A 72089-nucleotide genomic window follows, 5' to 3' on the forward strand; every position below is an offset into this window, starting at 1 on the left:
TTATGGGATGGTCAGGACCAGGCTAGGTATACTGTATATTTCAGCATTTTTTGAAGTGGGTATACTGTATATGTTTGTGCTGTTCAAAACAATGGATCAATCAATTTTAAGTCTCTAAATCAATGTTACCTTTTTCAAAAATACTTACCTAGTGGTGGGCGTTAACGTGCTGCGATAATGTGATAATCTTATCGGGCGATAAAGAAAATATCGCTGTTAATCTATTCTCAAAATTGGGTTGTGAGTTGGGCATATGCGGTGCGCAAGGCGTCCTATTGACAGGCACTTTCAGACTTTCCCTCCAGTCACTTCTCCTCTCCACCTCTCGCTTTAGACCTGAGAAACACGAACAGTGTTTGCAAGCTGTAAACTTTACTCTTTCTACCATGGTAGGTGTTGTTTGAGTGATTTTTCATAACCAGTAGATTAGAGAGATGTTATTGTGTGAGGTGAAGCGGTAGAGGGACATCAGATCTGTGTGTGAATAGGAGCCCGACATTCAAACACCAAACTTGGGCTACCTCACGCACTGCATGGAACACAAACTGTTCACGAAATCTTGCCATTGCCTAGTTGCAAAAATATCAGTGTGATGCTGTAAATGCATTTTGAAGACTGTCTAACTCTGTCAATGTCTAGAACTGCTGTCGCTATATGTTTGTGTTGCGATCGGTTGAGTTCAGCACATTTGCGACGCAGTGAGATAAGCTCATATGTAGCCTGTATGCACATGTAACGTGTAACATATTTAACAAAAGTTTGGCAAACTGAATTAATTTCAGGTTGTGACTCCTCTGGCATTCTGAGGACAAAGCACAGGTAGAGTTGAGTAGAGTAGAGGTAGACCGCAGATTCTCCGCCTCCTTAAAGGAGCCGCTGCCCTTTTTAAACAGTCAAGGGCAATCAGTCTCTCCCCCTCTCTCTCATGTAGTCCAGGCCCATTAGAAATGCAAAATGTTTTATACACTTATCTGTATTTGCATGTACAACTTAATAGTGTTGTTCATTTTGAAATAGTCTATCAGTTTGTTATGACTGTTAAAGCTCCTTTAACTTATTCAACACATTTAGCAAATATTGTATGCTTTTTTTCCCATCACCAAGTATCAGCATAACCATTTTTTTCAGGCCGAGATGCATTTAGGAAAAATGGAGATGAGCTCTTAGTTGGGTCATTTATAGAAGTTATGTGACCATGGAGAGGAAAGGCTAGTTTCTCACTGGATTTGTCATCTATAAAGGTTAAATAAAAAAAATGAGCCGGAGTGCTCCTCACAAAAATGTGGGGAAATTTTTTGTAGAGCCCTATATCCAAAATGGCTGCTGCCAGCCAAGCTGGAAATGTACTTTTTAATGGCGTTGCCCACAGTGCTGCATAATACATGGTTACTGAGACTATTTGGGTCAAAAAAATCACAAATGATGTAGATTGATTGATTTGACCTATTTTTGACCTTCAAATTCAAGATGGCTGCCACTTTTGGCTCTTTAAATGTCAATTTTTCAAATTCGTCAGAGAGCCTTAATATTAGGCTCAAATGAAAGGTCTGCTCATACTGATTCAGTTATGAACAGTAAAATTACAAGTAGGCTATGCAGAAGTCATCTGAAAGGTTTGTGGTTGATGAGAATTAGTCGGGTCATAATGTGAGATTCCGTGACCGTCCTCTGGCAAGGATGTTTTGATGATTGATTTGACCTCTATGGACCTTTTAGAAAAGATTTAGCCCCCATGTCCCTCCCAAAAATCCCAGCATTTTTTGATAGAGAGGCAAATTCAAAATGGCGTCCTAAGCATCTCTAAGAAATAACTTACATACTTTCATACAAGTCAACCATGAGGATTCCAAATCTGACATCATTTTGATAATACAACTTTGTTTTGACCATGAAATTCAAGATGGCTGCCATCTAGAACAGTCGTTTTCAACCTTTTTTGGCCGTGACTCCCCAAAACTGGACTGGGCACCCCCCAATTTGTGTAGCTCCATTCCTCATACATAGATATTGAGAAAATAGCTGATCTACAAGCACACAATACCTCACATTATGAGGCGTAGTGGGCTTGTAGGTGGTCAATTTTCACGATGTTTGGCTTTTTAAATATTATTTGACAATGTTTTAGCATTGTTTGTTGATAGCTTTAGATGCAGTGATGGTATTTTACTTTGAGAGTCCTTACATTATCCCCCCCCCACCCCCCCACCCCCCCCCAAAAAAAAGGGTTTCCGCCCGCAGGTTGAGAGCCACTGATATATTGGAAAACTTGAACTCAAGGCTAGAGCTGCTGAAATGGAAAGAAGTTCTTTCAAAGCAGCCATTGAAGACAGTCAAACGTGTGAAGCTCTCCAAGCTGCTAGAAGACTGTTGTTGAGGAATGTGTGGCCTTATTCAACCCCAATGGCATATAGAGCAAGACGCAGAGGAGCAAGCTCATCCAGAAGATCTCCCTCCAACATATTGTGATTGAAGAACCCTATGTTTCTCTAATTGACATGTGCATGATCTGGAGGATGGCAACCCCATCAGTAGAAGATTGGCAGACACAGGACGCCGCACCATACAATTGGTTGGTCCAAAAGGTGTCTCAAGCATCCTTGCCTGCCAGTGTGGAGTGGCGCACTAGGTACGCCAAGTAGTTGTCAAGAAGGCAGTGTTGGCGTAAGCTGTTTGCATCTGAAGAAAGACTCTCTTCATGGTCTTCCACTTGGAAGCAGGCTTCAGCTATGGTGCAACTCGTCTAGATCACCTGTCTCGTGAACGCAAACAGCTCTTCTCAGATGACACTGCCATTGTGGGATGTATTAAAGATGGGCAGGAGGGGGAGTACCGGGAACTGTTGGAGACCTTTGTTAGATGGTGCAGGACCAACCAGTTGCAGTTGAACACCACCAAAACCAAGGAAATGGATTTCTGGTGGTTTATACCACCCCTTGTGCCAGTATCTGTTGAGGGGGAGACAGTGGAAACAGTCTGCACCTACAAATACCTGGGGGTACATCTGAAAAGTCAATTACACCGGTCAGTAAATTCACACAGTCTAGAAGAAAGAGCAGAGTAGGCTCTATTTTCTGAGGAAGCTAAGATCATTTATGTCTGCAATACAGTCCTGCAGATTTTCTACCAGTCTGTCATGGCTGGTGTGCTTTCCTATGCTGTGGCATGCTGGGGCGGGAGCATTAGGAAGAGAGATGCTGGACGCCTGGACAAGCTGATGAGGAAAGCGCTGGACTGGAGGCTCTCAGTACCACAGCTGAGAAGAGGACACTGAGCTTACCATCACCCCTTGCACTCAGTCTTTGCTAACCAGAGAAGTCTGTTCAGCCACAGATTTCGTGCCATCTCCTGCAAAAGGTGCTCCTTGTATTTGCAGGTCTCGCTCATCATCTTCTGTTGAGTATGTTTTATTGCAGGGATCATTTGCTACGTGTACATGATGTTTTTGAATCGGATCTAATAGATCGGATTTAAGTAGATCGGATAAAGAGTTATTTTGCGACGTGTATACATGGCAATTTCACTTAAATGCGATTAAACGTCTGGGGGAAAGAAAGCATTGCGATTGGACTGAGGACACACGTGCTGAGCGAGCCAAATAAGGTCTGGGGGCGTGGTCGCCAAACCTCAGGGGAACTCCCGAAAATGAATTCCCTCAGTCGGACTCAAGGCTGGGTACATCCCCTTTGGGTCTGGTTCTTTCAAATGCTAGTTAGCACCCTCCTAGCTTAGAAAAACGAACTGGTGAAAGGGTGATGTGGAGTAACTTTGTTGTGCTTAATTACTTCGTGAGGCACTTTTACATCAATATATGGAAGCCACAACATTTATAGTCGCTTAGGGACTTTAAATTAAGCAAAACTTTCATGTGAAAATCAACAGGAAGTGCCGCCATCTTTTTCTCACTGACAAAGAGCACGGGCTCTTGGCGCCATCGTGTGGTCAACGAGCATGCGTGGAACGACCGGATTTATTGTAATTCTGATTAAAAGGTTACATGACAGAGGAACGTGTTTAATCGGATTTAAAAGAGAAATAAACCACCCACTTTAATCGGACTTAAGTTTAAATCGGAATAAACTTAAATCCTGTTCGGTAAGTGTTTACATGATGTTTTTAAAGTGGAATTAAGTTTTAATGAGATTTAAAGTGAGTTAACCCTATACTGCACGGTGTTGCCATATGGCAACATACCATTCTTTTGGCATTTCCTGGTATTTAAATATACATAATAGACACTGATTGGTTTTCATATTGAAACTGTGGCCTTGTTTTATCCAATGATGTGGTTTGTTGACATCACATGACACCACACACTGCCCCAGGCTCGCTCTTTCCCTCACTGTACATGAGTTTGTCTCCTTGACAGATTGCTCTGCCACTGGCCAAGATTTTTCACACTTTTTGCAATATTTACAAAATTTAAAAAAATATTGGGATGATCTATAGTTAGTCATGATCTGTTTTCACCATTTGTTTTGTTTTCAACTAAAATTATTTCCTTTTTATGTTGAAAAATAGGTATGTTGCCATACGGCAACATTGTGCGGTAATGGAACAAGACGGTCAGTAGGGAAAGTGTATTGATTCAAATACCCAATTCTAATTGATTGATTAATTGATTTATTTATTGATTGAATGATTGATAACTGATAATATTTATAATTAGTGCAAATGGCAGTCTGTAATGAACATTAAAAATGTTATAGTAGGTGTACAGAACTGTTTTATGAGCTTTCACTCTGAGTACATGCAGAAAAGCGAACAAGGCCTACGCAGCCTCCCCAGACTGCCAGAGGTATACCACAAAAATCCCCAAACCCCAGATTAGAGCATAAAGCTACGGTCATCTTGACCATTTTAAGCCTCCAAAATGTTTTGACTTCATTTGTCTGTTATAAATAGGCTAATTAGCACACAACGTTTGAGCAAATCTGTCAACCTGATCAAAAAATATTGTACAAAGTCAACCATTTTGAAAGTCAGCCATTTTAAAAGCATAATCTCCAAATTTCAAACAGCTCATAAACCAATAATATTATTAACACACAAGATTTACTGCAAATCCAAGCACCCATTGAAAAGTTGTGGCGTAAACAAAAGGTAGGCCGTCTCGAAAGATTGCCAACTTCAAAGTCAGCCGTCTTGAAAGTCAGCTATCTTGAAAGCCCTTGCCCCTTTCCTCACAATTTTGCATGGCTTATTTACTCATTATAGAGTGTTATCACACAAGGTTTAGTGTAAATCCAAGCATCCATTCAAAAGTTATGACAAATAAACTGTCGGTTATGTTGAAAGATGCCTGGCCCGCAAATCGGCCATCTTGAATGTCGGCCATCTTGAAAGTGTTGGCTTCCAAAATTAAATCAGTTCATGTACATATTATAGACAGTTACCATACACATTTTTGTGCAAATCTATGCACAGATATTGTGTTAATACCTAATATATTCATTGGTGGTTGGTCAACGTAATACCACTGAAATACTGTTTTTCGGGGATATAATAAACAGTATTCACTTGTTCTCTCAATGGCAAAAATGTGTTAAATAACTCCCTTGAACTTGTGGGTAAACTTTCAATGTTTTTCTGAGATAAAAACAATTACATTTCTATAAAATAATCCATAATGTTGTATGACCCTTGTTTGGTCTTGGAGTAAAAATGTACACTGGATCCTTTCCGTAACTGCACAATGTTGCCATATGGCAACAAACCTAAAAGTACCCCCCAAAAAAACTTTTTTTTGAAAAAAATTGCAAATATGTCTTAAGAAGTTCATTTTATGTGACAAAAACCACAGCAAGATTTTTTTCCATGATGGGATAATAATGCGTGCAGTATAGGGTTAAATCGGATTTAAATGCCTCATGTAAACGTACCAATTGACTCTGATTACACGGTGAGAATGAGAATGGTAGGCAAGGATGATGGATGACACCTTCCCAACCACTTGTATGACGTGCCGTCCTGCGTCCAATGGAGTTCCCATCCTCCAGGTCATGCCCATGTCAATTAGAGCAACATGGGGTTCTTTAATCGCAATAGGTTGGACGGAGATCTTCTGGATGAGCTTGCTCCCTTGCATCTTCCTGTATATGCCATTGGGGTTGAATAGGGTGAATAAGGCCACACATTCCTCAACAACATGGTGTTCTTGCAGCTCAGGGAGCTCAAGTTGACTGTCTTGAACCAGGCTTATCACTACTTTTGAGAGCACTTCCGTCCATTTCAGCAGCTCTTGTTTTGAGTCCCTCAACAAGCTTCTTTATGCAAGAATGCTTGAAAAATGTCAAAAGTTCTATGTACTAGATCAGTGGTTCTCAACCTGTGGGTTTATGGATTCCCTTTATGGGGGTTGGGGTGTCAATGTAAGGAGTCTCAATTTAAAAGACCATCACTGCATCCAGAATAATCATCTAACAATACTAAAACATTGGCCAAATTGTCAAATAATAGGTTATCAAAAGAGTCAAACATTGTGAAAATAGCCCATCTACAAGCCCACTACGCCTCATAAAGGGTCTCTGATGATTTTGAAAAATTGACATTTAAAGAGCCAAAAGTGGCAGCCATCTTGAATTTGAAGGTCAAATCAATCAATCTACATCATTTGTGAATTTATTGACCCAAATATTCTCAGAAACCATGTATTATGCAGCACTGTGGGCAAAACCATTAAAAAGTAAATTCCAGCTTGGCTGGCAGCAGCCATTTTGGATGTAGGGCTCTACAAAAATTTCCCCACATTTTTGTGAGGGGCACCCCGGCTCATTTTTTTTATTTAACCTTTATAGATGACAAATGCAGTGAGAAACGAACCTTTCCTCTCCATGGTCACGGAACTCCTATAAATGATCCAACTAGCTGGTCTAAGCGCCATCTGTCTGAAGAAACTCACAAGATTTACTTTGCGATTTTGATATAGATTAATCTAGATTAATTTCATAATTGCAATGAGATTAATCTAGATTTAAAAAAAAAAAAATCCATGCCCACCCCTTACCACAATCAAATTCTAAATATTCCTTATGACTGGTAAAATTGCACTTTTCACAAAAAGGGGGAATCTTCTCCATGTCCGCCATTTTGAATGTAAAGAAATATCTGTAAAACTTCTTGTACTTTTGTCATACTACTAAATATTAGTTTATTACTTACTAAAACCTACTCTGGCCACAGTCCTACACAGTGCACCTTTATTAAAGCAGAATTACCATTATACATGATAGAGGAATAAAGTTAATCAGAATTAAAAGTGGAATAAACAACCCACTTCATATAGAATAACGTTTAAATCTGAGACCTTGTCGAATATTTGTTTCTGATTTTTTTTGTTATTCAGGTATCTTAGACCAGGCATGAAAATCCCTCACCTTTCGGCGAAATTCGCCGTTTTGAAATCAAAATGTTTCATTTCTGTGAATCGTGTAGATCTATCTATCTATCTATCTGCCCCCCTCATCAGACATGACGGCATGACAATCATGAAGTAACGAAGATGGTTGGCAGTTATTCTTATGTTCACTGTCCCTGGGTCGCTACAGTATGCTCAAAATTCATCATTTTAAGGGACACTGCACAGAAAATGGTCAAAAAAGGTACTGCAAATATGCTGCTCGTTGAAACTACATGAAAGTTTACTAAATAATAAATATTTTCTAGTGTGGTCCAAGTACAGTCATTTTTGCACCTAAAAATGGCTATTTTTGGAAATTCAAAATGGCGGACCATGGAGAAGATCCCCCTTTTCATGTATGAAAAGTGCAATTTTTCCAGTCATAATAAATACTTAGAATTTGATGCTGGTGGTAACTATTCATGAAAAAGGTAACATTACTGAATGGGCAGCATGAATTCTGGAAATAAACATCTAAAAATCTAACACAGTGTCCCTTTAAAGACGGTTTTAGCTAAATTTTCTCCCATGGGAGACCATGCCCCCAGGGCCCCCTAGTATGACTCTTATACAACACTATCCCCCAAAAACGGCACTGCACAGTGCACACCACACATGCGCGCGTACCGCTGCAGCACACGCGACGCTCCGTGCCACTGCGCCACGCCTTTCTCACCTTTTTCACCCCTGACCCGTTCTCATGCCTGTCTTAGACATAATTTAGACATTGACAGGAGGTAATCCCCATTCCAACTTACAGCAACTCTGACAACCATACATTACAATACATTCCTCAAACGAGCTTGCCTTTTGCTACAGTGTTGCCAATTTTATTGCAATATTTTTCATCCGTCAGATTTTTAAACATTTATGCAAGGTCTAAGAAGAGAGTGAATAACATTCTAATCCATTCACGGAACAGGAATTTCTCAATATACAGCAATAATGTCTATAAATGTGGGCCAGGTTAAAAATACATTTTTAAAAATCACCTTTTGTCAGTATCAGCCGCTCGTAAGTTAATACGTCGTCCCATAGAGTCATCAGACTGTACAGTGAATGCTGTAGAACTTGGCCCAGCATGTCTCCTGCAAAATGATGAGATTAGCTGACCTATTATGATAAACAAATTAGATTGCTTAAATTGGACATATTATAAGGTCACCTTTTGCTCATTTTTCATTGTCATGTACAGTTTTTTCAATTGTTTTGGCAAATTTCTCAAGTCAGAATTGACAGGCTCTAAAACTCTTGTTCAATCCTGAAAACGTTGTGTCACATGTTCAAAGCAGTTTCTTATGGCTTTGAACAAATTGAAAATGCTTTTTCCATCTGCAAATATGTTTGTGCACAATTCTGAGGTTTTTTTTAATTATCAGTTTGTTTTGTCATGTTAAAGGATAGTTCTGGCGTAAAATGAAAGTGTCACCATCGATTTCCCATGCCCCAAAATGTATCTAATGATGAGCCATTCCGGGAAATGCTGCGCTGTTATGGAGTTAGCTTATTTTAAGCTTTTTGGCAAATAACGCAGCCAATGCATCACGTCGGGGCCAATTTGTAAATATTATTTTCTGATGTTGCCCCACTATAAACAACCTCAAAAACGCTACACACTTCATCACAAAGGTCTCGTCAATCAAACCGAGGCACAGATAAGATCATCGGACCACACAGTCTTTCACTGGCCAGTGTTTTCAGAGGTGTCTCACTGTTGCAACTCTCTAGTCTGACCCGGATGCAAGCTACTCAGGTGGTAGGCTAAACATGGTTCGCGGTTCTTATACCGGCTGCGGCCGTAAAATGAAAAGCTGGATCCCCGAACGTTTTCACCGACTGCCACTGTCTAAACCAGCCATATTACGGGAATGGCTAATAGCATTAGAAGTAATATTATACAATAGTTAGATCCGGTCAATTTATTTTGCGATGTCTGATTGGACGAGACGCGTTCTACTGGCATTCTACGCGTCGGTAAGGAGGATGATGTCTAGGTGGACATCATCCCCGGAGACTCATCACACCTAATAATCACTCCGCCGTGGATAGAATGTAACCAGGGCCGCGCATTTTGAACTCGCCATCATTCTATCTCATAGTCTACTGCGGAGAAAGTGAATGTAACCAGGGCCGCGTATTTTGAACTCACCATCATTCTATTCCATTGTTCAATGCTGGACTAAGTTGGGCGCACGCATGCCTGCATGACAGAGACGCGTAGCCTATCCCCGTTGGTATTTGGATTCTGGCAGAGAGGAAAGAAGTGATCTGATTCTAGTGCAGTTGTCTGGGAAGTTGGCACACCTCTGCGACCTCTATTTCGTAGTCTTTTGAAGGCAATCTAACGTAGGCTAGCCTACGTTAAATAGACTATCTGTTCATACACGGAAGATAGTTTCAAACGGGAGATATGCGGGACTTTTTTGACACTTTTTCGACACAGCTACAGAAAGGCTATGTCAGTCTCCTGCAGTGTATGAGAACCGCTATAATCGGATCTCATTTGCGCTGCGGGAGAGGGAATGACGAGGAAGAGATGGCTTAAAAATACAGCCTAGGCTATCAGCAAAGCTTGCCATCCACCACGTGCAAATCAATTAATAGTAGCCTACAAAGTGGGCATCTGGAAGCAAGATACCGTGTGCCATGCAATTTAAAATGATGGCCGCTTGGAACTGGAATGAGTTGCCTTTTAGTTTATTGGGAGGGAAAACGCGAACCCATCTCGGGTTCGCACCCACATCAGACGTTTGCCTATGAAAGTGTTTCAGCAGCAAAGTTGTATAGTAGCCTGCAGTAGCCTAAAGCAGACATCGGGATATCATAGGCCTACAAGGGATTGATTTGTGTGGTTGTGCGTGTGAGAACAGCGCTCGGATCTCATGCGGCACTGGAGAGGGAAAGACGAGGTGTGTCTTTACGCAGCTATCAGCAAGTTTTGTGGTCCAAAAAAAACGTGAAAATCAATGTCGGCCAAAAGGCTTATAAAAGTAGGCATCTACTAAAATGTTGAAGTTGCACAGTGTTTTCATTTATCATGCATCATTTTAGTAGGCTAAGCGAAGCCCATTCGCAGTCCACACAGAAATGCACTTCACAGCGTTTCATGGAACTTTACGCGCTGGCGCTGTCAGCTCGTCATTGCATAGCAACCATAATCAATTCGGAACTACTTTGCTTAGCGGAGCAGGTAAACAAAGTATGATGAAGGTAACTAATAAACATGAATTCGAACATTTATTCTGGTATTTTGTTGGCAATTGAACTATTGTATAAAAGCAATATGACCCTCGTGGTCGGGATGATGTTTAACGTATATCATCCCTGGTGTGATTGCCGACGGCACTCAGCCTTCGGCTTCGTGCCTATGGCCGAACCACACCAGGGATGATATCCGTCAACATCATCCCTCCCACTCGGGTCATATTGCTTAAATAATAATAATAATAATAATAATAATAATTGTATTTGTATAGCACTGTGTCATACAAGGCATGTAACTCAAAGTGCTTAATAAATGGGAAAAAAAAACATTGTTAGAGATGGATTAAAAAGGAGAGGTATAGGGGAGAGGCAGAAATAGCAGGAAGGCAGAGGAAGAAGAGATAGACAGAGATTGTAGAGTCATAAGGTCAACGTAGGTTAGGACCAAGATTCTTAGATGCGTAAGGTCCATAGTGGCTGGGCCTATCATAAGTCATAGATAGTCACACAGAGATTGGGCGCTCAGGTGCGGCCCCTGGTGGCATCAGGGGTGACGAAAAACTCCCTTTCGCTTGATTCATAGTTTGTAAGGGGGAAAAAAGCTCAGTGAGGTTTGAGAAAAAAAACCCTATAGTCAGGAAGAAACCTCAGGCAGAGACCAGCGGCCACCTAGGGGAGCCCCCTGCCAGGGCTGGTTGCGAGTAGTAAGGGTGCTGCGGCAGCTGGGACACTATGACGCCTTGGGAGCTAGGAGTTGGCAAGGATGAAGAGGTGGGTCTTCAGAGGTGGACGTAATTGACATAAAAACCCTGAGGGATTGCGACTATTGTATTTGCAGGCAGCATTTCCAGGATGTTGACTGCAAGAAGAGTGAGGGAGATGTAAAACCTAGGCTAAACAAAACCGTCTAAAGAGGAATGCTGTGTCAAAAAGGCGCATGGCTATGGAGGTATGTTTGAAGAGAGAGAAACATGTATACATTTGTCTGGCTCATGAATCTTGACTGTGTGAATCTGTGAAACTGGTCGCAACACAGCGCGTCTTTGCCAGCAAGCACTCTGTTTTTGGAAGGCATACAGTGAGGAGAATAAGTATTTGATCCATTGCTGATTTTGTTGGTTTGCCCACTAATAAAGACATGATCATTCTATAATATTAATGATAAAATGTATTCTAATATGGAGAGACAGAATATCAAAAAGAAAATCCAGAAAATAACTTTGAAGAATATATTTTAATTGATTTGTATTCCATTGAGGAAAATAAGTATTTGACCCCTCTAGTCAAAGAAGACAAAATACTTGGTGGCAAAGCCCTTGTTTTCTCATTCAGAGGTCAGATGTTTCTTTCAGTTAATGACAATGTTTGTGGATATATTAGAAATGGTTTTTGTCCATTTTTCTTTGCAGATCATCTCTAAATCATTTAAGTTGTATGACTGTAGCTTGGCAAATGGGATCTTTTGTCCCCTTCACAGGATTATTATAGGGTTAATGTTTGGAAACTGTCTAGGCCACTTCATGACCTTAATGTGCTTCTGCTTGAGCTACTCTTTCGTTGCTTGGGCTGTATGTTATGGATTATTATCATATTGGGAGGCCAATCCATGACCCACCTTCAGTCTAGTGGTGGTGGGAAAGAGGTTGGCATGCAGCATTGTACGTTTACATGTCTCCCTTCATCCATTCCTTGACGATGTGAAGTTGTCCTGTGTCTTGGCCAGACAAACAACCTCAAAACATAATGTTACCACTTTCATGTATGATGTTGGAGAAGGTGTTGTTCTTGGGATCATAGGCAGCATTTCTCTTCCTCCAAACACATCGAGTTGTGTTAATGCCAAACAGTTTGATTTTGGTGTTATCTGATTCCAGCACCTCCCAATCATATCCTAATCCAGTTTGATGTTCATTGGCAAACTTCAGGTGAGCCTGAACAGGTTCCTTCTGAAGCAGGGGTACCATACATGCACTGCAGGATTTTAATCCGTTGTGGTATTAAGTGTTTCCAATAGTTTTCTTAGTGATTGAGGTCCCAGCTGCCTTGAGATCATTTCCTAGCTCCTCCCATACAGTTTTAAGGTGCTTTATCTCTTTTTTTTCTGGTTATTAAATTCCCACAAGGTCAAATCTTGTATGGAACCACAGACAGGCCTAAGATTGATGATTGATGATCATTTTGTATGTCCTAAAATTGGGAAGAAATGCACCAACAGTTTGCTCCTTAATATCTAGGAGCCCATTTCAGCCTTGTTGAGTTCTAAAATCTTGTCCCTGACATCCTTTGACAGCTTTTTGGTCTGTCCCATGTTGGCGAGTTTAGTTTGATTGATTGACTGATTCTATGGACTGATTCTGCAGATTCAATGTGTCTTTTGTGCAGGTTACTATTAACAGGTGTGTTCAATTCAGATAACAAGTTGATTGGAAGTGCCATTTGATCTGCGGGATCAGAACTCTTAATGGTTGGCAGGGGATCAAATACTTATTTCCCTCAATGAAATATAAATCAATTAATATATATTCTTTAGAGTTAATTTCTGGATTATCTTTTTGATATTCTGTCTCATCATATTATAATACATATTATCATTAATATGAAAGACTGGTCATGTCTTTATTAGTGGGCAAACCAACAAAATCAGCAAGGGATCAAATACTTATTCTCCTCACTGTATACAGGTGCAGTAAATGTAGTACTATGTATGTACTATGGCTTGTTTAGACAGTGGCAGTCGGTGAAAACGGTCAGGGTTCCAGCTTTTCATTTTACGGCCGCAGCCGGTATAAGAACCGCGGACCATGTTTAGCCTACCTAGCCACCTGATGGAGTAGCCTGCTTCCGGGTCAGACTAGAGAGTTGCAACAGTGAGACACCTCTGAAAACACTGGGCAGTGAAAGACTGTGTGGTCCGATGATCTTATCTGTGCCTCGGTTTGATTGACGAGACCTTTGTGATGAAATGTGTAGCGTGTTTGAGGTTGTTTATAGCGGGGATACATCAGAAAATAATACAAACCCCAACTCCGGTGAAGTTGGGACGTTTGGTAAACTGAGAATAAAATCAAAATGCTATCATTTTCAAAACATTCAATATATTCCTTAGATGGAGAATAGTGAAAAGACAACATATCAAATGTTAAAACCGAGAAAAGATATTGTTTTAGGGGACATATGTACTCATCTCTAATTTGATAACTGTAACACGTCTCAAATAAGTTGGGATGGGGATCCGTGAAATGTTATAAACGTCCAAATAAGAAAAAACAACAAGGAAGAACATTTCAAAATGAATTATACTGATGAACAATTTGAGTGTCCAGGTATAAGACAATCACAGAGAGGCTAAAGCCGGGCATACACTGTGCGATATTTTCACTCGTGGGTCTTTATCTTCTGCTCACACTGCACGATGGAATTTCACTGTTTAAAAGTTCACAGCTCACGACTCATCCTCACACTACACGAGCCGACAGTCGGATGCAAGCGAAATACTTCCACCGTACGACGCGACAGGCATGTTTCCCCGGTCTGCAGAGGAGGGAACATACGCACCTGAGGTGGAGATGAAGTCGCGCTCAACAGTGAATCGCACGGCCCTATTCATTTGTGCATGTGAAGTGTCAAATCGGGTCGTAGCACTGCTTTAACTGTGCGATTTCTGCACGAACCACGACCAGAATTTCAAACCGTTTCGATTTTCCTGCGACCCTGCGATTGCACGATCGTGAGGCGAAAACGCTTGTCGTTACCCCATGTACACTGCACGATGCGAGACTCACGATTGACCTGCGATTGAGCAAGAAATCGGCCCGACTCTCAAAAAGTCGTGCGAGTGCCAAATCGGGGCAAAAGTCGCACAGTGTAAGCCCAGCTTTAGTCACTCAGAATTAAAGATGAAGAGGGAACAATTACCATAGTTATTAGATAAAGTTTTGAATTCCATTGATTTACCGTGATTGAGTGTATATAAGACATATTTTTGTCATTAAAATCATTATAGGTTCATGACATCATGAAATATATATTGGCTGTAGTCTCACTCTAGCACACGAAGAATTACAGCTAGTGAAAACTTGACCATATCAAGGACGCTTCATGTGTGCAAATGATGGAGGGGTTTAACATTCCCCTATCCACCCGAGCTCACTTGAAATAGACCCAGACGACATGGGAAATTGTCCTTTGCTTACAGAAGTCAGCAGAAGTTAATTTTTTTTTGACAATAATAGGGTCTTGCACATCCTGTGCTACAGTGAAAATTGACCATGCAAGTTTAGCTAGTGCTAACTTCAAAAGTCAGCCTCCGTGATGGCATGAGGGTGGAGTAGTACATTGGTTATAGTCCGGCAGCCAAAAGCCAAATATCAGCCGAACCCAGTTTCGTCTGATAAAGTTTTTTTCTTTGCAGTTTGTGGTTGCTTAAAGGGACACTCCACCCATTTTGCAATAGGCTTTCCATTGATAGACACCCAGTCATACTTTTGAATGTTCTTTCAAAAATCTCTCAATTCCCCCTGAGATTGGAGAAATCCACATTCATCTCTTAACACTTCCTATGTCAATGATGTAAAAATGGTCATTTTGCATCATCGACATAGGAAGTGTAAGAGAGGTGGATTTCTGTTGAGACTACAAGCCTTTTTCCCACCTTTTCAACCCCGCCCATAGGGGGTTGGACCTAATGCTCTAACAGACCTATCACAGATCAGTGTCCCAGTGCTTTAAGCAGTGTTGCCAGATTGGGCTGTTTCCCACCCAATTGGGCTGCTTAGGATGGCCGTCTGCGGGTAAAAATGGCATTTTACAAGAAAACTCGCCCAATCTTTCCCATCGACATCAATAGAATTGGGCGGGATTTAGTGCTTCCAGGCGGGTTTTGAGCATATTTTGGGCTGGAAATCATCAGCCTCATCTGGCAACACTGCCAGTAAGTCACTGGCATAGCTGGAAAGGAGAAGCTGGAGCACACTGCAGCTTAGTTTTCAAGACTTTATTTTGTGCACACACCAACGTTTTGTTGCTACACCTTCTTCAGAGTCAAATGATTGCAAGAGAGAGACACACATTTCAAGACTTGACATTCACAGGTGATCCCACTTGGTTTGGCTAAATTGGTCTCATCTCATTGCAGGCAATTGACCCCACCCCCCAACACCAGGACAAGATTGCAGACAATTAGACAGAGAGGCTTTGTGGAAAGGCATTTTGGATTCATACTCTAAATTCAGTGGAGCCTCAGGGCATAAATGAGGAACACAATATGTCTTGCTCTCTGTAACAAATTGTTCCAGCATCGCGGCTGTGGTCTTCTAATAATTGTAGCTGTGGTTTTATTGACAATGTTCTTTGTGTATTGTTTTTTTTTTCACTTTTTTATTTTGTTTTGGGAAGTTGGCAAGCTGTCTAATTGTCTACAATCTTGTCCTGGTGTTGGGGGGTGGGGTCAATTACCTGCAATGAGATCAGACCAATTTAGCCAAACCAAGTAGGATCACCTGTGAATGTCAAGTCTTGAAATGTGTGTCTCTCTCTTGCTATCATTTGACTCTGAAGAAGGTGTAGCAACACAGAAACGTTGGTCACGTGTGTGCACAAAATAAAGTCTTGAAAACTAAGCTGCAGTGTGCTCCAGCTTCTCCTTTCCAGTGATGTCTGTCCCACTGTGATGCACCTGCAAGCAGGGTTGCCAGATGAGGCTGATGATTTCTAGCCCAAAAAATGCTCAAAACCAGCCTAGAAGCTCAAAATCCCGCCCAATTCTATTGATTTCTATGGCTAAAATTGGGCGGGTTTTTCTGCTAAATGCCATTTTTACCCGCACACGACCATCCTAAGCAGCCCAATTGGGCGGGAAACAGCCCAATCTGGCAACACTGCCTGCAAGCTGAGGGAGGGATGATGCATAGAGTCCCAAATAACTGGGTGTGGCCTGTGGAACTTGAGCATTGCAGTGCATTATGGGGATTGTTGTCACAAATCCACAAGCACTAAAAAGTCATTTTCTGCCTTTTCTTGGCCAAGAAGGCACCAAATTAGAAATGTATGTTACTATTCTACTATACATATGACCCACTTTCAGTAACATATTCATGTCTTCACCGGTGGAATGCCCCTTTAAGGTGTACCTATTAAGATTCCAGACGATGCCCGGTGATATCCCTTGAGGATTTTCAGATATTGAGCCTTTTATGCTTGATATGCTGCAGCCATAGATTACAACAGTGTTTGGCTCCCAATTCATGTTATGTTGACCAAATACCCTATACCATACTTATTTTGTGTTTGTTTACATGGTAGGATGTGTATAAGAACAGGTGGTGAGGTATGGACATCAGTGGGGGTGGGGTCATGCATGTTTGGGGGCGGGGCATTCACCCAAAAAGCCTGATTTTCCAAGTCGGAGACACAAAGGCCAACATTTCGCCAAACGTTGCTTTATATCTCATAGTGGGTTGTTTGCTGTTTGTAGTTGTCCAACACTTACCCATCAGGATAAGAGTGAGTGATGTGCCAATTTCAGATATTAACCCTTTCATGTTGATTTCGCTGCAGCCATAGCCCCGCAAGCTTTTGACAGCTTCATAACTGCACTATGATTAACCATAGAGCATTCTGGGTGGTAGGCCTGCCACATCAAAGTGGAGAAAGTGTCCTCGTACCAAATACATTTTAGACAATTACATAACTAGCTGTTTGTCCAGCAGAAATATGTAACATTTAAGCGAATATTGGTGGTGTCAGCTCAGACATACCCAGAAAGGATTACTAATTCAACACAGAATTTCACCATTTCATACATTGCTATTTACTCTTCCTGTGCTGTTGTAACACAAAATAAAAATTGTAAGTAATAATTACATAATTTTTGGCTGATTATTTGTTTGCCTACAAAGTACATAATTTCAGTGGTGGTCGTATTAACATGGAAAGAGATAAAATTAAAAATGTAAATCCACAAAATGACATTGTAATTGACCTTTTACCAGCCCATGCCATATCAGGGTGTGACACTGCGGCATCCTATTTTGGTATTGGTAAAGGCTTTGTTATCAAGACCCTAAAAGCTGGATATCACTTGACATCAATTGGTAATGTGCTGGCACCATTCCAACAACTTTCCAGTAGGGCTGGTAAAATAATATTCGAAATTCGAATATTATTCGAATATGGAAAAAAATATGTATATTCGAATGCAAAAATGAATATTAGAATAATTTACGAAATATATTGCGCAGGGCAGTGCGCGCATTGATTCTCCTAAGTGTCCATGGTGCGTCCCTTACTGGCCTCTGTGTAGCTGCTGCAGTCACATGTCACAACAAGGAAGCAACGCAAGTTGCTTTGATAGAGAGTAGCTTCGTGCAGATTGTTTTGACATTTGAGTTCTTATTGCTGTTCGAACCACATTGTAAGAAGTTGCCATCTCTCGTGAATGACTTACAACGTGGAGCTCTACACCCCCCCAACTATGCATGGAATAAAAGTGAGCCGAGTGATAAAGTGGTATGGAAGCTGGCGAGGTGTGAGTTAGCACCATGAAGTCGCAATATAGCTTTTTTGTAGCTACAGATAAGCGACTGGTCTTTACATTTTTTTGCACCGTCCGACACAAATGCTGGCTTAAGATAAGGCGACAAGAGGCAGTCACGAATTGCTTGAATTGGGCACGAGATGCACGAGACCAAAGCAGGGGGCATCAAGGAATTTGTCAAAGCAGCAATGGAATCAAGCGAGGTACAGCCCAAATTTTAGTTGGAGAGGTTGGGTGACGCTAGTGTGTGTGTGTGGGTGTGGGTGAGTGAGAGAGAGGGAGCGCGCATCCGCGAAGGTGCCGTTGTGAAAGACTATCTGGGTCCCCCGTACCAACTCCAGGTGATAGAAACACAGCGTTTGGTCAAAACGAAAGTCTATCAATCCTGGTCTGAATGAATACGCCCTAAATTAAGAGTGACATTTAGGCTACTTACGACCAAACAACATTGCTTGTTGCTTCTAACATCTACAGTCGCCAGTTACGGACCAAGATAGTCTTTCACACCGTGTTTGCCTGATTATCATCAACGTTCAAAGTGTTGCGCCACTAGGAGGGCGGGCACAGCCTGGCTAGTGCCGTGTGTCTACTTTCCCACTTCGAGTTTTTAACACTAATTGTATCTATTCGATCTCCAGCATAAAATAAACGGGTAGAACGATATGCAATAGCCTTTTCCCCATTGTTTAAAGTGTCTATTCCGTGCACAGTGCTCGTTTTTTGCGTGATTTTCTCCGCGGGAAAAAAAAACCCATTAATAATAATATTCGAATATATTTGATATTCGGACCATAGCCTATTTTAAGACACATATTCGAATTTAATTTCTGGGGAATGTTACCAGCCCTACTTTCCAGTGAGGCCACTAACTTTGTGTCGGCATGTTATGGCATTCCAGACAGTATCAGCATGTCACATACAAGGTTGGTGGTATGGGGGAAAAGAATGGGAAAGGTCATTTATCTTCACCTAACCTGGCTGCTCTTCCACCAACAACAGAGGCATTTCTTGAGAATGTGAAAAGGGCTCATTTTCAAGCAATATTGTGGAGGACATTGGTTCACACTCCACCTGAACTATCTCCTGAAGCATTTGGATGGAAGAAAGACCCATGCAACAAAGCACTGATACCAATAAGTGTTCCAGAAAATGTCAAAGTGGCACCAGACTACATTTTACAGATGATCAGATGTGGTTGCAAGAGTAAAAGCCCCTGCAATTCTAAGAAATGTAGCTGTGCTGTAAACAGTGTGCCTTGCACCATTTTCTGTGCATGTTTTCGGCTGGGATGCTGCCGAACCAATGTTGTGTGAGCTTTACTGTGTGTGTGTGTGTGTGTGTGTGTGTGTGTGTGTGGTGTGTGTGTGTGTGTGTGTGTGTGTGTGTGGTGTGTGTGTGTGTGTGTGTGTGTGTGTGTGTGTGTGTGTGTGTGTGTGTGTGTGTGCGTGCGTGTGTGCGTGCGTGCGCGCGTGCGTCCGTGTGTAGTGTATATAATGTAGGCATAGGTGTTTTAGGTGTTAAGGACTCTGTATGTTGTATAGGTGTAGACAGGTCTTTCTGTGCGAATTTAAATGCATGTACATGTCTTATTTGATGGCTTTATGGACTTTAAGTGATCATTTAATACCAGTCAGGATACACTGGATTGACTTAATTTTTTGACTCAACAGTATATATAATGTATAGCTGTTTTCCTATGTTTAGACCTCTCTCTCTCTCTCTCTCTCTCTCTCTCTCTCTCTCTCTCTCTCTCTCACACACACTGTCTCTGAGCGTGCGGTACTGTATGTTGCAGTGTATATAGGTCTTTCTGTGTAAATTTAAATGCATGTACAGATCTTATTTGATGGCTTTATGGATTTAAGTGATCATTACACTGGATGTATGTCATTTCTTTACTCATCTTTTGGAACAGCCAACGACTGCTCACCAGTTACCCCCACACTCTGTTGTTCTTTTTTCTTTTTTTGGGGGGGGGTTCTTTTATGTTGGCTATTTGTGGTAGGCTACCTACCGGCGATGTTGTCATGTATGTTGTCATGATGTGATGTTATGCAGGATCTCATAATGCACAATCCGTTCCATACTTTACAGTCTTATTCTAAGCAATGTTGTGAATGTTTTTACTGAGGCATTTCTTGATTTGTCATTCATGACCTGATTTATATAACTAAATGCATAAAAATAGGCCGAAATCGCATTTTTTAAGGTTATTAGCAGTATTTTCTCTGTACCTGGATAACAAAAGGAGATAGCCACAATTAACCACAGTAAATATTCTTGTATGTACGATTTTTGAAGCTGGAATTTTCAGGTGGTCAGATTCATTGCATCAAAATATATGCAAATTAGTGCATATTTAATTAGATAATAGCCTAATTGGCATATTTAAACATAAAATATAGAAAACTTGTAATACATTTTTTTCTCCAATTCATACGAGTAATCATCTGATAAAGTTTCATATTGATATCTGCAAGTTAAAAAAATACCCTATTCACCTACAGTGTCTCGCCTTATTTGTGGGATTGCTGTTATGAAAGGGTTAATTATTACCCCATATTGGGTTTGTTTCAATAAGGGCAGTGTTAAGGCAGTCCAATGTGAATGTTTTTCAGGTAATATAAGCAATTTGATACATTTTGTAACATTATTCACAGTAATATTAGGTGTCTTTAGTTTTTTGTCATAATTTGCATTTATGGGACAATAAAGGCTCAAAATCTGGAAATGCTCAAGGGATATCACCGGGCATCGTCTGAAATCTTGAAGACTTGCCTAAAATCTATCAGATAAAGCAAAAAAAAAAACTTTATCAAAGAAATCTGGGTTCAACCCCACGGCTCCCGGACTATAAGCTGTTCTAACTCACCTGTAGAATTGAATACAGTACTGAATGAAATAAATGGGTTTTAAACAGCATGAAAAGCCATTCGTGCATTATATTTTGAAGGGACATCTTCAATTACTGCCACATAGTAAGGAAAAATTGCATTCGTAACTATGTTTTAACAATTTAACTCCAACATAAGGACCAGCAGGACATAAAATGGCTGGCTTTTGGTCAAGACCTGTCAAACTGTAAGCACTACAGAAAGGAAAACATTGAAAAACATGGCAAGGAATACACCTACCATTTAAGCTGGTGAAATCATGTCCAAGATAGGAATCAACACTTTTTTATATAAAATCATCTCATCAGTTAATGCTATTAACTGTTAAGTGTTGTTCTTTGTTTTGTTTTTAGTCTTCCTCGACATTTGCTGCCTTTTATTGTCCCTGTCCCAACTCTTTTGAGACGCGTTGGATTTACATATTCATGAATATCCCCCAAAACAATCATTTTGGTCAGTTTTGATGGCTGATATGTTTTCTTTGTACCGTTCTCCAACTAATGCCAGTGACGTAAGCGGTAAGTACCGAAAGGGCGTCGAACTAGTGAGTCCCGTGGGACCAATGGGCCTAAAAATTCAAATAAAAAAGCAATGTGGGACCAATGGGCTGTGGGAACAATGGACTGTGGGACCAATGGGCTGTGGGACCAATGGGCCTAAATAATGAAAAAAAGTCTTAGTGACTTGGGACCAGTGGGCCGTGGGACCAATGGGCTGTGGGACCAATGGGGTGTGGGAACATAGGTACGCTCCCATTGAATCTATCAAAAGTTCACCTGTTGTCAGCATCAACTCCTCCAAAGTTAATACGTCGTCCTATAGAGTCATCGGACTGATCAGTGAATGCTGTAGAACTTGGCCCAGCATGTCTCCTGCAAAATGATTAGATTAGCTGACCCATTATGATAAACAAATTAGATTGCTTAAACTGGACATATTATTATGTTCATGAAAATATCAAATTTGGCAATAGTTTCAATGAGCAACATAGTTGCAAAACCTACTCTGGCCACAATCCTACACAGTGCACCTTTAAAGCAGAATTACTATTATACGTACATGATAGAGGAATAAAGTTAATCAGAATTAAAAGTGGAATAAACAACCCACTTCATATAGAATAACATTTACATCTGAATAGTTTTAATTGCGAATTTTGGGTGAGTGGGGGGACCCTCGTTGAATCATTTTTTTCAGTTTTTTGTTTTGTTTTGTTATTATCTTGCAATTTAGACACTGACGGGAGGTAATCCCCATTCTGACTATTCTTCTGACTCAATACATTCCTCAAACGAGCTTGCCTTTCGCTACAGTGTTGCCAATTTTATTACAATATTTTTCATCTGTCAGATTTTTTAAACATTTATGCAAGGTCTAAGAAGAGAGTGAATAACATTCTAATCCATTCACGGAACAGGAATTTCTCAATATACAGCAATAATGTCTATAAATGTGGGCCAGGTTAAAAATACATTTTTAAAAATCACCTTTTGTCAGTATCAGCTGCTCGTAAGTTAATACGTCGTCCCATAGAGTCATCAGACTGTACAGTGAATGCTGTAGAACTTGGCCCAGCATGTCTCCTGCAAAATGATGAGATTAGCTGACCTATTATGATAAACAAATTAGATTGCTTAAACTGGACATATCATAAGGTCACCTTTTGCTCATTTTTCATTGTCATGTACAGTTTTTTCAATTGTTTTGGCAAATTTCTCAAGTCAGAATTGACAGGCTCTAAAACTCTTGTTCAATCCTGAAAACGTTGTGTCACATGTTCAAAGCAGTTTCTTATGGCTTTGAACAAATTGAAAATGCAAAAAAACGCTTCAAACAATTCCGAGGGTTTTCTTATTATCAGTTTGTTTTGTCATGTTAATAAGCATTCTTTGGTCATTGGATCTATGAAAAGTTCACCTGTTGTCAGCATCAACTCCTCCAAAGTTAATACGTCGTCCTATAGAGTCATCGGACTGATCAGTGAATGCTGTAGAACTTGGCCCAGCATGTCTCCTGCAAAATGATTAGATTAACTGTACAGTTTTTTCAACTGGTTTAGTACACTACATTTCCCATTTCCCATTTCCCAAAAGATCTTGCTCAATCTTGATATAGTTTTTTTTACATGCAGGGTTCTAATTTTCGATATAAGTAGATAGTACATTTTCGTTCCTTCTGTCCAAATTGAAATTTCACCACCGTTTGGCCAGTTTGGATAACCCCAAATCTATACGTTACATCTTCCCAACATGATCCCATTTTCAACAATCGTTGATATGGACTTCCCCTGTACACGAGCGCAACAGCAGTTTTGATGAGCACGGTTGAAGTGAACCGAATTAAGGCGCAACTGATCATCAGTGGTGAAATGGCCGTTAATTGAAACTTCACTTATGTGCTTAAGTGCCACTAAATCCAGCACCTATGATGGAATGGTTCCCTGGTTATGTGATAAAGCAAGCCTAGTTAAACTACAGGAAGTGGTAAACCTGCTAATAGATCTATAGGCAGGCACAATTTAGTTATGACAATGTGGACTACAGGCCCTTCTATTAGATGATTTACCTACCCTAATGTTAACCCGGCCTGAACTCAGCTTTTATTGTTAACCGGTTCAAGCATGCACAATAAATCATCTCAAGCGGCCATTCATTGTTATTTATCAAACTGGCCAGCTGGTATTTATTTCATAACCTCTTTAATGTGATAGATGGGGGGGGGGGGGGTTGTTCCATATATTCTTTTAGAATAGCCTATATTCATATTATGTTTTATGGGCCTTTCTATTTTGTGTTACCATACACTGATGGATGGTATCTGGATTTAAACACTCATGCAATGCAGAATGTCTATTGGTAAAATTTGGAATTGCCTATGTGGCACTGGACAATGTGTGCATTATACCCAGACAATAGTCCTGAGGGTGCATTATACACAGAGTTTGCTATGAGCCTTACATTAAGCTATTTCTTGCTGAATATTGGGACTAATATCTCAAGATTTTACTAGTTAATTACACGCTGATTGATTCAATTATGGATTTTATGCATCTCAAAATCCCCCTTAGACCTACTGTATGTATTGGATGAACAGGGTCATACTGAGGGGACTTGGCCATTTGAGAACAAAATGTCCTTGTGCATTTTTCAGAGGTAGTGAGGAGTTTTGCCCGTTGTGTGTGAGGTTTGGAGATTTGTGTGTAGAGTTTGGAGAATTCGAGAACTGATTCCAAAAAATGTGTGTAAGCAATCGAGAAAAACTATAATAAGTAGAACACTGAAGAAAATAAGTTTCTACTGTGTGTCAAGTTGAGTATATGAGTTTTACCTTCTGCATATTAGTGTTCAATGGTTCACATAAGAGTGTATTAAAATGACGGCTTGTGTGTGTCAATTGAGAACAAAATTACCTTTTTAGAAGAGAGTACACTGTTTTGAAACAAGACGTGCATTTTTCAGAGGTAGTGTGTAGTTTTGCCCGTTGTGTGTGAGGTTTGGAGATTTGTGTGTAGAGTTTTGAGAATTCGAGAACTGATTCCGAAAAATGTGTGTAAGCAATCGAGAAAAACTGTAATACTAAGGGGGGTGTTGACAGGCTTATGATGAGGCCAAGGGGGCGTTGGGAGAAAACCACTGTTCTAAGCTAGGAGATAACACGGTATGTGTAGTAATGTAATGTAATGTGAATACACTAGTTGTACTATGTAACTGAATGCTGCCTTGCCTTGTATGAGATTCTCCTATGTCAGGAAGACCCCAACTCATGGGGCCATCAGACTGCATGGACAGTACACTGGAGACTGGGGACGCAGACCTGTCACGTTGTCTTCTGTACTCAATACAAGAAAATTATTTCATTTGTATAGCATGGTTAATTTACTTAAGTCTTACAGTGTTACGTTGTTAAGTATTTAACTGAAGTTTTATGTTGACGAATTTTAAAATGGAAAAGGGGGGAAATTATTTGCCTCATGTCAGCTTCAGCTTCATCAGACTGCGTGGACACTGGGGATATGTTCCTGGCTTGTTGTTCACTCATATAGTGTTGACGGGAGGTCGGCAGCCTAGAGATAGGAAAAGACAGGCTAAATCCATGTTTTATTTTGAGACAGTAAAGTACAGTAAATGGAAAATTGAGTGGTGCACTTGATGATACATTTGAAGCACTTTGGTGCAGTTGGATTTATTCATAGTCAAAAAAAAATGATCCAATCATAAATAACAATGAGTAGTATTCGTTTATTTGTCTTAGTATAGGGAATTGTTTATTGTTTATAATAATAATGATAATAATAATTTTCTCTCCGTCTCAATGGTTGACGGTTCCGTTTGGAGGATGGGATGATCTGAAGCTTACTGTGTGTTGCCTGCTGAATATGATCCACTGCTCGGGGCCTCCTGAGGATTATCGAATATCTTTGCCATTGCTGCAATCCTACAACAAACACTGGATTTAGATTCCTGTTGTATTTCAAATGCATTTGTCAACACTCAATAAAGGAATGTTTTATTGGGAGTATATAGTAGTACATAGTATATTGATTAGTCTATGTCTGTATGGGAAAGCAAGAAATGTAATTTCAAATTCTTTGTATGACCAGTGCATGTAAAGAAATTGACAATAAAACCCACTTGACTTGTAGTAGATGTAGATGTTTCACAGCATATAATGAGTAGATGTGTCATAGCATATTGTTTTCACCTGAAGGCATGCATTCTTAAATTGATACTGTCCCAATTTTGGAAATAAGCTTATTTTATACATTTCCTTGAGTTAAATGATTGAGTTTTACATTTCTCCTGTACTTTCAACCGTTCTCTGAGTATGGCAGTGCAAATTTTACCTCCAAGCTAGCAATTAACATGGAGTCCTGTGAGACCAGTTAGTCGCCAGCTAGTCTCATAGGACTCAATGTTAATTTCTAGCTTGGAGGTACTTCACTTAAAGTTAAGTTTCATCTTAACAAGATCATTCCAAGTATATCAAGAATATAGGCCTACCTTTTGCTTTTTCTTAATCGGCCTCCTGACTTAATGTTTTCTGCGGACCTATTAATCAAAATGGACACCAAATTGACAGTTAGCCTGAATGTCATGGAGGAATCGTCCCATTTAATGAACAGATGTTACTGTATCTAATTTTACAATAGAGACATTTAGCAAAAAGCAAAGCTTAGTTTAACCATTTTATTACAAGCTGTGTCTAAAAAAAAATCATACTCAAACTCACTTTGCGTTAGATGTTGGATGGTTTAACCCATCAACCTTGAAACGCACACTCGATGGAAACCCTGATCGTTTCAGTGTGGACTGCGTTGAGGAGGACGCTGACCCACTAGAACAGAATGACAAGCTACATATAATGTATATATAAAACAGTTTTATGAAATGATAGTACAAACTTGCATTATTTAAAGTGTTTATAATGCCTTAGCAACAGCAGCTAAGCTACACACTTTATAGAAGGACCTTGATATATTCACTGTGTATACAGGTGGACTGTGGACACTGTATGAAAGGATTGTATATGATTCTTGAAAATTTGATAAAACATTTATGCAAGGTCTAAGAAGAGAGTGAATAACATTCTAATCCATTCACGGAACAGGAATTTCTCAATATACAGCAATAATGTCTATAAATGTGGGCCAGGTTAAAAATACATTTTTAAAAATCACCTTTTGTCAGTATCAGCCGCTCGTAAGTTAATACGTCGTCCCATAGAGTCATCAGACTGTACAGTGAATGCTGTAGAACTTGGCCCAGCATGTCTCCTGCAAAATGATGAGATTAGCTGACCTATTATGATAAACAAATTAGATTGCTTAAACTGGACATATCATAAGGTCACCTTTTGCTCATTTTTCATTGTCATGTACAGTTTTTTCAATTGTTTTGGCAAATTTCTCAAGTCAGAATTGACAGGCTCTAAAACTCTTGTTCAATCCTGAAAACGTTGTGTCACATGTTCAAAGCAGTTTCTTATGGCTTTGAACAAATTGAAAATGCAAAAAAATGCTTCAAACAATTCCGAGGGTTTTCTTATTATCAGTTTGTTTTGTCATGTTAATAAGCATTCTTTGGTCATTGGATCTATGAAAAGTTCACCTGTTGTCAGCATCAACTCCTCCAAAGTTAATACGTCGTCCTATAGAGTCATCGGACTGATCAGTGAATGCTGTAGAACTTGGCCCAGCATGTCTCCTGCAAAATGATTAGATTAACTGTACAGTTTTTTCAACTGGTTTAGTACACTACATTTCCCATTTCCCATTTCCCAAAAGATCTTGCTCAATCTTGATATAGTTTTTTTTACATGCAGGGTTCTAATTTTCGATATAAGTAGATAGTACATTTTCGTTCCTTCTGTCCAAATTGAAATTTCACCACTGTTTGGCCAGTTTGGATAACCCCAAATCTATACGTTACATCTTCCCAACATGATCCCATTTTCAACAATCGTTGATATGGACTTCCCCTGTACACGAGCGCAACAGCAGTTTTGATGAGCACGGTTGAAGTGAACCGAATTAAGGCGCAACTGATCATCAGTGGTGAAATGGCCGTTAATTGAAACTTCACTTATGTGCTTAAGTGCCACTAAATCCAGCACCTATGATGGAATGGTTCCCTGGTTATGTGATAAAGCAAGCCTAGTTAAACTACAGGAAGTGGTAAACCTGCTAATAGATCTATAGGCAGGCACAATTTAGTTATGACAATGTGGACTACAGGCCCTTCTATTAGATGATTTACCTACCCTAATGTTAACCCGGCCTGAACTCAGCTTTTATTGTTAACCGGTTCAAGCATGCACAATAAATCATCTCAAGCGGCCATTCATTGTTATTTATCAAACTGGCCAGCTGGTATTTATTTCATAACCTCTTTAATGTTATAGATGGGGGGGGGGGTGTTCCACAAACTCTTTTAGAATAGCCTATATTCATATTATGTTTTATGGGCCTTTCTATTTTGTGTTACCATACACTGATGGATGGTATCTGGATTTAAACACTCATGCAATGCAGAATGTCTATTGGTAAAATTTGGAATTGCCTATGTGGCACTGGACAATGTGTGCATTATACCCAGACAATAGTCCTGAGGGTGCATTATACACAGAGTTTGCTATGAGCCTTACATTAAGCTATTTCTTGCTGAATATTGGGACTAATATCTCAAGATTTTACTAGTTAATTACACGCTGATTGATTCAATTATGGATTTTATGCATCTCAAAATCCCCCTTAGACCTACTGTATGTATTGGATGAACAGGGCCATACTGAGGGGACTTGGCCATTTGCGAACAAAATTACCTTTTTAGAAGAGAGTACATTGTTTTGAGACAAGATGTGCATTTTTCAGAGGTAGTGAGGAGTTTTGCCCGTTGTGTGTGTGAGGTTTGGAGATTTGTGTGTAGAGTTTGGAGAATTCGAGAACTGATTCCAAAAAATGTGTGTAAGCAATCGAGAAAAACTATAATAAGTAGAACACTGAAGAAAATAAGTTTCTACTGTGTGTCAAGTTGAGTATATGAGTTTTACCTTCTGCATATTAGTGTTCAATGGTTCACATAAGAGTGTATTAAAATGACGGCTTGTGTGTGTCAATTGAGAACAAAATTACCTTTTTAGAAGAGAGTACACTGTTTTGAAACAAGACGTGCATTTTTCAGAGGTAGTGTGTAGTTTTGCCCGTTGTGTGTGAGGTTTGGAGATTTGTGTGTAGAGTTTTGAGAATTCGAGAACTGATTCTGAAAATTGTGTGTAAGCAATCGAGAAAAACTGTAATACTAGGGGGGGGGGCTTTGTCAGGCTTATGATAAGGTCAACGGGGCGTTGGGAGAAAACCACTGTTCTAAGCTAGGAGATAACACGGTATGTGTAGTAATGTAATGTAATGTGAATACACTAGTTGTACTATGTAACTGAATGCTGCCTTGCCTTGTATGAGATTCTCCTATGTCAGGAAGACCCCAACTCATGGGGCCATCAGACTGCATGGACAGTACACTGGAGACTGGGGACGCAGACCTGTCACGTTGTCTTCTGTACTCAATACAAGAAAATTATTTCATTTGTATAGCATGGTTAATTTACTTAAGTCTTACAGTGTTACGTTGTTAAGTATTTAACTGAAGTTTTATGTTGACGAATTTTAAAAATGGAAAGGGGGAAATTATTTGCCTCATGTCAGCTTCAGCTTCATCAGACTGCGTGGACACTGGGGATATGTTCCTGGCTTGTTGTTCACTCATATAGTGTTGACGGGAGGTCGGCAGCCTAGAGATAGGAAAAGACAGGCTAAATCCATGTTTTATTTTGAGACAGTAAAGTACAGTAAATGGAAAATTGAGTGGTGCACTTGATGATACATTTGAAGCACTTTGGTGCAGTTGGATTTATTCATAGTCAAAAAAAAATGATCCAATCATAAATAACAATGAGTAGTATTCGTTTATTTGTCTTAGTATAGGGAATTGTTTATTGTTTATAATAATAATGATAATAATAATTTTCTCTCCGTCTCAATGGTTGACGGTTCCGTTTGGAGGATGGGATGATCTGAAGCTTACTGTGTGTTGCCTGCTGAATATGATCCACTGCTCGGGGCCTCCTGAGGATTATCGAATATCTTTGCCATTGCTGCAATCCTACAACAAACACTGGATTTAGATTCCTGTTGTATTTCAAATGCATTTGTCAACACTCAATAAAGGAATGTTTTATTGGGAGTATATAGTAGTACATAGTATATTGATTAGTCTATGTCTGTATGGGAAAGCAAGAAATGTAATTTCAAATTCTTTGTATGACCAGTGCATGTAAAGAAATTGACAATAAAACCCACTTGACTTGTAGTAGATGTAGATGTTTCACAGCATATAATGAGTAGATGTGTCATAGCATATTGTTTTCACCTGAAGGCATGCATTCTTAAATTGATACTGTCCCAATTTTGGAAATAAGCTTATTTTATACATTTCCTTGAGTTAAATGATTGAGTTTTACATTTCTCCTGTACTTTCAACCGTTCTCTGAGTATGGCAGTGCAAATTTTACCTCCAAGCTAGCAATTAACATGGAGTCCTGTGAGACCAGTTAGTCGCCAGCTAGTCTCATAGGACTCAATGTTAATTTCTAGCTTGGAGGTACTTCACTTAAAGTTAAGTTTCATCTTAACAAGATCATTCCAAGTATATCAAGAATATAGGCCTACCTTTTGCTTTTTCTTAATCGGCCTCCTGACTTAATGTTTTCTGCGGACCTATTAATCAAAATGGACACCAAATTGACAGTTAGCCTGAATGTCATGGAGGAATCGTCCCATTTAATGAACAGATGTTACTGTATCTAATTTTACAATAGAGACATTTAGCAAAAAGCAAAGCTTAGTTTAACCATTTTATTACAAGCTGTGTCTAAAAAAAAATCATACTCAAACTCACTTTGCGTTAGATGTTGGATGGTTTAACCCATCAACCTTGAAACGCACACTCGATGGAAACCCTGATCGTTTCAGTGTGGACTGCGTTGAGGAGGACGCTGACCCACTAGAACAGAATGACAAGCTACATATAATGTATATATAAAACAGTTTTATGAAATGATAGTACAAACTTGCATTATTTAAAGTGTTTATAATGCCTTAGCAACAGCAGCTAAGCTACACACTTTATAGAAGGACCTTGATATATTCACTGTGTATACAGGTGGACTGTGGACACTGTATGAAAGGATTGTATATGATTCTTGAAAATTTGATAAAAATCCACCCCATTCATAAAAGTGCTAATTTTGGTGAAAATTATGAACAAAATTAATCCAGGTAATAGACAGGTCATCAGCTGGGAAAATTAGGCCTTTCGTCCTACCGCACTTTTCTCTGTGGATTACTGACCAGAGGCCCTATTGGAAGAAATTAAATCATGGGGCCACGTCAATTTTTGCTCAGAATTCAATATGGCCGCCATTTCCAAAATGACTTGTTTTCATGCATTATTACATTGTACTATAAGGTGATATTCATGAACGATGAACTACGTTCAGCACTATTCTGTCCTATTTCCTTACATACATGTTTACAAAGGTTGACTAAACTAAAAGAAATAAAGTTGGCCACCTTGCAATATCCAAAGGAAAGTGCTGAAAATAATGATTGAAATGCACACAGTCTATGGCTGCGAAAATTAGGCCTATTGTCCTGTCAGGGTTTTCACAGTGGATTACAGACCAGAAGGCCTACTGAAAAAGATGAAAACTTGGGGCCATCTATGTGCTCCAAAATTCAAGATGTTCTCTGTTTTTCAGAATGGCAGACTTTCACACATTTTTCTCAATACTGTAAGGCCATAATTACCAATAAAGATACCCTATTTTTTCAGTTAAATTGTCCTATCTCCTTACAGACGTGAGTATAAAGGTTGTCTAGTAAAAGGTATGAATATACAGTATATACAGGGGGTGGACAAAATAACTGAGACACCTGTCATTTTAGAGTCATTTAGTTCCTCTTGCATCCACAGTTAATCCTGTTGGATGTGGTTCATCCTTCTTGGTGGTATGCAGACATTACCTTGGATACTGTGGCTCTTGATACATCACAAAGACTTACTGTCTCGGTCAAAGATGCAACAGTTACACAGAATTTCTCCTTTTTGAACTCTGACATGTCACCCATAATGTTTTGTGCATTGCAAAATTTGGAGCAAAACTGTGCTCTTGCCCTGCTAATTGAACCTTCACACTTCACTTTACTGGTGCAATGTGCCATTAATGAAGATTGGCCAACAGGCTGGTCCAGCCCTTAAACTTCCAATACTAAAATGATAGGTGTCTCAGATATTTTGTCCAACCCCTGTATCTTGCCACTTTGAAATATCCAAAGGAATGTTGTCAAATTATTGAATTTCAACACAGTGGACTGCTGAAAAAAGGCATATTGTCCTGCCAAACTGTGTGTGTGTGTGTGTGTGTGTGTGTGTGTGTGTGTGTGTGTGTGTGTGTGCGTGCGTGCGTGCGTGCGTGCGTGTGTGTGTGCGTGTGCGTGCGTTTGTATCTGTGTGTACGTGTGCCTGAGTGCGCTTTTCTGAAGTGTGTGTGGCCAGTGTGCTTCTTTACATACACTGACATAGACACAGTAGACCGGGGGGTAAGGTGGGGGGTAGGGGGAACCGAATGATGTGGAGGAGCGGGGGGATGAATGAGGGGGTGAGTGGGGGTAGGGGAGGCAGAGTGGGTTTGGGGGAAATGAGTCGGGGTTGAATTAGGAGGTGGGGGGGGCAGAATAGTGTGTGGGGGGATGTGGGGGTTCGGGGGGTCAGAATAATGTGTGTGTGTGGGGGGGGTGGGGGGGGGGGGGGGGAAGTTGAGTCTGGGGGGGGGGGGGGGGGCGTTGGACCTGCCAAACTTTTCACATTGTGTGGGGGGTGGGCGAGTATTTTGTTGGGGGGTGGGGGAAGAATGAGTCAGGGGGGTTGAGCGTGGGGGGCAGAATAGTGGGGGTGAGTGAGGGGTGAAGGGGCAGAGTAGAATGGGAAGGATGAGTGAGTGGGTTGGGGGGCAAAATAGTGTGTGTGTGGGGGGGGGGGGGTGAGGGGGTGGAGAAGGCAGAATAGTGTGTGGGGGAAAGACACTGTAGAGCAGAGGAAAGATGAGCGGGGGATACGCGCTCGCACACACGCACGCCACGAACACTCACCCTTGCTTTATGCAGAAAAATGTAGGCCTGAAAAACTTTTGGTCAGAAATCTAATGTGAAAAGTTTGGCAGATCAATAGCCTTTTTTCAGCAGTCAACTATGTATGTGTAATTCAATCATTTTCTGACAACAATCCTTAGGATATTGTGTATAGGAAATTTACATCTTTCTGTTGCCAACCTTTGTACTCACGTCTGTAGATAGGAGATTTCACTGAAAATAAGTTATCTTTATTGATAATTATGGTCTTACAGTATTGAGAAAAATGTATGAAAGTCTGCCATTCTGAAAAACAGAGAACATTTTGAATTTGTGAGCACATTTGATATGGCAACCAGCTGGTGAATCTTTTTCAATATACCTTCTGGTCTGTAATCCACTGTGAAAACCCTGACAGGACAATAGGCCTAATTTTCGCAGCCATAGACTCTGTATGTGCATTTCAATGATTATTTTCAGCACTTTCCTTTGGATATTGCAAGGTGGCCAACTTTATTTTCATTTCTTTTAGTTTAGTCAACCTTTGTAAACATGTATGTAAGGAAATAGGACAGAATAGTGCTGAAAGTAGTTAATCGTTCATGAATATCACCTTATAGTACAATGTAATAATGCAGGAAAACAAGTAATTTTGGAAAATGGCGGCCATATTGAATTCTGAGCAAAAATTGACGTGGCCCCATGTTTTAATTTCTTCCAATAGGGCTTCTGGTCAGTAATCCACAGAGAAAAGTGTGGTAGGACGAAAGGCCTAATTTTCCCAGCTGATGACCTGTCTATAATGGACAAGGAGTCTGTTACACATTATGAAGGCTACATTTGTTTTAATGGTTTAATTGTAATTTTATTATATTTCATCATTTCCTCACCCCCTAAAAAATCTGCTGTCCTATACACGGACATAATAATTTCAATTGGCTGAAAATGAAAAACTGATGGAATTGAGTGATATTACCATTACAATAACATATTGAAATTGTTCAGCGCAGCAAACAGTGATTTTAGAACAATATTTACTATTATTTTCTGATTCCTCAATATGTGTCCCACATTTTTGTTACCACCTTCACCATTTTTTAAAAGACAATAAACTCAGGCAAGCAAGTTCACGTTTCTGAGGACCCCTATTCAGACCTTCAGCTATCCTGTAAATGTATTATTTTCTCTTAAATTTGGTAACTGGTTTAGACACTGCCAATGTCACAACCACAACGTCATCACTACTGTGACTTTTGTATCATAATATTAGATTAATGTTAAGTAATAAACACTTTTTGAGGAGAGGTACAGTTAAAGAACACAGGGAAACCAAAATGGCTAATGTCAACAAACTATGCATATGGTGTAAAAGATAAGGTTTTTGTCATCTCCATCAGATGTCACCACCGTGAGCTTTTGTGTCTGATGGTGGTGACTGGTGACAAACGCGTTCAAATGCACTTCAGTGGAGGCCAGAGTATAATTTTGGATCACAATGAGTAATGTGTGTCATAATGTTTCATTAACCAGCACAATTCAGTCACATGTGGAACAAGCTACCCCACAGTCACCAACAGTGGGAGTTTCACATGTCTTTGACGTTTTAAGAATATACTAACAATATGTATCTTCAATACTGTTGAATTATTAAATTAATTCTGCATTTTAGTGGGAAAAAAAAACAATTTTAACTTTTAATTGTGCCTTATGGTGTAAACAAAAATAAGTAGAACCTTTTTATAATGGCAATAGCATAAATTGCTGCACAGCCAAGACCATTGTCTATGATCATATACATCTACATTTTGGATTTGAACTGCTAAGGCCTACTATTAAAACATGTTTTTCCACTTTCTCAAGAATCAATGATATTTGTGGTTTGGACGAGTAATTCCTACTTCCCATTGAGTTAAGTATGGAATAGCGGACGACGAGGTGTCCCGATATCAAGGGAAATAACATATCGCATCATAGGTGTCCTGCTACCGGGGAATAAAGGACACCTGCTCAGCCAATCAGAAGACGTACCGTCTGCTCACCGGGTGATAAGTGTATTGATCTTACCTGCTCTCATTCAACGAATCCTCATCATCTTCAGGTCCACTCCTCATTTTATTGCTCCCCTCCTCTCCTGCTGCAGTTAGGTTTAGCTGGTGTTGTAATAGGTTGGCTATGTTGTCATTGGAGTCATTGTCCCCCCCTTCATACTTCCGGGGGAGACTCATGTTGGTGTTAAATCCACCACCACCTGAATTATAATGGTGGAGTTTTACCCAACGTTCATCTGTGGGATGTTAAGGGACAAACATAAGTGCTTGTTAGATAAAATAAAATACACCCCCACCACACACACACACACACACACACACACACACACACACACACCCTCCCTTGCACTCTCTTGCCCTCTCTCTTTCTCTCTCTCACTCACACACACACACGCACAGTCTCTCTCTCTCTCTCTCTCTCTCTCTCTCTCTCTCTCTCTCTCTCTCTCTCTCTCTCTCTCTCTCTCTCTCTCTCTCACACACACACACACACACACACACAGTTTTTTTCCACTAATCTGACCTTTGTCCTGGCATCCTCTTACTCCATTATTTACAACCCAGATATCTAATCAGATTGCCCAACACATTTATTATTGATATATCAGTGCTGATAGCATGGTTAAGTCCTTTCATGCTTATCAGCTAGTAATGGTGGGGTGGCGTCCGCGCCAATGTCTTATCCTGAGCGTTTCGCTCGGTGCGAAATTCCAAGGGCAGTATAATGAAAAGGAAGAAAGGAGTCGCACACTGGAGCTGAATGCAAAATCAAAAACTGTATTAAACAAAGCCGAAAAAAGTAAATAAAACCGACAGACAAGGGACAAACGTTTCGGGTCTAGCCCATCATCAGTGTTCCCAGTTTTTTCGGCTTTGTTTCATACAGTTTTTGATTTTGCATTCAGCTCCAGTGTGCAACTCCTTTCTTCCTTTTCATGCTTATCAGCTAAGCAGAAATGAAATATGACCGCAATTGCATTTGGTCCTAATTCTGAAGCCTAGCACACCATCCACACAACAAGTTCTGAGGTCTCTGTTCTACGTTTTTTTTCCAAATTGTTTTGGTGCATTTATCAAATCTCTCTTGCAATTTGCAAATGATCAAGGTATATTGACCTTTTATCAAGTATGTCTACTGATCATCAGTGTGATTGTTGGTCAGAAATGTCTGGACTGGATAAACATTTAGAGCATTACTTATTTATTGACAGTCATTAACCTTGCAAAGTAGAACAATTAGCGAAACTCCTGTTGAGGTGTCAAAATGTGCCCTCTACCCCACCCATTTTTTACTTCACTTGCAGACCTATGTACAAAAAGAAAAGCAAAATGAATGTGGAAAAAGTATAACTCACAAAGTATAGAGTATAACTTTCTCTACAATATTAGTGCAATATTGTAATTTTGAGTTAAGTTGAAACTTAAGTTAATTAAATTGAATTATACCGGGTACGTAAGGCATACAATAATGTAGGCCTATTGTTACATGTCTTGTTTCTCAATAAAATGTTGTTCCTTTTACTGTCTTTCTTTAGAGAAAGTCAAGATTTACCTGAGAGCAATTTACAATTGTATATTACAGGTTTGCCACATTGCACCAGAATCGAAATTCTCAAAAGTTGTTACATCACCTTTCACTTGTGCGGGTTAAAAATTCAGTTGCTAATTGCTTTAAATGAGTTGCAAATGCTTTTGTCTATCCATGCAATTGATTGTGTACATTTCTCCGTTTTTTTTTTTCTAAATTATCAATTGCTTTTGGGATGTTAATCAAAGTGCTTTGCCAGTGTACGTATATATAAAACTGTCTCACCCTCAAAACATGTAGGCCCTAGATCAGTGTTTTTCAACCACTGTGCCAGGGAACACTAGTGAGGCATGAGATATCATCTGTTGTGTCATGGAAAATGAAAGAATGACTGTACATTGTTTATATATAGGCAATATGGTTTTATTTTCAATTGACATTTACAATTACTGTGCCTTAGCATTTCGTCCTCGAAAAAGTTGTGCCTTGGCTTAAAAAAGGTTGAAAACCACTGCTCTAGATCATTGTACAGCATAGTACAAGTCCAGACATACAAATTGTATGCAAAATTATTATGTCATAACTTGTTAATCACTATCTAATTTCCATTAGATGTGTGTCTATAAATGTGATGTGAATTGGTATGGTAGGAAAGTATTGACTCTCTATGATCAAAAGCATTAAAAGGAAGCAATATTTCATAGAGAAAAGAGGCATGCAATATACCAATAGACACTGTACTGCATTACTTGTGTGCGCACTGTATTCTCGACACAAATTTACAATATTGCGCAAGAACTTTACAATAGAGTAAGCAGGGCTGGATTAAGGTGGACTGGGGCCCCACAGGATACAGGTTGCTTTGGAGGCCACCTGGAAGGTACATTTCGCAACAAATGTACATACACATAACTACAAGCTTGGAATTAAGGATAACACGGCTACCAACTGTACACAACACGACAGGTGATTTTCTTTTCAATATTGCATCTTGAAGCAATTATGCATTTTTTCCCTTTTGGCCAATCAGGGCACCAGTCAGACACCTCAACCAGAGTTGCTTATTTTTTTCTCTATGTTGCAATGAGAATGCCTGTCAAAAATATCATAATCTAAATGTTTATCTAGTTTATATGATTAGTGTTGCACAAAGTTGAATTTAGAACATTTCTCATAAAATCTAACATTTGACATCAGACAAGACCTTCAGAAGTGTACAAGTCAATTGACAACATGACAAAACAATTTGAATAATGTTGTCCATACCCTATATGACACTAACGACTAACCATTCTGATGGCACACACACGATCATTGACACAAATACTTTTGAGAGACAAACTAAAGGAAACAATATGTCAAAGAGAATACAGGCATGCAATACAGTATAACAATAGTCATTGTACTGCATTACATTATTGTATGCCTTATGTGCCCTCTTTAACTCCCTTTTAGAGCCGAATTAAGGATTTTGAGCAAGAGACCGGGTTTTGCAGGTCATCAACAGTGTTTTGCCATTTGTTAAAACGGTTTTGAGAATGAACATTACATTTTGCACATTGTGAGAGAGATTTGAGAAATGCTCCAAAGCAATTAAGAAAGACTGTAACACATACTGTCAACTTGGTAAATCATACATACAATATGCAATCTAGGGCCTACATGGTTTCATATATTCAGATTCAGTAAATACATATCAAAGCATTTTGATACATTTTGATTTCAGTATCAAAGCATTTTGATAAATAGGACTAAAGCCATTGACAATGTACAAAAATAAACCTGAGAATTGTACAGAATCAATTACATGGATGGACAAAAACAATAATTTGCAGTTTGCTGAAAGCAATGAAAAACTAACTTTTTGACCAGCACATTACAAGTGACACGGTGTCATAGTCCAGTCAGTCTAACGTTTGACACTGGAAAAATTGCAATAGTAATCATTCTAAGTTTTTTTTAATTCCTAGGTATATCTAATTGGCATATTATTCAAGTTAATTCATTTTTTTTATTTAGACCCAGGATCCATATCTCAATCAAACATCACAACACCACAATAAATAATTAAAAACAGAAGAACAATAACAGAGAGGGGGAACACACATTGCCTAGCTCACTATTCGAAATACGGGCATGTTTGCCAGTGACTCCATAAACTTGATAACAGTCTTATAGAGGTACGTCCAGCGCTAGCCAAAACAGCAATTACTGTAAGTCATTATGTGTCTCAGATACCCTGCACATGAATCTATACATCAAATTATGGAGCACAGCTGTACAAGTAGGTAGGGCCTAACACAGCACTGACACACATTTGACTTGCACTAGTGACTAGATTCTCAGCAGCAGCCTCATGCTGGTATTGTACTGTAAGCTACAATGATTTTCCTATTGCTGACTTGTAGTGGCACCGCACTACCAATTGATATTTAGTGGGAAAAAACATTTCAAGGTCAAATTTGGAGATTTCCCATTTTTTTCCATAGGGAGACAATAAAGGAGAATTGGTGATGGGGTATTTTTTTTTAACTACGAGATATCAATTTGAAACTTTCACAGTATTCAAACTAAGACGGATTTTTTTTGTATTGCAAGTTCTCTGATGATTAAATATGCAAATGAAGATCTCATCTACTTAAATATACAGTAACGTATGCAAAAACAGGCTGAGCATTAAACAAATCACAAAAATAATGATTCACACTTTTATTGATACCCCCTACATCACATATGAACTTTAGTGGAATATAATTTTGTAAAGGTCAGAAGTAGTAGATTTCCAATGCATTTTGCCATTCAGTGGGTAAAATCTGCTACTTTCGACCTTGGAAAAAGTATGTTCCACCAAATTGATGAGGGTAGATTTCTAATATGTAATGCAGAGAGGTTGAAGGGTCAATATAATGTATGAATCATTACTATTGCAATATATTTTATGTTTTGTCTGTACCACAGATTGTATCACATATTTCGGTACATATGACCTCATTTACATATTTCATTTCAGAAAACTTGCAATACAACTGTGAAAGTATCAAATTGATATCTCATAGTTAAAATGTTTACCCTATTCACCTGTCTCATATAATCCTATTATGTCACCCTATGGAAAAATGAATGGGAAATCTCCACCTTTGACCTTGAAAAAAGTATTTTCCACTAAATATAAATTGGTAGATTTGTAATATGTGAAGGGGTGTTAAGAATCACTTAAAAGAAGGAACCATGACTATAGCAATTCGTCTAGTATTTTGGCCTTTTTAAAGTTAGATCGACTCGCCTAACAATTGAACAAGAACTTTTGAAATGTTAAATTCTGATGTGAGAAATGTGGCAAACCAATTGAACAAAAACTGTAAACCATCAAGTGTGAACCCTTGGAAATGATTGTGTACAATCTGCAGCTTGTTTTACATTATCAATTGTTTTGTCATTCACCCTATAAAATTGTCCTATCCCCAAAAAACATTTAGGCCCTCATGTATTGTGTGATTGACGTCTTGACCTGCAAAATGAGTACCAAGCTTCTATAACACTACCTAATTTCTATTACATTTTTGTCCATTATCTAAATTGGTAAAGAGAATGGGAGAGAATGGTTGTCAGACAAATGGATGGTACCCTACACTTCAAGATATGGCCAATTCTCCATTGTAAAATTTGTAAATTATGCATTTCATACTTGTATTTCATGGCATGGATCTCCCTTACAATGTGTGACATCACTGAGGCGTTTTGATGGAAGTTAAGCCCCAAGGTCATATTCAAAGGGGGGAGCAAGCTTCACCTGTATGTAGGCTAATAATGTATGTGGGTGCTGGCCAAATGCTATTCAAATTATAAATAGAAGCATAAAGTGCATTTTATTATTGCACAGGATCATTTCAGTGTGTGTCTTCTACAGGTCATTGAGTGAAACAAACAGTCCTGTAATAACCTTTAATGATTGTGTAGCAAAGGTTACGATGCCAGCAGTCAGCACCATTGCATGGCCTTTTCCCACTTATCAGCTATAGGCCTCGACTTTGAGCAGTTAATATGATGACGCTATGTTCCACAAAACATCATTAAAGGTGCAGTACAGTAGGATTGTGGTCAGGTATTGCAACTGTGCTGCCTATTCCCAATTGCCTATTGATCTGTTCATGAACATTCATTTTGTAATAAACTAATATTTATTGGTGACTTTTCATATATGAAAAGTGTAATTTTACCAGTAATAAAGAATAGTTTGAATTTGATAATGGTGAAGAAAAAGCTAACAGCATAGTGGAAATACACTATTAAAAATGTTACATACTGTACTTGTGAAGGATTTATCCATATTCAACAACCATTCCAGAACCATTCAACCACCATTTCAGAAATAGTCTCCATAATATACAATTTCCAAACAAGTCTAGTAAAACTTGACCTATCAGAATAGAGATTTGTTCTACAACTCCACATTCCAAAATTTGTTCTACTTACAATCCCAAAGTCAAATCATTCAATGATTTTGAGCCCTCAGAGTATTTTTGATCTTACCTTGTTTAGGCTGACTGAGCCGATCAATAGGGTATTCAGTGGGGCGTGCTGTATTCTTGATGCCAAGATGTCAACTGAGCACAAAGTGCAGCATCATTGCTTTGCTTAAGAAGATGGCTCCTCCCACATGCTGACATCTAGGCTATTTGGACCTGAAATAATTCCACATTCTCAATTGGAACTTTCCCCATGTTATATTTCCACTGAGCTGTGGCTTTTTCCATCTTGTCTCACCTGTGGCCAAATTGACTATATTAATTTGGATTAAAGTGCAGCATCTCTGCTATGTAAAGCAAATAAATAACAAAAATAAAGCTCGTGATTTTTTTTACGCCATAATACTCATGACCGGTTGCACAGAACAGAGTTAAGAGAATTTAATCCATATAAAATAAATGGATGTCAGTATATATAAAAATAATCAAGATAGTGAAAGAATTGATGAGGTAAATGTCATAAGGCAGTTTTTAGATGGTGTGCAATTTCGTGTCTGGTGTTCGTCCAACCCTCATGTTCTGCTGTACTATTGGAAACATTTCTTCAGGATTAATTGAGTTTTTCTGCTGTACTCTACTAGATTTTCAGAAACATTGGGCATTGACTCACCTAAATAGGGTCAGGATCACAGGTCAAAAGTCTAATTTCATTCGCCAAAACACCAAATAATCCTTTGTATTGCAATACTGCATGACATGTGTGTTCAGGGTTTTCTGGGAAAGTGTTGTGTACTTGTATACTTGTCCTGACTTCAAAATAGAGGTGGTGTGCTTTGTCAACACTGAGTTTAAATGCTTAATTAGTACCAGCATTGTGCTAGAGTAAGTTCATGTGGCATCCTTTCATAGCTTTATTGGGTTTCCAATGGGAAATTGCATTGCAACCAAGTAAGTTGATAACTTAATTAGCAATGACAGAAAGAGACCTCAAGGCCCTGCACACAATTTGCCTGATACCTTCCCCTACTTGTTCTGCCATTGCTTTGGGTAAGAGGTAGCATCCGATTCTTTAGTTGTTTGTTACTGTCGATTTTTTTTATAGTGCTAAAAGAATTTTAATGTGATGCATACAAATGCAAAGAGAATAAGAAACAAGTTCAGACTTAATTCATGGTTTGTAACATGAAGAGAGTAATATGACACGATGCATAGCCAACTCTACTCTGTTCACCTCTGCTCTGGGTGTAAACGCTTTCACACGGGACCAAATAAATCAATATTGAAATTCTGATATGTTCTGGGTAATAAAACTTTCTCACACAGATGAAGTAACATAAGCCCACGCCATCAGCATGCTGTCACAGGCCTCTCCAAGTAATGCATCAAACGCCATTAGTCAAGGTCAGGGCTTTGGCCGGGCCTGGGACAAAGCCATCTAGTCCTAATCTTTCATTCCTTGCCTTTTGTGGATGCTGTCTTTTGTGAGATGCTGTTTTGCCTTTATGTGCCTCTATGTATTTGTGTCCTATGTAGTGCGTTTTGCGTCTTTGCTGCCTTCTTGGCTAGGGCTCACTTTGAAAAGAGACAGTTTCCTCAACGTGACTACCTTAGTAAAATAAAGGAGAAATAAGATCTGCAAGCCCCCTCCCCCAATAGCCTACATATAATGTAATTGGGACCACAGACATTCTGGGGCTCCCCTTTCCCTGGGCCCCTTTTGCGCGTCCCTATCCCCTTTGCGGGTCCCTGCCCTGTCGGCTTCCCTGCTCATGGTTACACAGGCTCTTTGCTGGTGGGAATATTATTATTTGGGACAGGCCAGATCCTATGTACTTTGATGTGGATGCACATGACTGCCCTTCATCTGAGAACACATCATTCCTCAACAGTAACCTGCATCAAGGTTGCACCAAGCAGTTGATCCCCTGTAGCTGAAATGCAATCAGTTACTGTCTTACCCAAGCCATACTGGTCCAGGCAAGACATAAAAGGAGACTTCTGGCAACTTCTGAGATGTTGTTACAAAACGTAACATAAAAGGGACACAAAACGGAAAAACGGTATAGAAAAGATATTTATTATATGGAGTCTAGGGGTGAAACAGAACGAGGAGCCGAGCTCCTTGTAAAACAGAACCAAAAACGCTTTCAAAAAGCCAGCAAAGGTGAAGCAAAAGCACGGTAGTCAGCGCACAGGGGAAGCGACAGGCCGGATGCTCGGAGGAGAAGGAGGAAAGGTCATCCACCCTCCAGTTATAGGCGCCGCTCCTCCCCAAGCCACAGGTGTGGCAATTGATCAGCGCCGCAAATCTAACAAGGGACAATAATCAAATTAACGGGCAAACTACCCGGAGGTAACACCCCCACCACAAAAATGGCGACCATAGTCGTCAAAAAAAACAAAAGACGTAACAATAGAAATGGGAAGGTGCATAATAGCATGCAAAAAATGCATGCTGTTATGCACCAACAGGCAAACATTTTACAGGCATGGCAACGCTGCACAGTCAAATGTGACAAATTGGTTGGCAGCGCTGCCAACATCTCTGAATTCTTTAATCGGCCCTGGACAACGCAGCGCAAGGGGGCTGCGGAGAGTAGGACAACAGGTGAATCACGTGGCGCAAGAGTGTGATAAGGCTTCAGCATGTTTATGTGGCAAACGTGAGAGCTGAAGCGCTTACCGGCAGTAGCAATCACATAATTCACATCAGACAGTTTCTTTTCGACACTGTAAGGACCAACGTATCTGGCCTGGAATACAGAACCCGGAATAGGCATTAACGCCAGAACCAGAACCACCAAAACCAGAATACCAAAACAGGTTACGAGACTTATCATCAGCTTTTTGTTGCTTAAACAGCTCAGATGGGGACAAGGACAAGTCAGGGCCGTCGTGCAGTAATTTCGGGATTGCCGAATCGAACACAATTTTGCTATTAGGACCTTTTGCCTTGAGCCTAACGCATGCCTCTGGCTTCAACATGGATGTGTCAGCTAGAACGACGTCTGGGTCCGCTTTGGACTCGACAGCCTTTCTAGCTTGGGCACGCTTCACTACATTGGCGGAAAGCACACCAGGATGCTCGCGCGCACACTGATCGGGCGTGTCGGATACCGACGATGTGGTCACTACTTCGAGCGGCGCATCACAGCTAAACACTTCACCACGGCCAATGTCGTTACCCAGCACTAGTGTGACGCCTGGGACGGGTAAAGAGTTATGGACAGCAACAGTCACTTCGCCACTAACAAGGCCAGACCGCAATAAAATACGGTGGAGAGGCATCTTGGATACCCCCTTTCCAATGCCACGAACCAGCACGCTACTGCCTGTGGCAGTGCGCGCTGACAATGGCAGGATCCCCTGTAGAAGGATAGTTTGATTCGCACCGGTGTCGCGTAACATGCGTAATGGCACTGGAGAGACACCGGACACGGTCCCTTCTAACAGGAATGGTTCATACAACGATTCGTCTACGGTTGTGACATTATCGAAACAACGCTGTAGGGGCGAAAGTGTGTGCACCAAACCAGCACTCTTAGTGTTACCATCTCTCGCACGTTTGCACATCAATTTAGGGCAATCAGCTATGACATGGTCAGGTTTACTGCAGTAGAAACAGCCTGGCTTATCGGACGGTACAGACGGCGACGTTGTGCCATTGCGATTACTAGACACAGGAGACAATGGGCGAGGTCTGGCATAGGCACGGTCCTGATGGATGAGAGTGTACTCATCCGCCAGGACACATGCAACGGACAGGGTTTTCGGTTTCTGCTCACTGACATGTGTTGCAACAGAAGGCGGCAAACAGTCGATACATTCCTCGAGAAGAATTAACTCGCGTAGTTTTGCTCGGTCATCTGCTTTGACTACAGCACACCAACGATCAAACGAAGTTTCCTTCTTCCGGCCAAACTCGACATATATCTGATCCGCTTTCTTTCGGAGCTTACGGAATGTCTGGCGATACGCCTCGGGGGTTAACTGGTAACCGCGCAGAATGGCATCTTTTACATCGGCGTAGATGACACTATTCGCAACTGGGAGAGACGAGTAAATTTCCTGGGCTTTCCCAGTCAAAACACATAGGAGGAGAGAGGCCCATTGGTCTTTTGGCCACACTAAGTTGGTTGCAACCCTCTCAAAGTGCGGAAAATACCACTCCACGTCCGTCTCAGAGAAGGGGGGCACCAATTTGATATTCTTCGCGTTTTGTTTTTGCCCTTTTCCGCTTCTAATTTTAGGCGGTCACGCTCCAACTCTAGCTGCTGTTTTGCAAGTTCTGTCTCTAATTCTAAACGTCGCTGCTCGAGGTCTAACTCTCGCAGACGGATAGTTTCAGAGGGACTATGCGGAGCGGAGGGAGAAGTCGGTGATGTGTTTTTGACTGGCGTACGAGGTGGCAATACCCCAGTTTCGGCAAAGACGTCGAAGAGTTTCCTTTTAATGCTATCTTTGGTCTTCTGCTCCTCAGTGTCTAACGCAATGTTGTATTGTTTGGCCACTTCCAACAATTCGGGTTTGCTAAAACGATGCAGTTTAGTGCGTGACGGGGATTCAACAAAACCTTTGATGGCGGCCATGATTACTAATGATAACGAACAGCTGATCAATCACGGATAGTCGTAACAATTCGAGTGTGCATAACAAACTGGCAATTAAACAGGCACACAGATTAACTAAATGCTCCCGAGCCAAGTAGCAGCAAGTCAAGGCCAAATAGGCGTTGAACTGGAGCTACAAACAAGCTACAATTAAGTAGCAACAGGTGGTCAATTAAGACAGGCACAGACGTGCAGACAGGACCACAAAAAACAAACTTCCCAAAAAAAACAGGCAGTTTGGCACATGCATGGGGGGACAAGTGGCGAGTGAAAAATACCTGGGCGAGGGTGGGTCCTACTCTACTCCTACTCTGTAAAAGAGAGAAAACAAGAGCCTATCTGACTGCGTTTCTTCTTTGGCATACCCAGCTCGAGGCTTCAGGGAGCCCCCTCCTGGGATAGTCACAAAAACGACTGAGAAAAGGAAAAAGAAAAACACCCAAGTCCAAAAGCGAAGGCAGCACTCACCACGGGGAAAAACTGGGGAAAACACGGCACGGCCAAAATGCGAACAAGACTACAAAAAGTTGCGAAGGGATGCGAGAGGTCTAGGGGGGGGGAAATATCCCGGACGAGCCCCCAATATGTTACAAAACGTAACATAAAAGGGACACAAAACGGAAAAAACGGTATAGAAAAGATATTTATTGTATGGAGTCTAGGGGTGAAACAGAACGAGGAGCCGAGCTCCTTGTAAAACAGAACCAAAAACGCTTTCAAAAAGCCAGCAAAGGTGAAGCAAAAGCACGGTAGTCAGCGCACAGGGGAAGCGACAGGCCGGATGCTCGGAGGAGAAGGAGGAAAGGTCATCCACCCTCCAGTTATAGGCGCCGCTCCTCCCCAAGCCACAGGTGTGGCAATTGATCAGCGCCGCAAATCTAACAAGGGACAATAATCAAATTAACGGGCAAACTACCCGGAGGTAACAGATGTGGAAACTATAATAATATATATCAATCGAGACTTTACAATAAGCATTACAGTGACAACACTGTATATAAATGAGTGACATTTCCTGAGAGCCGTAGATTATCAAGAAAATTAAAGGTGACTGGCAGGTAATTTCAATGCAGTGGATGTAGTTTTCTATGTAGCCCACATCACAATTGTTTATGGCTCTCAGTATGAAAAACTAAATGAATGAATGAATGAATGAATGAATGAATGAATGAATGAATGAATAGGAATAAGGCATTCCTGCCCCATAAGCCCAAGATCGCCAGTCTGGGTACTCTCTGTGCTGTGGCACACAGGGCGGTAACACTTCCTTTGAAGGGTTCTACATGAGGCTATAAAATCTTATCTTACTGGTATGTAGCCTAGACCCCTTCATGTAAAATGTTACCAACCCAACCCAGTTCAAATTAAATTGTTTTAGTTTTTATGTATACAGAAGGAGGGCATGGCAAGTGCCAGTCTGCTTTTTTGCAAAATCACAATTCCTTTAAGACCTGCTGCCTGTAATAAAGCAATAAAGATGAGGGCCGACTAATAAAGATATGAAATGACCGGTCACCTTTTAGGCCCTACCTGTTAATCACCCTGTACTTTGCTCACCCAGTGGAGCTGTGCAACCTAGTCATTAAGTCATCAGTGACATTTGAGGAGCAGTTAAATTACGCAGCCATTAAATCATTAAACCAACAACATTTTAAGTAGCCTATGATCGGCTAAAACACAGAGTATGATAACACTGCACTGTCTTTTGTGCTTTCGCTCCAAAAAATAAAGAGAAAAAAGAAGAGTATCCAGTCAGCAGTGTTTAATGAACTTTTCATATTGAGATTTACTGCCTTACACCTGCACCTTGACAACTGAAGGGCTGTGCACAAAAACTTCCCTTTGATCATTAACGGCATAACAAGGTTTTATGAAAACAAATCACCCTATACCATTACATTATTGTTATTTACTTAAAAAAAACATTAGTATTGCTGTAAAAGAGCTTGGTGGCAAAGTAGTGCTAAATAAACAACTGATGATGATGATGATGATGATGATGATGATGATGATGATGATGATGATGCTCCTACTGCTGCTGCTGCTGATGATGATGATACGATACGATATTAGACTTTATTGTCAGTTTTCACTGAAAATCTTTTTGAGTCCCTGAGTAACACTCGCTTAAGACAGGACATACACGTAACATCACATCACAAGACTATTGCACAACTGACAAAAAACAGAAACAAGACAAAACAAAACAAAAAAACAGAGGACACAGGCCTATATACGGACATACATGCATACATACGTTACATACAACACACATAACTTGAAGATCCTACCAACATGGAGCGATAACTCTATGCAGTCTTATGACTGATTTAACAAAATAATCGATTGATGCATGAATGCATCGAATTAATGCATGTTTAAGTCTGTTGCGGTTGAAGCGGGGAACTCTGAAACGACTATTTGAGGGTAATGGCTGGTATTCTTGGTAAAGGGTGTGTGTGATGTCAGTAGAGATGCAAGTGGCCAGTCGGAGCATGCTTTTGTTTAGAGCTTCATGGAATAGGTTTGGTATGGGCAGTTCAGTGATCTTAGAGCAGATTTTAATTTTAATGATGATTTTAATTGATGATGATTATGATGTGGCTGCTGCTGCTGGTAAAGATGATGATGATGATGATGATGATGATTACTTCTCCTTTAGTTGTTTGAGGAACTTGTATATACGTAAACATTAGCCATAGTAAGCTGCAATGACAACACATATATCGTCTTTTATGTCTGTGTGTAACAGTACATAATATGCAATGTAAAACACAATAGTCTGAGCGAATTAGCCAAAAAAAGGGTCAAAGGTGGAAGTAAATAAAGCGAAAGCATATTTGGTATCATTTGAATCGTTGTTTTCTGTAGATTACGAATATTTGGTGCCTACAGCGCAGATTTGTACAGAAAAAAAGTTATGGAGCTTTGAATGGAGCATGGTACAATCATTCTTGGCTCAAAAACGATTGTGAGCACATCTTGATATTAGTTAATATCTCCTAAGTAAATTGAAAGATATTCATCAAACTTGGTGTATTTACCCACTATGTGTCATTGAAAAGTTACAATGACAATTTAGGTCAAGAGGTCAAAGGTCAAGGTCATAAAGGGTTACATATGGAAATGACATGCCGTATTGAGTTCATGTATCCGAAGCAGGCTAATGGTTGTTTACACTCAAAGGTTGAAGTAAATAAACCGAAAACATATTTGGTATCATGTAAATCGCTGTTTTCTGTAGATTAAGAATATATGGTGCCTACAACGCAGATCTGTACAGAAAAAAAAATACGGCGCTTTGAATGGAGCATGGTACAAACATTTTTGGCTCAAAAACGAATGCTAGCACATCTTAATATTAGCTAATATCTCCTAAGCCAGTAGAAAGATATTCATTAAACTTGGTGTATTTACCCACTGTATGTCCTTGAAGACCTACAATGAATATGGAGGTCTAGAGGTCAAAGGTCAAGGTCACAAGGGGTCTCACAGGGAACGAACATGCAGTATTGGGTTCATGTTTCCAAAGCAGGCTAATGGTTCTTCACACTTAAATTTGAAGTAGTAACTAAGTGAAAGCATATTTGGTATCAATTGTATTGTGGCCCTGGTGAGTCCCTATGTGGAGCACATTGACTTAATGACCCTCTTTTATATAGAAGAATAAAAAAATCGGTTTGCCATTTCTGTAGGCAAATGTGCCAAACTGTTCAGTAACTGACAGCCAACTTCCCATTTGTCCTTCCCTTCCCAGAGTATCAACTTTACCCTTCTACTTTTGTGTCATATATTGATATGCCTATACATGGTCAGTAAAAATAGAAGTCTACACATGCATTTTTTTAGCGAAATATCTTATCAGTTGGCATATTTTTCATATATGTACATATTTGAACATTGTGACAGTTTTGCCATTGTAATGCCAATGCAGTCTGACATTTGAGCTATCTATTATGATCAAATAAAGTTGCTTTGCATGTGCATGTTCATTTAAAAGATGTATGTTAAGTAATAACAAAAAAAAAAGTAAAAAAAAAAAAAACGGAATACCGTAGGAAGCCATAAAGGGCATGTATAAGGATTGACATGTATTGCATTATCTACATTTCGTATGAAAAGGGTAACCCCTGTATTGTGATATGTATTGTATTGTGAGGTTGTTGACAACACCCAGCCCCAAAAGCCACATTGTAATTTCCTATATAGTGCAGTAAGGGATGCACAGGATTGTTCAAAGTCAAGCAGCCACACCACGGCCTCTGACAAACTTTCTAAACTTTGTTTTTAGAAGATGGGACTGATTTAAAAAGCATAACTTCTCCCTCTCTCACTCCCTTTCTATTTCTTGCTCACACACACACACACACACACACACACACACACACACACACACACACACACACACACACACACACACACACACACACCTCAATTTCCTTGCCAAAAAACGTTTAAAACACATATAAGCCCACATGCCCTCTCTCTTTCTGTCTTTTTGCCTGGGATGAATTTCAGTATTAAGTTGTACTCAGTAAGCTTAATGTCTTGATTCATTATTTTCCATATCACTGCCATGGATGATGAAATAGGGCTAGAAGAGGGATCTGGCATACGTGCAGATCTTTGCATTATATGTCAGTGTGGAGGTGATCTGTCATCTTGTTCCACTGGATTGCAAAAGCTGATTGACTATAGCATTGCTATAGGCAACAACACACTTACCACATTTTGTACTGCTAAATTGGAAGACAATGCCAGCATTAATATACACAGAAAATGCCAGAGGGTAGTGGGCAACACCTTATTGACCATTAAACGCAAAGCAATGCGGACCACTGATAGCAGTGATGCAAAGACAAGGAAAATTACAAGAGCATATAAAGATGTGTTTGACTGGATGAAGCAATGTATGTATTGTGGGAAATACTGCAATGATCAGTTAGACAAAAATGTTTCCCAGGTCATGACTATGGAGTATATAGATCGTGTTCTTTCAGTCTGTGCTGAACAAAATGATGCATTGTCAGAAGAGGTGAGATGCAGGGTTATCAACTGCATTGATCTGGTACAAGCTGAAGCAGAGGTATCAAGTGGATCAAAGACCATAATTGATGGAGGAGCCCTACTGCATAGGCTGAAGTGGATACCTGGGCAGACTTTTCAGGAGTTGTTTCAACATTATGCATCTTATCTGAAGACAAAGTATGGACAATGTCATGTGGCCTTTGATGGCTACGAAAGTGGCCCCTCAACCAAAGATCATGAGCACTTGAGGAGATCTGCAAAGATAGCCCCAAACATTACTATAAGCAGTAATGCAATTGTTCAAGTAACACAAGAGGCATTTTTCAGAAATGAGTCCAATAAATGCAAGTTCATAAATGAGCTGGCCAAGGAATTGAGAGAATATCAGATTTTCGTACAGCAAAGTGATGGCGACGCAGATGTTTTGATAGCTGAAATGGCTTTGAGGTTGTCAAAAGAGCGAGAGTCTGTAGTTGTCGTTGCGGATGACACTGATGTCTTCTGTATACTGCTGCATCATTGGAATTCGACCATGGGTGACATATTCTTCAGATCAGAAAGGAAAGGCCGGCAGAGGAACCAAAGAGAAGATCAAGTATGGAATATGCGTGATGTTTCAATTGCCAACCAGTCCATCAAGGAACACGTGCTCTTCATTCATGCCTGGGGAGGATGCGACACCACTTCTGCAACATGTATGCAAACTTCTGTTACTACAGCAAGCTTGTTTAAAATGAGCTATCATGTTGTTTTTGATGTACTGAAGGTTTGTTATAGGGATTGGGTTTTATTACATCACTTATGAACTGAAACTATTACTTTAAATCTTGTACTAGTGCAGATGTTTGGCAGTAGTCTGGCTCTGCCATCCAGTCGCTCTAGGTACTCCCAGTCAAGATTGTTCTCCGTTGTGGTACCCAAGTGGTGGAACAGTCTCCCAGAGGCAGCAAGACTAAGCACATCTCTTGCAGCCTTCAAAAAACAACTAAAGACATTCCTCTTTCGAGAGAATCTACTAGACTAATGCTTGAACTGGCCTTGCCCCAGGGCAGACTCCTGACATGATGTTTAGTTTAGTTTGTGAGTGTGTGTTTGTGTGTGTGTGTACTCGTTATTTCCTCTTTATTAAAAAAAAAAAAAAACTAACCCCTCTTTGCAATTGCACTTGTTGTTTTGTATATCTCCTGTGCACTTTGTATTTGCTTGTGATGTTGGCTTGATTATGTCCTCTTTTGAAAGTTGCTTTGGTTATAAAGTGTCTGCCAAATGCAATGTAATGTAATGTAATGTAATGTAATGTTTGGAGTTTTATAAAAGCATATTATTTTGATTTTCAAAGACAACTGCATGAACATAGGATGTAAAGCAGTGTTTCCCAACCTTTTTTGTCTTGTGTACCCCCAAGCCTTTTCGTTGTGCCATGAGTACCCCCGAAGTCAAGTTTTATACCGATTTCTCTATCCCAATGTAACTGAGCTACATGTATTTGATAAAATTACATGATGTTTCCAAGTACCCCCTGCAGTGTGCTCGCATACCCCTAGTGGTACACGTACCCCTGGTTGGGAAACACTGATGTAAAGGTTGAAACAACTGTTATTTTGATATAGAAAATACACTCCATTGTGTTTTAATCAGTGTCTTTGTCTTTTTATGTCAATTCACATGTTAATGCTTTAAGCTGTTACTGTAAGATGTGAGCTACATTAAGCGGTAACCTCATGACCTTTGACCTCTACTTTTGACCTTATGACCTTTAATACCTTATAATTACCTTATTATATTACCTTTAATACCTTTAATAGCAGTTTATGTATAGGGTTGATGAGCTGTTGTGGGTTTAATAACAATCTTTCAATACATTTGAGAGGTAAAAAAACTGATATTTTATGTCAAGTATGACCTTGCGTGACCTTGACCTTTGACCCCCGAGACATTAACTCCTCCTACTTTCATCAAGAACTTATGGTGAGTAAATATACCAAGTTTGGAAAAGATCCTTTCACTGGTATGGAAGATATCAGCTAATATACCTATTGGTGACATCATACGATTTTAGCCCAAAATGCATTATAATGTGTTACATTCAAAGCTGAATAACTTTTTTTCTGTACAAATCTGTGCTGTAGGCACCTGAAATTCTTATTCTGTATAAAATTACGGAAAGATTGATACCTAATATGCTTTCGCTTTATTTACTTCCACCTTCAAACCTAATTCGCTCAGACTACAATAGGCCTATGTAATATGGATGTGAGGATGTAGTTCAGGACTGTGGCCAGTAGGTGGTGGTAGAGGGCGGGTGAGGAGGCAGCAGACAGGATCTTGTCAGTGGAGCAGATAGGAGACACTTGGCAACACCTGAGGTAGTAATGGACTTTTCCCAGTCCCCTCTTATTCTCCTATACGGCAGGCCTAACTGCTAATCCACGCCCTCTCTCTCTCTCTCTCTCTCTCTCTCTCTCTCTCTCTCTCTCTCTCTCTCTCTCTCTCTCTCTCTCTCTCTCTCACACACTCACTTACTCACTCACTCACTCACACACACACACACACACACACACACACACACACACACACACACACACACACACACACACACACACACACACTCCAATGCACACACAGTCTTACACTGAATGGCAAACTAGCGTTGATGGGTATCATCACATGAATACAGGAAGACAGGGCCGGATTATGCACAGGCTAGATATGGCTGCAGCCTTGGGGACCCCACCTGCCAGGGTGCCTCTGATTGGTCAAAAGCGAAAAAATGCAGAATTATGACAAGGTGCAATATTGAAAAAAAATCCTCTATCTTGTTGAGAACAGTTGGTAGAGATGTTATCCTTAATTCCCAGCTCGTAATTATGACACGGTCTATGTAACTGTGTCACGAAATTTGCCATCCGGGGGCCCCTACAGCCACCTGTAGCCTAGGGGCCCCAGGCTATCTTAATCCAGCCCTGCAGGAAGACTAGTGTAAACCAACAGTTGTCTTTTTTTCTGGCTGCCTTTATTCTGCCTACGTAAATAACCAGTCTATACAGTGTTTGCATTTGGTGTCTGAGCAAACCAACCACTGTGTGTGTGTGTGTGTGTGTGTGTGTGTGTGTGTGTGTGTGTCAGTCAGTGTTGGCACCAAACCTTTGCCCTCCTATTAGAAAAAGAGAGATTGATGTTTTGGGATGGCCCAGCCAGAATACCTGAGTCCAGACCTGAATACCACTGAGCATCTGTGGGGTGATCACACGAAAGCTGTTCACAAGAGATGCCAATGCAAGCTGTCAAATTTTGAAATCGCTTTGGAAAAAAAGTGAGCAAATACCACCAAGATGTGCCCTGTTAATAGACTCTATTTGTAATTTTCCATTTAAAGATTTAATGGTACACTGTGCAGGAAATGGTCAAAAAAGGTACTGTAACTATGCTAGTCATTGAAACTGGGCTGCCTATTGCCACATTTGATATTGTCATGAAAGTGTACTAAGTAATAAACTAATATTTCCTGGTCCAAGTACAGTCATTTTTGCAGCTAAAAATGACTATTTTTTGGAAATTCAAAATGAAGATCCCCCTTTTCATGTATGCATTTTTCCAGTCATAATGAATACTTAGAATTTGATGGTGGTGGTAAGTATTCATGAAAAAGGTAACAATAGTGAATGGGCAGCATGAATTCTGGAAATAAACAACTAAAAATCTCACACAGTGTCCCTTTAAGTTTGTTTTTCAATTGCATGTACATGGTTATAGAGTATATTAAAGGTGGAAAAATGTGAACATATTTATGTTGCCTTAATTTTCTTACACGAGGAAAACCTGGTATTTTAACAGGCGTGTGTAGACGTTTAATATCCACAGCAGGCTTGTACGAAATTCCGAATTGAAAGAATTTCAATTCAAAGTAATGCCATAATATGAACACTAGGTGGTGGTGTTCTATGTACTTTCAATGGGTGGTGTAGATTAAATTCAAAGAAATTCAAGGTATTGACACCACCTAGTGTTGGTATGATGGCATGACTTTGAATTGAAATTCATTCAATTCGGAATTTTGTACAAGCCTGATCCACAGTATAGTTCCCTTTAAGCAAACCCAACTCTGTCCTCTTTAAGTGGACCAAAAAGTAAACCAACAATCATATTTTAGCGCATTGTACCGAGACCCTGCTAGCAATGGTCTTAGTAGTGGTTTTCAGGTCGACAAGAACGGAGCCGGTGCTGCCGGTGCCCACATCAGTTACGTTCAGCACTAAACTGCTAACCACCCGTGTTCACACCGGGCTCTGAAAGGTAACTAATAATGGTAGACATTGCAGTAACTATACGGATGGGTGGAGCAGGATGCTAAAAGTAAAATATGTCTGTCATCATTACAAAGTACAATGACCGAAAGTTAAACATTATAATTGACCTGAAACTACTCTGTGTACATTAAATATTGAGCTCGATGTAGCCAGCCGGGTTTCCACGGTGAAGAGTGCGTCTCGTGGTTTTGGCAAAGGACCAAGGCGCCTTCACAATCATATCTGCAGGTGGAACACCTGAGGGCATCCTAAGAAAACAACAGTTATTCCTCTTGGGCAAACAGGAGTTTCCTTCAAATAGGCAGCATATTTTCAATCAAGAACCAGTGTTGCCAGATTGGGCGGATGTCCGCCCAATTGGGCTACTCGGAATGAGCGTCTGCGGGTAAAAATCTGAAAAATGGGCCATCTGGCGTTTTTTTCAGCCGTTTTGGGCCCATAGAAGTCAATGTAACTTGTGGAATTTGGGCGGAATTTAGCGCATTTTGCCGGTTTTTGAGAAGCTTTTGGGCGGGATTTGGTCAGACGCATCTGGCAACACTGCCAAGAACAGCCATAGCATCCTCCTCAACCAGAATAAACATCTTCGGTCCCGAGGTAGACAGTACATATACATCTCAGAGGAGAGACAACACATCTTCAGCTTAGTCTTCGACAACCACCGCTCACCTGTTTCAGAACCATGGTGAGTGTCTCCCTTCTTTACTATCTTCCATGTGTGTGTGTGTGTGTGTGTGTGTGTGTGTGTGTGTGTGTGTGTGTGTGTGTGTGTGTGTGTGTGTATTTGTGTGTGCGTGCCTGCGTACTTGCATGTGTCTATTTGTCTGTTCATGCCTGTCTTATCATGTCTGTATGTGAGAGAGGAGAGCAGTAAAGAATTAAAATGAATGGTTTTCACCTGTGTCTGCTGTCCTGTTTACCTCTGCAGGTGTGTGTAGGAGTGAGGGGCATTGTCCTGATGGCTCTACTGGCCCTCCTCATCGCAGGGGTTCAGGGGGGCTTGTAAGTTATTTGGCACACACACACACACACACACACACTAGGGATGGCGAAAATGTTAAAATATCTTAACCGGTTACTGAGACTCAACCGGTGGTTAACCGCTTAACCGGCAATCTTAAAGGATATAACGTTCGCGTGCCTGATAGGCACAGCACTGAATTTTTAAAATTTTATTTTTCACATGAGCCTTTCTTTTTGCTGCTCAGACAAGACCTGTCATGTGCAGCCAGTATCGCCAGATGGAAAATGCTGAATTATCGTACCAAAACCTCAAAATTATAGTTTTTGGGGGCTTTTTGGGAGTAAATTATTATTATAATTATTATTACCGGTTAACCGGTGGCAGAAAATTTAACCGGTTATCGTTGATCTGGTCGACTATCGATTAACCGGTTACCGGTCAACATCCCTAACAAACACACACACACACATAGAGAAGTTTCATATGCAGGGTAGTCCCTTTGAGAGTAGTTACACCGGTTTGTACTCCACAACATCTAAGCTCTAGTCTAGAGGTAAACTACTGAACAACGTGTGTATTGATAGACAAGATGTTAACACTGTTGTCTGAAACTGATAACTGAGACAATCTCATAACCTGAAGAAGATGTTGGGTCAAAACGGCTGTGTCTGAAACAACCACACACCAAGACAAATGAAGTTTAACTGAAGTGGATAGCTCCATGGGTGGCACCACTATCCTTTGACTTCATTATTTTTTGGTGGGAGTAGTGCAAGTTCCCCTGGTTTGGTGGTAGGAAGTCCCACTTCGACTAGCGTTACAGTACACTTTTTGTAGTGGGAGGTAGGAGTCCCATTTCCCACTAGTTTGGACTGGGTCTGGAATGCACCATAAGCAACTAGACTTCTTCTTGGAGGTTGGAAAACAAATGGTTCCTTATCTAATGAGCTCAATGGCTTTCTGGTTGATGTACATACATAAGAGAGTAAATTATTTGGTCATTCTTCCCACTTTTCTCCACTTGTCACATCATGTCAATATGTGAAAAGTTGTTTTGTTCATTCCTCCATTAAACAGATGACAGCCTCTGGTGGTGATAGGCTGATGTCACATGCAAAGGTTATCAAAGTTGATGTATCTCTTTCCAGAAGCCTGATTTGTTACTGATAAACAGTTTAAAGGTCAACTTCCGATAAAACACAGTTTTACGCACTCCTTTTGAAAATCGGACGATCAGCCCAAGTGAAACTCACATGCAAGGCTCTCATAGCGGTGCGTCACCTCGGCTGGCTGTATTTCCCGGTGTTTCCCAATTAACATAAACAATGCAGAGAAATGAGCAAATCACAAAAGCCTTTCTGTGTTGCGCCACATCGAAAGAAGGCATTGCCAACAAAGGTTTAAGTCGACCCATTTTTCTAAAAACATGTCGGTCATTTTTTCTGCTTGTTTTCAAAACCAGCCTGGTGGTCCGAAACCTTGCTTAGCTTAGCTATCACCTGGTTGCTTCTCTCAGATACACACAGAGCACAAATCCTCATACATACAGCTGTCCCACTCTGGTCGGTTCATGCCTGAAGCTCGCCTGGGGTCACTGTCTAAAGAGCACAGCCCTGAATGCAGCCTGCACGCCTCCGTTGGCGCCCCTATAGTGCAGTACCACACGGGGAAGTGGCGACTCTGACTTTAGATGATCTCTCCGCAGAGCAGGAGGAGGAAGCCAATCAGAGACCGTTTTAGACGACAAATCCGGAAGACCCTCTCGTTTCTCCACAAGCCACCTTGCTAGCTTGCAAAAACGGCTTGAAACAAAGCATCCAGAACGTTTTTTAACACAGGACCAACGCGTAACACATTTAATAACAATGGGGAACACAGCAATATTTATGAAATGACGTTGAGAGGACATCTTTAAGTGAGACTAAAACTCAGATACTCCAACAGCAAGACTAATGTAATCATCCAATACATCCAGACACAGTAAAGACATTTAACATTCACCACAGTGTTTGTAGTGTGTGAACAGCAGTACGTGTTAACTGGGTATTCAGCGGGGGATCTCACTCATTTCTTAAGATGCTGAAGGGAGGCATTCTTAGGACATAGAAAAAGATGAAGATTTCACTGATCTTGTGTAGCATTCTTTCACATTTGTGTGTGTGTGTGTGTGTGTGTGTGTGTGTGTGTGTGTGTGTGTGTGTGTGTGTGTGTGTTTGTGTGTGTGTTTGTGTGTGTGTTTGTGTGAATTTGCCTTTTCTCTAAAAAAAGGTATCAACCATCTGGAGCAGGGTCTGTGGAACGCCTTCAGTTTGCTGCAGCGGTCAACGTCCAAGACAGATATTGTAGCCTCAAATTTGATAACAATTTTCTTCATGGAGAGTCCAGTGCAACTGTCAAACAAGAGCTCAGCGAACATCACCTCTATGAGGGCCAAAAGCTAGTTGCTGCCACTCCTAAGGGTGCTGGTTCAACACAACAGCGGTGCACTCAGAGCGCACGTTGCTAATTGGTGACAACAACCACCCCGTGACACCCATTCAGAACTTGCTGAATAAGGACAAAGACGGCTGTGCCGTTTTCTACACCTACAACTCCCCATGCCTGGACTACTGTCTGGACAAAGACAAGGACGATAACGAGTACAACAGGGAAAGAATACAAAATGAGCGAAATGAAAAGAACAGACAGAAAGGGAAGCCTGTTAAGAAGGCAGACCCTGCTGTAGAGAAGTGCATCCTGAACTCCCTCAGTGTACTGACCAATCATAAAGGTCTGAAAGCCTTTGTTTTCAGTCAGGTGTATCGAAAGGACATTGGCAACAAGAAGTTGGCCAAAGCACTGAAGGAGGTGGCAGAGAAGGTCCCCCTTTTCAGGTGCAGCGGAGGCTCCTGTGTCCAGTGTCTGAGTGGCAATCAGATTGTTAAACAATGCCTGTCCAATTAAGATTGTTACAGCTGTGCCCTGCAGAACACCCACTATATTCATCTATATCAGTGTTCCCCAACCTTTTTTGTCTTGTGTACTCCCTATGCTTTTTTGTTGTGCCATGAGTATCCTGTGACTTGTGTTCTATATTGCTTTCTCTATCACAAAGTAACTATGCTCCATACATTTGTAAAAGTTACATAGCTCCAAGTACCCCCTGCAGTGTGCTCGCGTACCCCTAGTGGTACACGTACCCCTGGTTGGGAAATACTGGTCTATATCTCTGGATTTCATTATTTTATATTCCATTTCCTGACAGGAGCATTGATTGATATTCGTAGAATAGACAGAGATCATCTGTTATCATCGGTTACTTATAATAAATGTGAGCATTACAAATCTACAATGTTCTGCTGTTTGTGTTGTGTGTCTACTGTATATTATACAGTAGCCTATATAGCTCCGGGATACGGCATCAACTGTATGTGTGTGCGTGTGCGTGTGTGTAACTGTAATACTTTCAGGAAAATAACAATGTTTGAGGATAATAGCAACATAATCCATTGTAAGTATGTAAATAATAAAGAATAATCTTTGAAAGCAGTGTGTCAGACAACTGCATGATCGACAAGTCTTGCAGTAGCGTATGAGCACCAGCAGATGGGAGCAATATGATTGTTGCTCCATGACTCATGTTCAAAGCTCAAGGCTTGTGGCCTCCCGGCACCCTGCTGCTTCCGTGGCGGAAACAATACAGATTGCCCGCTGTCAGCCTAGGCACAACCATTTTTTGGGGGGACATTTCTCCATTCAATATCCTGATAGAAAATGAGAAAATTACATTTGAATGGCACCAGATAATTCAGATATTGTTGAATTAAACCTCAATCGTCACTGACATCTTACACTGTCATCACGAGTCCACAAGCACAGGGAGAGGATGGGAGATTAGATATTGAAATGGACTTTACAGGTGCATGATTCTGGACACCTGCCCAGAGACAGTTTAGATTGAGACGGGACATATGGCGGCCATCTTGGTGACGCCTTCGGAGGGCTATTTCGCGATTTAAGCTGGGCTTACACCGTGCGACGTTTGCCCCGATTTTGCCCCGATTTGGCACTCGCACGACTTTTTGGGGAGTCGGACCAATTTCTTGCTCAATCTCAGATCAATCGTGAATCTCGCATCGTGCAGTGTGCATGGGGTAACGACAAGTGTTTTCCCCTCACGATAGTGCAATCGTACGGTCGCAAGTAAATCAAAATGGTTTGAAATTCTGGTCGTGGCTCGTGCGTAAATCGCACAGTTAAAGCAGTGCTACGACCCGATTTGACACTTCACATGCACAAATTAATAGGGCCGTGCGAGTCGCTGTTGAGCGCGACCTCATCTCCACCTCAGGTGCGCATGTTCCCTCCTTTGCAGACCGGGGAAACATGCCTGTCGCGTCGTACGGTGGAAGCATTTCGCTCGCATCCGACCGTCGGCTCGTGTAGTGTGAGGACGTGAGTCGTGAGTTGTGAACTTTTAAACAGTGAAATTCCATCGTGCAGTGTGAGCAGAAGCTTAAGACCCACGAGTGAAAATATCGCACAGTGTATGCCCGGCTTAAGTAGACCAGATCTGAGAGTCAATGGGAAAAATGAATGGGGAAACTGAGTATATGACGGGAGGGAACCCAGCGGTTGTGAAAACCATATGGTTGAAACCACGGTGAAAAACGGATCAATCTAGACTACTTGGTTGTGTCATACGAGTCAAAATAAAGCTTTTTAAGCAGCTTTTCTCACGTTTTTTTTTTGACAGAGCGCAGACGCAGTAGTTCCATAACGGCACGAGAGCAACGGCTTTTCACAACTGAGCATGCGCAACATTTTGCGTGCGCCGATGCAGCCAGATGATTGGATCAGTATTATACTCCAATGTACAGTGTTTAATGATAGATTTACAGGACGATACGGTGTCCCCTAAAAGGCATGATGTCACTGGGGGCAGGTCAGAGATTTTTTTAGGAAGGGGAGATAGGACAGAATCGTTAGGTGTCCATAGAAATCAACGGTGAAGATTCGTAACGCAAATATGGCGTCTACCCGCACATCTCCCGCCTTTCTGGTAACAAGAGCCAATGTGCCTGCTGAGCTGCGTTGCCAGTGATCCAATCATCTGGCTGCATCGGCGCACGCGAAATTATGCGCATGCTCAGTTGTGAAAAGCCGTTGCTCTCGTGCCGTTATGGAACTACTGCGCCTGCGCTCTGTCAAAAAAACGTGAGAAAAGTGGCTTAAAAAGCTTTATTTTGACTCGTATGACACAACCAAGTAGTCTAGATTGATCAGTTTTTCACGGTCGTAGTCAAACGCAATTTCACTCCTGTCGAATCCTGTCCCGTCACCCGTTACTAGATGTTGACAATAACATTCATTGTGACCTTGATTCTGATTTTTTAAAAAGGCTACTTACTGTAGAAGGAGAGTGTTTCCTAACCTTTTTGGTCTTGCATACACATTGAGCTTTCTTGTCATACCATGAGCACCCCTCACGCACACTATGCTCTATATCTATTCCTCTGTCAATGTGACTATGCCCCATACATTTACTATTGTTTGTTCTCCATGTACTCCCTGCAGTGTGTTCATGTACCCCTAGTGGTACCCGTACCTCTGTTTGGGAAACACCAGTCTATACTTTTCATGAACAACAGTCATCAGAAAATACAATACAGTACAGTAGGTCTATACAGTAATTCCCTGTTAATGTAGTTTAGGCCTGGTCTGGTCTTTGTGGACGTGACTATCGGCACTATGGTTATGCTGCAGCAGTTCTATAGGCCTACCCTTTTGGGGGCCCCAGGCAAAATATACTGTAGCACAGGGTTTCCCAAACTGGGGTGCGTGCACCCCTGGGGGTGTGCGACCTGCTACAAGGGGGTGCGCGAGTTGAATAGAGCAATGGATTAGATGTGGGTTTTTATACAAAAATTAAGGAACATTACGTTGTTTGTAATTGTTTTTTGGTGAATTGTATGCTGGAAGGATCCAGCTGAAGTGTCATTTATAACTCCTAGACTTGTTATGCAACAAGTTCCATTAATGATGGCAAAAAAAAACATCAGGTCTATTGGAAATCAGGATTGCCCAAAATGTGCGGCTGTGCAACATTTGCTTAGGGGGTGCGCAAACCACATTGAAATGTAAAAGGGGGTGCGCAGGGGGAAAAGTTTGGGAACCGCTGCTGTAGATATATACTGCCCTACAAAGGCAAAGTGGAGTAATTACATGAAACAGAGAAAATGGTTTCAAAGCCTTGGTATTAGGTTGGATATTGTATTTAGGCTACTGCAAATTTGACATAGCAACATCTCTAAAACATGGCACATTTAGACTGTAAGGCTTTGTTGCAAAATAAATGAGGTGTTATGACGACCATTTTCAGTTTAAACTCAATTTTGACAAAATATGAAGTTACTGCACTTTGCCTTTGTAGGGCAGTATAGATATATAACATTTGCAGCCATTTTTAATTACTTTCACTGATATTTACCATGGTGGGGCTGACTGCTGGGGGGCCCTTACAGAGGGACAATTTGATGGGGCCTTAGGGTAACTGCTACACACTAGAGCTCTATCTATATAACACAACTGGTCATGCTTCTGCCCAGCCCATGTAAAACTGCTTGGTAAAGTGTGACTTGCATCTGTCTGAGTTTAACACCACACTTGTAGACCATGGGGCGTATTCTTAGCCAAGCCGCGTTAGACCCCTGTAATCAGCAAACAAATTTCACTGCCCAAGATTTGCTGTGCCAGCCCAGGAGGGAGAAGAAGGAGTCACACACAGGAGCTGAATGCAAATCCGTGAAGCTCCATTAAAAGACGACAATTAAAAAAATAAAACAATCAAATCACTGATTCTTGAAAGTTTGGCAAAAACATGTCCCTGCAGTAAAATGCTAATTCTGTTGAAAATCAACTAAATTTTCACAAACAAAATGAATCCAGGTAATGGCCAAGGGGTCTGTTACACAAATACACAGTTGTTTGAAATATTTAAGTGTAATTTTATTACTTTTCATGGCTATAAACCTGTCCACACCCTGTAAAAACGCCTGTCCCAAGGACTAGCATCATCATTTCAATTGACTTAAAATACAAAAATCACTAACAGAATTGAACAATATCACCATGATGTGGAAGACCATATTAAAGTGGTTCTACAGATGTGCACATAGTGCATGTAAAACAATATTTACTATTGTTTTCTGATTGCTCAAAATGTGTCCACCATATTGGTCACCACCGTCAGATTTTTTCTAAAAGACAATAAAATCAGGTATGCACAAGGTAATTTTCATATCTGAGGACCCCTTTTCAAACATTTAGCTCTACTGCATACTTCACCATCACTGAAGCTCCTGTAAGTTTACTATTTTGTCCTCAATTTGTTAATTTGTTTGGACACTGGTACTGTCCCAACCATAAACTGTCAACACCGTCGGGGGTTTTAATGGTATTATATTACATTAATGTTAATTAATATATACTTTCTCAGAAAAGGTATGAAGCACCCAAGAAACAGAGCGAAAATGAAATGGCTAATGTGAACAAACAATGCATAATATGTAAAAGAGTGTTTTTTTGTCTCACACCGTCAGATGTCACCACCGTCAGATTTTGTTCCACTCATCATCTTGTTCCATATTTCACTAAATTGTGCTGGTTAATGAAATATTATTAGGCATGTTAGTAATAATTGTGATCCAAAATTATACTCTAGCCACCACTGAGGTGCATTTGGAGTTTTTTTTTTGTCAGAAAACCTGACGGTGGTGACATCTGATGGAGTTCACCAAAAAACACATGTTTTACGTGTTTTTGACATGTTTTAAGAATATGCATACAATAAGTATCTACAGTTATGTTCAATTGTTAAAGTAATTCACTTTAATACAGCAAACATATGCTTTTACTTCTAATTCTGTCTGCCGCTGCTGACAAAACAAGAGCCCATTTTATGAAAAATGTTAAACATGGGGAGCTTGGCCAATACATTCACTGCACAGCCAAGACCTACATCTATGATAATACACCTCTACATTTTGGATTTGAACAACTTAAAACCTGTTTTTGCCACATTTTCAAGAACCAGTGGCCTACTTCCTAGAGAATCTAATGAAGAAAAAACACATGCACAAACATACTGTGCACACACAAAAATGAAGTGTTTATGCAAGATGCCATTGACTTGNGAGGGCTATTTCTTTTGCTAAATGCAGGTACTAATTAGGCCACTTTCACCACTCTCAGATTACTGTCACCACCGTCAGTCCGTGAGACTTTGAACCCAATCATCCTGGAGGAACTTGTGAAAATGGCAACTCAAAGTGTGAATTCTGTGAAATTTGGTGTGACTAATGAGCTGGGCTGTGACATCAAAGAGGAGAGTCCCTGGTTTGCTAGTATGGCGATCTGAGAAAACAACACACATTTGATGGACCCACATCTTATAAAGGAACCAAAATTCTGATACAAACATCAGTGTGTCGAAAAACCACACATCCAACCTCATGAGAAAAAAAACAGCAGCACAAATCTATTTCAGAGGCACTGATACATCTGCAGAAAGTGACATGTCTGACACACGAAGTGACGATTGTTGACCTAGCCTGACAGTTTGTTTTCTTTATGGTTACGGTTGCTAAGGGTGCTTTGCCATGACCCAAAGATGACATGGCGTGTGTATTTGTTGACAAATGGGGGGCATTTTGATTCAATTGCGCGATATAGTGTGATTGAAATGCATGTACATGCAAAAATATTATCAACTAGAGAAAAAACGGAGGTAATAGGCTGTTGGAGCAGCCCCGAAATCCTAAAAAAGAAGAAGAGAGAAAAAAAGTAGGCCTACGCTATATGCATCTCCGTTTATTCGCTAAGCAGTAGCCCAGTCTGTGAGTTGGCTGTCCTCGACCAAGAGCACCACGGAGGCTGAAGCACGGATATCCCAAAACCAATTTATTGACCAGTTGAATGGCAATCAACAAAAAGTGCATATCCCGAGAGCATTTGCATCGGTTTGGCATGTAATGTGCATTACCCTTTCCTGAAATCAACATACAAAGCAGATGGACAAGGTAAAACGTAGCCTAAAGCAAAGCAGTGCACGAGCAGTTACAGGGGCAGTTTCAGTCTGCACGCCGGCGATGTCAATTGTTGGAACTGCTTGAGACAATAGCATTCTCTTCAGTCCAACCATGCCCACGATCTCCACATTTGTGGTGAAGCACGAGGGGTGGAAATGTGCCGAGCACAACAGTGACCATGAGCTTGCTTCAAAACCACGCCGGTGTGGCAGCTTTTGTGATATGCACCGGAATTCTCATCCACATGTACATCTGCTTGTACGAGGCTATGGCAAGCGATGTGGGACAAATGTATGGCAGGAAGCGAATGTCAACATAAACAGAGATTACACAATCTTCGATATAGTCCACGGGCCAGGTGAGATGTCGGTACCACTCAGAGGGGCAAAGGTTGCTTATATTTTTTGAAAAGATACATGTCTGAAGTTAACATTTTTGTATGATAACCCTTCTGGAAGTACAGCCAAGTTAGGGTTATCAGCCGTTAAAGTAACACCCCCCCATCAAAAATAAAGGTTTTTAAGATGGGTGCCTGTCTTTCTACTGGCCATTGTTTAAGACATATAGGGATGGTTAATTTTGTTATGTGTGGTATCGTTGCGAAGGGGAGACTCTGAGCTTTCATCCGACACCTTTTGAGAACATTTTGGTTAAGTATAGCCCTCCCTGCAGCGCTTCAAACATTTACTCAGACACATTTTTTTCCATTTTCGCCGATATCATCTCTTGTCTTTTCATACTGTGGCATCAGGGAGAATCAGAAAGACCTATTTTAAACTCTAAAATATAGTCCTGAGTATCAGGAATCTGAAAATGTATCCTTTCACTATGTTATCCCATGTTTAGGGGGTGATGTTCAGTCTTGTATGAGGCATGGTATTTTTTTCAAAACACAGTTTTGCCATTTTCTCATACAGTTCAGGAAGCAATGCCTCTAGGTACATTTTGCAGTTGGTTGTCATAGCTTGTTGTATACCATATTAAAACTTGGAGTGGGTAGTATATTCAGATATTATCATATTTGGTGTACCTGTTTGCAGAGCAATGTTAACTAGGCAAATCATTTTCCATAACCAGTATCAATGATATAGTTTCTCAGTGATTTCATTGTGTTATATGGTGTCTGAATCCTAACTATTTGTCCTAAAATCAATGTTGTTATGCGCCCAGAGGTTATATACCAGAAATATATGTGATAATGTCCCCTTTGATATTAGTCTTGCAACTGAAATCATTGCAATTGTGTGAAAAACACAACATAAACTCATCCTTTAACTTGTCCCTTTGTAGTAGGCATGTGAAAGTGAAGTGAAAGCCCAACTAGTTAGCTCCTACACCCATTCACATTGTGACACAGCACTCCACAACACACTACACACTGTGCACACGACACACAACAAAATTGCATTTATGCCTCACCCGTGCAAGGGGGCAGCCCCCAAAGGGCATCCGAAAGGGAGCAGTGCAGCGGGACGGTACCATAATTGGGGTGCCTCAGTCATGGAAGAGGATGGTGGAGAGCACTGGTTAATTAATCCCCCCACTAACCTGGCGGGTCCTGAGTGCAGTTGCACACTTGCATGAGGAGAGAAGTGCTGCACACTCTCGAAACAAGATTTTAATGTGACATGTGTGCGTCACTTCTCTCCTCCTGGAGGCCTTGGTCGTACCACATGTATCATGATTTACAGCGACATTTAAAAACCCTCCGCAAGAACACTTGATTTGAGATGAAGATCATGAAGAGGTTTGCAAAGGAAGAGTGGGGTACAATGTCATCAGAGCTTTGCAAAGATAGCACGAGTTCTGAACTTCATACTGCTGCAACAACTACTACACCATGCCACCGATGAAGCAACATGCATACATGTACTGTATTCACATGTGTTGGTGGTTGGTGTACCAACTGAGCAACTGCAACTCACTTTCCAGGCATACACTGAGACCCATCCCTAGACCCAAGCAGCAGTACTGAACAATGGAGTAGAGTGAAGTAGAGTAGAGTACTGTATGGTACGGTAGTGTATAGTTCAGTAGAGTACAGTGCATTACAATAGGAGACCATGCTGAGCATTGAACTATATGAACCTGGTAGTCACTGTAGATGTAATGTATTTGTTATTGCCCTGCTACTCTACATGTGCTAATGTCACAATAGCACAGAACCTCATATCACACTGAGTAGTACTCCCTGCACATGCACTGTAAATGTAGAGAGTAGGACCAACTGTGGCATTCACACAGTTACATAACAGCCATGTTACACATACTGTAACAGCACATGGGGCAGTTGTGGCGTAGTGGTTCAGGAGATGGACATCAGATCAGAGGGTTGCAGGTTGAAATCCCACCTGTATACTGACTTATGAATAAAACGGTATACTGTATACTGTATACTACATGCCACGTTAGAAAGAAAAAATGCATACACAAAGATGTACACCTTGCTGGGCTGGTACTTGGCTGGGTACTGGGCTGTAGCCTACCCCTTTTGCCATAAGAAGCCATTTAACTGCCTGCAACGATGTTCAAGTAGACTGGGGCATTGTAATGATGCTTGATTGGTACAAAGGGGCCCAACGTGTGCCAAGAAAACATCCCCTGCTGAAATTATATTTTTGTCTTCTGAATGGTCAGTATACAGTCCTCACCAGTTGTATTTGGGTGCACAATGACAATGAGCTTTTTGCACTTTTCTGATGGTATTGTCCCTCACTCTTCCTTTGCAATATGTTCAACTTCTTCATGATCTTCAAGTGTTATATCACAGAGAGTTTTTACATTTTGCTATAAATCATGACATCTCTGATACAGTCTAGGTCTCCAATACCAGATGCAACAAAGCCCTGCTGCCTGTTCAAACCACTACCCAAGACCGAAGTTGGCCTTTAGGTTTGTAGATGATAGACCTGCTGGTTTTCCTGCAAGAGGGCCTGTCTGGGAACACCAGATGTGTCATTATTGACTAAACAAAACCACTAAATGAAGAGCATCTCAAAAGGACTAGGCATGGACTGCTGCTAGACAGGGCACCAGGTTGCCGCCTCTCTCTCTCTCTCGCCAATCCTTTCCTGTCACAAAATGAGCCATAAAAGACCAAAAAAAGTGGCCTAGGCCTCTAGAGGACATCTAATTGAAAGTAGCAAAGATCTATTTTTCATCAAATTACATTTTAAGTTCAGTACTTTTTTGAACTACTTTACCTTTACTTGAGCAGATTTTGGATGAGTACATCATTTTTACTTACCCCTCGAGTAAGATTTAAGAAAGATAGCCCTACGCTCACTTGAGTACAACTTCAACTCTTTTCCCATCTCTGCTGCTAAGCACATGTACAATTAAGATACATGTAGATCTGACATGTAGTAACCAAACATTTTTAAGTCATATTTAACATGACACAATATGTCTACAAAAGTTGACACGATATGTTTAAAGGCCTATTGTATTTCTCACACATTTGCTATGATTTCGGTTGGAAGACTAATATCAAATGGGCCATTATCACATATGTTGCAGATGTTGTATATAACCTCTTGATGTATTGCATCACAACACTGATATTAGGACAAGTAGTCAGGATTCACGTATCATAACACAATGGAATCGCTGAGAAACTGTATCATTGATGCTGGTTGGTAAGGAAAATGCTTTACCTGCGTTGCTAGGCAAATAGGTACAGCAAATATATCATAATATCCCATACACTGTTAACTCCAAGCTTTAATATGGTGTCTAATGAGCTATGATAACCAATTGCAGAATGGCCTAGAAGCGTTGCCAGTTTACCACTACATGGAACTGATAGAGTAGTGTGGGGTCATGTACAATGTGGTGTAAAAAAGAAAAGTGGAGTGGAGTCAGATATATTATGGTTACCACTCAAATTCATCTTCAAGGTTCAAATGTGTTGAGGTATTTTGGACATATAATTAAGTTTCAGTCATCATAACAAATTGGCAACCGTTGCTATGCAAATAGGTTACTATGCAAATAGGTACACCAAATACATGGTCATATCTGTATACTATGCAATCCAAGCTTTCATATGATATACAGGGCCGCTGACAGCCTTGGCTTGGCCCAGGACAAAGACATCTGAAAGGACCCCAAATTCAATACATACAATGTAATGAGGATCCAATTCTGGGCCCCGTCTCTCCCTGGGCCCGGGACAAGACATGCCTTTGTCCCCCCCCTCCTGTCGGCTACCCTGATGATATATAACAAGCTATGATAACCAACTGCAGAATGTCTCAAAAAGGCCTTGCCTCTTGACTATACGAGACATTAGCACACCAAAAAAACAGCAACAAAAAAGTGGCATGCCTGATACAAGACTGAAAATTACCCCCCAAAAATGGGATAACATAGTGAAAGGATACATTTTCAGATTCCTGATACTCGAGAGAGTATTTTAGAGTTTAAAATAGGTCTCTCTGATGCTCCCTGATGCCACAGTATGAAAAGACAAGAGATGATATCGGCGAAAATGGAAAAAAATGTGTCTGAATAAATGTTTGAAGAGCTGCAGGGAGGGCTATACTCAACCAAAATGTTCTCGAAAGGTGTCGGATGAAAGCTCAGAGTCTCCCCTTCGCAACGATACCACACATAACAAAATTAACCATCCCTATATGTCTTAAACAAGGGTCAGTAGAAAGACAGGCACCCATCTTAAAAACTTTAATTTTTGATGGGGGGGTGTTACTTTAACGGCTGATAACCCTAACTTGGCTGTACTTCCAGAAGGGTTATCATACAAAAATGTTAACTTCAGACATGTATCTTTTCAAAAAATATAAGCAACCTTTGCCCCTCTGAGTGGTACCGACATCTCACCTGGCCCGTGGACTAATATGGTCAGCAAATGTTTTGGGGCTGTCATTTATGTTATGCCTACACTTTGGAATTAGATCAGAGTCTTGTTGTTACACAGGCATATTTGATTTAGCCCAACTGTACCCTATACTTAACTTTTTTCAGTCTATCCCACAAGCAGATAGCCTACAGGGCGGATGAGAATCCGGTGCATATCACAAAAGCTGCCACACCGGTGCCTGCGTACGAATTGGATCCACAGAGCCCTTGTTTTAGCCTTCTCCACAGTTGGCCACAGTTCCATCATTCTTCACAGAAGGGAACTTGTGCAAAGATATTCCTTCTGTCAAGTAGCCATTTTTGCAGCTGGCCCTCCAGCAACACACTGCTTGACACTGCGCTTTGGTTTGGTACTAGCCGCCATTGATCTGAACAAGGTGGAATGAGGTGAACTCCCCCCTTTTATGTCACGCATATCATTTGCATAAAATTTGCATGTCACCAAAAAAACCCCGAACATAACACTTTTTGGGAACGTTTTAACATGACTTTTAGGACAAAATATCACCCAGACAATATCCCATTTTATTCACAAGGCTTAGAACTGTCAGAATCTGTCCTGGAAATGGTCCAATTCCTTTACTTTGTTTTCGTTTCATAAACACTTTAAGAAGAACTACTGTTACACAATGTCAATGGTGCAGTTCAGGAATCTGGCCAGCAGGTGGTGGGAGAGGACAGGTGTTGAGTCAGGAGTGTTGAAAATGAAACTGAAAGTAACTCGGAATTCAGAACTTTCCACAGAGCATTCTACAAGGTAGGACTAGGCCTACTAAGCGCATACACAACACAATATTCAGTGCACATCTGCTTTAATTAGTTGGTTGGCGTTCAGTTTAGAAGAAACACTGGTGAGGTCTACACGCGAGTTTTAACTGTGTTTACTCTCAACATCTTGAAGTAGGCCTACAGTACGAACGTGTCCGAAAACTGGAGAGGCATCCGGGTGTGGTCGTATTGTTTGATTTGTTTTTATGGCGTTTTAACTGCGCTCCGTTTTGAGGTGTGGGGTGTTTGCTGGTGTAGGCTAAACATAACATAGGCTAGTGCATATTGGTGTTTCGTAGCAATAGGACTTAGCCTACGCTTTACGGCACATAGGCATATTAATTAGCCACTACATACAGCAGGTGGAACAAACGTGGGGGGGAATAAGCCGTTTCATAGGCGAGAGTTGCCGACTGGGTCTATCGCGGTAGGCCTACATCGATATGTGGCGGATTTGTTTTTCAATTAATGAAAACACTGCAATTATTGCAGTTTTCATACGATGTACATCGTGTAGCCTATGTGCATTGCATTAGGCCCACATGGCAAGACTGAATGAAGAATGAAATCAGGGGGCGTAGGCGTATTACAGAAAACTTCCTATCTTCAGTCGTCCTATCTTAACTTTTGACTTGAGATAAGATTTTTTTCCAGTTTGGTATTACAGAAACATTGATGATTCTTATATTATCTTTGGAAATTCTATCTTATCTTGAGTTAGGAATTCTAAAGTAGCGATCTAAAGTAGGCCTAGTGCGACGCAAGCTAGAATAGCCTACACAGATTTGACTGCTGCTGCATCTCGCGGTCTGCGTGATACTAAACCAGAGAGGAAGAGGACGTAAATATTTCTCTAAACTTTTTAAGCTCATTTCTTTTAAATAACGCACTTATTAGTGACGTTCCACCGAACGGATTTCTAATACAGCAACATCTGTGAGGACGAAATTAGGTCACTCTCGCTGCCTGCAACCTCAAGTTGACCAAATGCATTGTGGTTTCAGTCCCAATAAAGTGCTTCCCATTTTCCATATTTTCATCCCAATGCTTTGTTTTTCCAAGCGAATGCACGCAAAACAGTTAAGACGTAATTTCATGAAATGTCTTATGACCAGCGCATGTAGGCCTATATAAATAAATGACAATTAGCCGACTTGGCTTGACCCATGGTCGGCTGTCAATTAAGGAAGTTGATATCGGACTTAACATCGAAGTCGGTTATATTTATCATCAACTCTTCACTTCACGTCAGTCAATATAGCCTAATTTAATTAACATTTCATCCGTTCACACTTGCGTTGTTTTCCCGGATAGACTTCACGGTTAGCTCTGGCTGAAACAGCGAGCTGAGTGTGGGTAAATGGTGATGAACACCAGCTAAATTTTGGCTAACAAATCAATGGATAACTGGAATTAGGAAAGCTGGGTGGCTGTCCTAAAGTTAGGATGTTTCTGTAATACCCCTTTCTTAACTTAAGATAGGATGCGCAAAACAACTTAGGAAACGCTGTTCTGTAATGCGCTTTTCCTAAATTCGGTCCTAAAGTGCCGTTGCCGCGGTAACTAGACAGATAAGATAAGATTCTGAAGATAGGAAGTTTCTGTAATACGCCTCCAGTATTATATGTCAGCATACAAGCAATGTATTACAAATATTGTATTATGAGAGGGTCTATTGCAGGGGTAGGCCTAGGCCTACTCAATTAAAAG

The sequence above is a fragment of the Engraulis encrasicolus genome, chromosome 8, assembly GCF_034702125.1.
Source record: "Engraulis encrasicolus isolate BLACKSEA-1 chromosome 8, IST_EnEncr_1.0, whole genome shotgun sequence".
Lineage (NCBI taxonomy): Eukaryota > Metazoa > Chordata > Actinopteri > Clupeiformes > Engraulidae > Engraulis > Engraulis encrasicolus.